Source organism: Crinia signifera, chromosome 9, assembly GCF_055691185.1.
Source record: "Crinia signifera chromosome 9, ASM5569118v1, whole genome shotgun sequence".
Classification (NCBI taxonomy): Eukaryota; Metazoa; Chordata; class Amphibia; order Anura; family Myobatrachidae; genus Crinia; species Crinia signifera.
In genome coordinates this window covers 142,009,249-142,070,196 of record NC_139225.1, presented here as the reverse complement: position 1 = coordinate 142,070,196, position 60,948 = coordinate 142,009,249, and the positions used below count along the sequence as shown (strand labels likewise).

The 60,948-nt window shown below is 44.9% G+C and overlaps 3 protein-coding genes across 3 annotated transcripts; 1 reads left to right on the top strand and 2 right to left on the bottom strand.

Annotated features, from left to right (window-relative positions):
- Positions 1-3,198: 3,198 nt before the first annotated feature.
- Positions 3,199-21,643, bottom strand: PPP1R10 (protein phosphatase 1 regulatory subunit 10). Its single transcript, XM_083160008.1, has 20 exons — positions 21,266-21,643; positions 20,502-21,090; positions 13,317-13,432; positions 13,115-13,201; positions 12,148-12,283; positions 11,574-11,625; positions 10,774-10,851; positions 10,475-10,645; positions 10,284-10,389; positions 9,810-9,919; positions 8,896-8,996; positions 8,620-8,770; positions 8,331-8,486; positions 7,999-8,245; positions 7,808-7,883; positions 6,769-6,957; positions 6,305-6,419; positions 5,842-5,967; positions 4,656-4,988; positions 3,199-4,554 (listed from the first exon to the last, which is right to left on the bottom strand). Exons 3-20 carry the CDS (start codon positions 13,421-13,423, stop codon positions 4,445-4,447), a joined length of 2,451 nt encoding a protein of 816 aa, XP_083016134.1. The 5' UTR covers positions 13,424-13,432; positions 20,502-21,090; positions 21,266-21,643; the 3' UTR covers positions 3,199-4,444.
- Positions 21,644-22,329: 686 nt separating this feature from the next.
- MRPS18B (mitochondrial ribosomal protein S18B) lies at positions 22,330-28,667 on the top strand. The gene is made up of 7 exons (XM_083160007.1): positions 22,330-22,484; positions 22,593-22,695; positions 24,284-24,381; positions 25,963-26,031; positions 26,816-26,882; positions 26,970-27,029; positions 28,151-28,667. Exons 1-7 carry the CDS (start codon positions 22,425-22,427, stop codon positions 28,351-28,353), a joined length of 660 nt encoding a protein of 219 aa, XP_083016133.1. The 5' UTR covers positions 22,330-22,424; the 3' UTR covers positions 28,354-28,667.
- A 7,022-nt stretch (positions 28,668-35,689) lies between these two features.
- On the bottom strand, positions 35,690-52,287 carry DHX16 (DEAH-box helicase 16). The gene is made up of 22 exons (XM_083160006.1): positions 52,152-52,287; positions 50,059-50,311; positions 49,737-49,948; positions 47,591-47,762; positions 47,206-47,262; positions 46,635-46,889; positions 46,144-46,362; positions 45,664-45,858; positions 45,394-45,504; positions 44,651-44,766; positions 44,342-44,552; positions 44,119-44,217; positions 43,747-43,899; positions 42,804-42,944; positions 41,664-41,826; positions 41,350-41,468; positions 41,191-41,258; positions 40,394-40,556; positions 39,494-39,655; positions 38,627-38,800; positions 37,124-37,283; positions 35,690-35,795 (listed from the first exon to the last, which is right to left on the bottom strand). The coding sequence occupies exons 2-21, from the start codon at positions 50,254-50,256 to the stop codon at positions 37,155-37,157; spliced, it is 3,117 nt and encodes a 1,038-aa protein (XP_083016132.1). The 5' UTR covers positions 50,257-50,311; positions 52,152-52,287; the 3' UTR covers positions 35,690-35,795; positions 37,124-37,154.
- Positions 52,288-60,948: the final 8,661 nt, after the last annotated feature.

Sequence of the window (60,948 nt, the reverse complement as noted above, 5' to 3'; positions counted from 1 at the left end):
CGGGGATCGGGGATATTTAGCATGTTCAAAAGTCCTAATTCCTCAATTCCTACCATGTTTAATATCCCCAATTTCCAGATGCGGCGGTAAAGGGATTTAATCCAATACAACGGAGGTGAATGTGTCTCATTACTCAGATAACCAATGTCCAAGCAGATGACATAGTAAATTAGTAAGTAAGATTAAATAAAAGGCGTTCGTCCATCAAGCTCAACCTGTTATTTCATCATTTATTAGAGAGTTGGGTCTAGATGTAATGTTGGGTCTAGGGCAGTGATGGCTAACCTTGACACTCCAACTGTTGTTGAACTACACATCCCAGCATCAGTTTCAGCATGGTCAAATAGTAAAACTGTAGCAGGGCATGCTGGGTTGTGTAGTTCAACAACATCTGGAGTGTCAAGGTTAGCCATCACTGGTCTAGGGATTATTTACTAGGTATCTAATTTAGGCTATCTAGTGATTAAGTTGCCATTGTGTAGCCTACTGCTCCCCATACTAACCCTGTATGTTGTTGTCTATTAGATACTTGTCCAACACTTTTTTAAATGCATGAATTGTGTCTGCCAACACCACCACCTCTGGCAGAGTGTTACTTTACTGCCCTGAAACCGAGATCACGTCCACCGACCAAACGCGCTGCCTCGGTGTCATCATTGACTCCTCCCTCTCTTTCACCCCCCACATTCGTGCTCTCTCACAGTCTTGCCGCTTTCACCTACGCAACATCTCACGCATCAGACCATTCCTCTCCACTGACGCGACCAAAATTCTCATTCACTCTCTTGTCATCTCCCGCCTTGACTACTGCAACATCCTTCTCTCTGGGCTACCTCTCACCCGCCTCGCACCTCTCCAATCCATTCTTAACGCTGCTGCTAGGCTCATCTTCCTCTCCCGCCGCTCTACCTCCGCCTCCCCCCTCTGTTTATCTCTTCACTGGCTCCCCATTCCTTTCCGAGTCCTCTTTAAACTCCTCACCACCACCTACAAGGCTCTCTCCTCCTCCACAGCTCCCTACCTCTCTTCACTGATCTCTATCCACACTCCCTCCCGTCCTCTTCGCTCCATCGCTGACCGCCGACTGACCTCTCACCTAATCACCTCCTCCCACTCCCGTGTCCAAGATTTCTCTCGCGCTGCCCCCCTGCACTGGAACAACCTCCCGCCACCCATCAGGCTATCTGATTCCCTTACCTCCTTCAAGCGCTCCCTCAAAACCCACTTTTTTCGACTAGCCTATCCCTCCTCCTAACCTCTTTTGATCCTCCTATCCTGCCTCCGTTCCCCTCCGTTCCTACTTATCCTATTGTATTTCGTTCGTCCACCCACCTATTTTTAGTATGTTAACTCTTATGAGCAGGGCCCTCCTTCCTCACGTACTCACCCTACCTCATTACCTCACCTGTGCTCCTGTCCTGTTCTTCCCTTCCTCTACTTCATCTTCGGTCTCCTTGACTATTTTGACACCTACTTCTGAACTGATGCTGATTTTAGTTCTACCAGCTATACCCCTATTCATACTGTATTTTTCTACACACCCTGTACGTTACCTTGTAATTTTTTTTTTTTTTTTTTTTTTTTTTTGTTTGCTATGTACGGCGCTGCGGACACTTTGTGGCGCCTTATAAATAAACGTACTACTACTACTGTCCTTAAATAACAGCTTCCGTTGGAGGGTACCAGACCTCCTGTCTTGGTCACCAACCTCAAGGTAGAAAGGGTGCCTGAAAGTTGATTATATTGCCCACTGATATATTTGTACATGTTAAGCATGCCCCCCCTCTTTTACGTCTTTTTCAAGCATGAACATTCCTAGTTTTGCTAACCTGTCTTCATAGCTCAAGGACTCCATCCTTTTGCTTAGCTTGGTTTCCCTTCGCTGAAACTTTTCCAGCTCTACAATGTCCTTTTAGTGGGTGTGGTACAGGGGTCCAACAGTCGGGATCCCGACTGGCCGGACCCAGACAGCATGGTGAGTGCAACTAAGCCCCTTGCAGGTTCGCTGCGGGCACGGTGGCTCACTAAGCTAAGCGAGCCACCTATTCTCCCTCTATGGTGGCCATGGACCCCCACGAGGGAAAATAGCCGGTGGCCATCTGGAACCGGCTGTCTGTGTTTTGACAGTCAGAATCCCGACGTCGGGTAAATGCCTGTCGGGACCCCATCCGGCACCCCTTTTAGTAGTGTGGAGTCCAGAATCGCACTCAAATTTCTGGATGATGCCTAACGTGCCTTATAGAGTGGCATAAAGCTAGTATCCTATGGATCTTGGTTGCCGCTCCTTGGCAGTGAGCACTGCAACCAAATTTATTATCCATTTGTGGTTCTCCTAACTCTAAGGCTGGGGTAGCCAACCCTAGTCCTCGAGAGCTACCAACAGTGCATGTTTTGCAGGTCTCCTCACAGAATCACAAGTGAGCTAATTAGCTCCATCTGTGTATCTTTTAAAATGTGTTAGTGATTAATGAGTGCAGCAGCTAGGTTGTCTGGAAAATGTGAACTGTTGGTAGCTCTCGAGGGCTAGGGTTGGCTACCACTGCTCTAAGGTGTCCATACACTACTGCAATGCATCGCAGCAGTGTATGGGCATATTATTTCCTTTAGCCACCCAGGACCTTCCGGTTCCCACAGCTGGGAGGGGGGCAGAGTCAGAGATCAGACAAGCAGCAGATCCGACTTCCGGATCTTATCCGATGTACACGGGACAGCGCACTGGAAGTCATGCATGTGTGATTTGGGACGATTTCTTTGCCTGTCTAAATCGGGCCAAAATTGCATAGGGTATGGGGCCCTTAATCCATTTAGAGTGTAGGTAATGTGCTGGTTATTTCTCCCAAGATGAATGATCTTACATTTATCAACATTTTCCATTTATTTGCCCACTCCTCTAGTTTAAGTCCCTTGTAACAATGAGCAATCCTGATCCATTTTAATCACCCTGCACAATTTATCATCATCGGCGAAGGAGGACACTTTTCTTAATAGTCCATCCTCTATATCGGATTATATTGTGACCAGATCGGCAGCAGATTAGTGAAGCCATCAGGATGCACCTATTTACTCAAGACACAGCAGTTGTGCTATTGTGCCCATCACCGGCCTTCATGGGCTTAACTGGGATTTCAAGCAAATGCGATACTTGCACAATATAAATTTCAACCTGTAAGTGATCAAAAGAACAGAACACAAACCAAATCACCATCGCATTGGATTTATTTATCATTTACAAAGTGTACAAAAAAAAAAAATAAAGATTCTAGGAATCCCTCCGGGGACCCATAAAAAGCAACAATTAAAAGAAATTCAAAATTTTCTTGGACAGTTTTCACAGAAAACAAGATTACAGCTTAGGACTCGGAAGCCCTTTCCCCCCCCATCCTGTGGATGTCAATAGATATGAAGATCAGAATTCACCCTGGTAATACTGTATTTAAATATACTTTTGGGCGTAATAACAAAAATCTGTATTGAAGTGGTATTGGAACGGCAATTTATATACTGATTAACAGCAATAACTCCTTGCTTGTGGGCTGCAACAGTATAAATACTTAGCATTTTCATTATCTCTATATACCCTACGTCACTAATCAGAGCAGCATTTCCACTGTATAATACACTGTGTTGATGCTCAGCATCATTATAAAGTTATTATATATGAAAATAAAAAAAAAAAACCCAAAAACAATTTCAGTGGTTTCCAACACCAGTAGCCAGTTCACCACAATGCAAGCTTCGGGGGGAGTTCTCGTTAGTGTAGGGGTAAATCAGTGAGTTTCATAATGAATTTGCCGCACATTGTTCATGTTATGATGGAACCCAGCAAAATGAGATTAGTTGGCACAGCAGAAGACGACACGGAGCCACGTAGCACGGATTTAGTGTTTTCAGGAACTCAAGGTAGGAAAAGACGGTTTCGGCATAGGCCAAAATGACAAAATGTTGGAAGCACAGAAATGGGTTGGAGGGACAAAGTCACTGGGAAATCAAGCAAGAGATGAAGAGTAGCCTGGGGACACAGTGAGAAGATAAAAATCCCTCAAAAAACGAGGGATCTTATCTCATGACACCGTGCTTGTCTTCGGTCTTCGTGCAGTGGTATTTGTGGGTCACAATAAATCTTCCAAAGCCCTACTGGCTTCCACCTAAATGTTGATCCTTCGTCAGAGGGACTAAATGTACATTTCTCTCCCTCTTTATTAGAAACGGAATAAATAAGAATTCCAAGATCACCCTGCAATATCTATGTAGGGCTTGTTAATATTCAAGTAAGTCAAAAGTGAGGCAGATGGATTAATTTTCTCCTTCCTCGGAATTGTTCACACAGAGGGAGAGATTTAGGCCTCACAGAAGCCATATTTAAAAAAAAAAAAAAAATCCAACAAGAGTCCTCAAATTGTTTGTTCGCTTCCTGGTAAACACTGTTTAAAATGGCTATTGGTGATTAACGCAGGGGGGGGCCATTAATGCCCGGGTGGTAGAAGGCACAACCATCCTCATAGCGACAGTTTCCTTTCATCATAAAGTGGCGACACACAGGACGGCGAGACATATCTGAAACAGAGGAAAAAGTTAATACCTGCCAAAAACATTGTATATGCTATAAAGTGTGCCACACTTGAGAAAGATCTGACATCCAAACTTCCGGAACTTACCTCCATGTCCTCTATGCTCCACGCCGTGATTTCTATGTTCACCGTAACCCCTATGCTCCATGCCATGAGGAGGTCCATCTCGTCCTCTTCCAGGATGCCCACGGTCTCCTCCTCTTCCACCTCGTCCTCTGTATCCGGGGTCACCTCCTCGGCCACCTCTGTTCCTGTGGAACGGAGGTGGATATCCTCTGTCTCCTCTCATTCCACCACCTCTCCCTCTCATACTTTCATGGTGTTCACCTCCCATATCGTTGGGTGGGGGTTCCCAGTAACTATCACGTTGGGGAGGCGGTGGACCCATCATTCGTGGACCACCAGGAGGTCCATGTGGACCTGCAAAGTAAGATACATTTTTTAGATTTTGACCAGGTGGCTCCTTCCTAACCTCTGTACTCCAGAGGGATATACTAAATGAGATCTAATAGTTAGGAAGTTATGGTTACATTTTAAACACTGCCTTGTCCGCCCCACTCTAGCAATCTTAGTTAGCCAAGGTGGCTCTTCAATAATCTGCTCCCTACAAACTGTATCTGGTTTCTATTTCGCCCTATTGTGGGGCACAGGTGCTAAGATATAGAGGTCTCAGCTAGGAGTTTTGGCACTGTACAAAACATTACAAACTGAACTCTTCACCCCCTAAGCCATAATACAAGAGCTGAGTATTTTGTTTATCAATTGCTTTCACCCACAGTGTAATATACTCCTGTAGCCCTGTGTAGAATGGGAGACCACCAAGGCTTCTCCTGTCCTTCGTGTGGAGATGTGGGATGTATGTTCTGGCACTTCCTTAGGAAGTGTAAGCAGTGCACTCAAACAGTAGTGCCCCCATCGGAGATCAGTTGCATCTCCAGTCTAGGTTTCTCCAGGAGGGGAAAATACAAAATGTCAAGTATAATGTGTGCTAATCACATAGCTATGTGTCAGAACGCCACCCTCCCCAATGCACAGAAGCCTTAAGCATCAGCTACTATATCGAAGGTGACTATAGGTTTATCTTTCCAAGGGGGCAATTCAATTCTGCACATTGACTGTGATGTGCACCCTGGTAAAATCACAACATGCCCACCAACACCACAAATTTGGCTCACATCCCGCAGAGATGAGCTACCAGAACACACCGTGACCCAACATCTTGCAGAAATTACCCGCCACACCAAGAACGCAAACTGAGGAGGAAAATAATTACCTTGGTATGGTCCAGCGGGACCTGGTGGCGGGTAGTGTTGAGGTGGCGGCTGCTGAGGCAGGTTTTTAGGTGCTGGTGGCGGAAAACCATTGTTGGCAGGAACTGGTCCAGGCAATCCAGGTCCAACTGAGAGAAAGAGATAATGATTATAAACACGGCAAGTTTATATTGGTATAAACATTTCCCCTTAAGGCTTGTATATGCAAATACTCCTACTCGGTGCTACTCAGCCACAACTTCATGCCATTAGCCAGTTACTTAAGTGTGTTGGCCTGTGAAAGGCATTGCATAATTCTATCCATTCAGCAGGTTCGTGTATCCCAAGACAAGAAAAAAGTTTTTGCCCTGTGATATTCCTACCTGGCTGAAAAGCACATACAGGAACCAGAACAGCAGCATAAGGTTAAATTCAAATGCACAGGTAAAGATCAGCACCAAGCCGTTCTGACTAAAGGGCATTTACCTGGTCCTGGTGGTGGCTGGTTCTGACTCTGTAGTGTTCCAAGTAGTTGTTTCATCTTATCGGAAAAATCGGGTTGCTTCATCAGGTCCTCTGGGTTTGCATTACTTTGTGCACCCTGAAAGACGACAATATTATTACCCAAAACTGAAAGGGACAATAATCACACTCATTAAACTAGTGTGAGTAAGAGCTGGTGATATTAGTCATGGGGCCAAATGTATTCAGCCATAACAAACGATAAAGTACCAGCCAATCAGCTCATAACGGTCATTGGTCAAACACAGCCTGTAACATGTCAGTGAAGACAGGATTGGCTGGTACTTTTTCACTCTCCACTTTATGGCTTTATGGCATCATAATATATGCATACGCCCGGGGCAATCTAATAATACTAATTTAATATCAATCTGTATCAATATCTAAATCTATATACATATGTACCAAATATGAAACACGTTACTCACCATAATGGATGTCAGGATCTCTTGCATTGTGCCCGGCAACGGGTTAGCTTGTGCTTTTGGATTTCCCACGCTGCCCATTAAGTTTGCAAGCACGGGAGGCAATTTAGCACCGCCCGACAAGTCTGGGGACAGGGAAGCTCCACTCTGGTCCATGGGTTCCACATATGCACTATCATCCATGGAGCAATCCTAAGAATCAGGAGAGAAAAACAAAGTCTAGGATTTAGAAAACAAGCAACACAAAGAAAAAGTAAGCAACAGGGAGGAAGGGGAGTCCGTCGAAGCACTACTGTGGGCCGGATTCAGAGATGGACGCAAGTGATTAATGACAGACGGCGCATGTGCGGTGTTCGCAGTGCGCAAGCTTCAAGGTGCTGCTGCGAAACGCATGCAATGAGGCTTTCTTTGCAAAGAGATTTACAGAAAGTGACTGTTTGGGGGTATTAACCCTTTGCAGTCCAAACAGTCTGATTTAAAGGTTTAAATTAATTGTCATTTAAATTTTTTTTATTATTAAAAAAAAGGTCTACATTGAATGTTGAAGGATGTTCATGTTCTTATTCTAAAGTGGCTCACCGTTGGATCTGCTACTAGCGCTAGGGCTGCTGAGCCCGACTAGACGTTGGACATAAAAGGGTTAATGGGGTGTTTATGGGGAATGCTTGGAGAAACGGAGGCATTTAACATCCCTTTTCGGGGCATGTATCAGCTGCAAGCGCTAAGGGACAAAAACATGGAGCCTGCATGACTACAGCGGTTTCCAGTCTGCGTAGCCATAGGGCTAGAGACGCAAAAGCTCCTGTGGGTGGGGTATTTATTTGCTGATATCAGCCATTGAGAGGCCAAGAAAAATCACACTCGCAATTGCAGGCATCCCTGAATCAGGCCCTGTATTAACTAAGAACAGACGCGGGGTTGCCAGTGGTTTAAATGTCAGTCATCATCTGACAAACATCCGGATCAGTCAGTCAGTGAGAGGTGAATAGTACCAGTATGAGAGATCACTTCAGAAGAGTTCACGAAGCAGTGTCTAACTTACCTCGTCCAGTGGTATAAGTTTTGGGGGTGCAGGCTCATATGGCTCAGGGTCCGGTTCATGTGGGGAATCAGGAACACTGTAATGGGTAATAGAATGGTTTTATAGAATAAAATTGCAATTACTAGTCTTAATAATATCCACCCAGTATACGCAGTACGAAAGTCTCTAGTCTGCAATGTGCCCATTCTCACCTCTCTTTAGACAGAAAGATTTCCTGAAGAATACCCATCTCCCTCTCCGCTTGCGTTTGCCTTTCAGTGCTGTTGGTGCCGAACTGAACAAGGGCACCAGGGAGCAACAAGAGTCGTGGTGGTGCCCAGGGTATGACTTCCTCCATGTTGTCATGACTAAGTCGACGAGCATTTTCAAAAGCTTGGCGGTCCATTAGCATGTCTCGTTTGGCGGCTTCACCGAAGTCCTTGATCTTATTTACATTGACTACGGATGGATAGAGATAGGCCGGTTAGGTACATACATGTAGGCCAGTGTTGTAAGGACAGACATTTGCTGTAAGATCAATTACCTCTTTCAGTTTCGTCCAACTCAAAGTAGAAGTACTCCCGGAGGTGGCTCTCGTCCGGCCAGCTGACATTTTTTCTCTTCTTTCCCTTTTTGGTCAATTGCGGGGGTTCTGGTTCGCTGGGTTTGACTTCGGTTGGGGCAATAGTTGGAGCAGTTGCTACAGAACAAAAATAGAAACAATAAATAAATTACATAACTACAAAACAAGATAGAAAAAAAAATGTATAAAGGATATAAAGACATTTTCCAATCGACAAATAGTGTAAGGAATCAGAAGATAAAAGTCTTACTAGTTTCCATGGGTTCCGGAACTTCAACTGCAGGAACTGGAGTTCCTGGCCTCTCCACGTCCATTCCATCAACTGATGATTCAGGCTCCGGTGAAGACGGTTTAGTGATGCTGTTGGTCTCTCCTGGAGACTTGATGTCGAATGGACTAGACTGCAGGGAAAGGAATGACGGTGGAATTATGTGTAAGCAGCATACTGAATGATGTCCAATAATATGTGGAACGTAATACAATAAAAGTTACAAAAAAGTATGGCCTAGTGTCTGCATAGGCTTACCTTATTATTAGTTGGTGAAACTGCTTTCTTCTTCTTTTTAATTTTTATTCCAGGAATAGGAGCAGAATTCAGTGCATCGAGGAACCCTAAACTTTCCATGGCTGCACAGAGAAAATGCTATTGGTTATTGAGGGCAAGAATAAAAAAAAGAATGCGACGGCAGATGAGAACCAGTTTGCTCCTTAACCATATCGTTACCTCAAACCCTATTTGATCCTTATTTCTGTGTAATGTCTATCCCATGCATGTTTACATTTTTCTACTGTCTTATTCTTCTCTACCACCTCCGATGGGAGGCTATTCCACTTTTCCACTCCCCTTTCGGTGAAGTAATTTTTCCTCATATTTCCCCTGAACCTCCCCCAGTGTCAGTGCATGTTCTCGTGTTTTAATACGTCTCTTCATTTGAAGAATGTTTCCCTCCTGTACTTAGTTAAAATCCTTGATATATGTGAGTTTCTATAATGTCCACCTTTCCCTTCTGTGTCCCATACTATACATGTTAAGATCTTTCAGTCTTTCCGGGTAAGTTTTCTGATGTAAGCCATGCTACGGATGGCAAAAAAGAGCTAATGCTACAGAAGTAGAATATAAATGGACTTTATGAATAAAAGAAAGACACTGGTTATGACTAGTAGAGATGTACCAGTTTGGATCTCAAAAGCGTGATCTTATTCGTGTTTTGGCCAAATCCAAACTCGTGTATTAGTTTGTAGAAAAGAACAGTTAAACCGAACCCACACATCTCTAATGTGAGGTGATGTAGATCATATTTACCATCTCCTACAGTATTATATACAAAGTGGGATAACTCAGAAGAACACAATCATTGGATGGGCACGCATATGTACAACGTAGAATAACTTTGTTGTAGACACAAGCAGGAAGAACCATTGGATAATTGAGATACGTACGTTGTGGAGGAATGATCTTGACTTTGATCTCCTTGGCAGTATTTGGTGTAGTATTAAGAGGTTTGTATTTCTTTTCAGCAGGGGCAGCATCGCCGGGAGCTGGAACCGAACTGTTGGGATAAAGATTTACAGTGTGTGAGCTATAACCATCGTACAATGAATTATAAAAGATGAATATAGTAAACACAAATGATCTAAGCAAGCTCTAAGATCCATCTAAGCCTGAAATCATACAGTTGTTTCCAGACAAAACGTTCAAAAGTAGATTTACTATTTGCCATAGTCCGAAAACGCAGCCTCGGCAAAGTAATTCTGCCGCATGGACCACTATTCATAAAAAAAGCAGCCGATCAATTCCCCGAGACGGATACTGACCAGGCCCTAGCCACAATATAATCTAGTGCATTGCTGATGTGACCTCCATAATGTGTACGTCACAGATCCAAATAAAGACGAATCAAAGGCCTCCCCTACCTCTGCCTCTTTACAGGGACGGGTTTCAAGTATTTGTCAGATATAACTGGAACAGGTGCTGGTGGTTTCTTGATGGGGACAAGTGATGGTGCTTCAACTTCAAGACCTGTCAGAAGACCAAGTGTTAATAAGATTGAAGACGGACGCGGTTAAGAAAGCAGAAGGAAAGGTTTGTGGTGGTGCTCGCTCACCGGTAGACCTGAACTTTGCATGGCTTGGGGCTGTAGTGCGCTGAATCTTGGGCTTCTCCCGCTTCCTGTCACCTTGATCCTCAATGCGGGATTCAGCTTTAGCATCAGTGGTTTTATCATGAACCGGTGATCGCCCTTTGGGGTCCTCTTTCTTCTTCTTTTTTTCCTTTTCTATAATAAGAGCAGGATACAAGATGCTGGTAGATCAGACTGGACACATAAGAAATCTCAATAGAACCGATATATAATTTATTTCCGGCGAGTCGATTCCTTTGTGCATCACTATTGCATGTTCTTACCTGCAGGAATAAGGTTGCTCTGGGTTCGAATAACTGCCATCCAGTCACTGACCAAAATCCCTGCTAACTTCCGAAGCTCTGTAGGAAAAGTGTAACAAGACCCCATTAGCACATAAGTAGGCAGAACATTAAGCATGTCCCACACTTTAAGGACAGAGGACTACCAAAGGTACTAAACCAATCATTTTCATGTGCAGGGTCTTCTGGAGTGGTGTCTGACAAAGGGGTTGGCTGGCGGCACTGGATTGGAGCAGCAGCCACCGTCATTGCCTCGGTGTGATTTTTAGATAGTCAATAGGTCTACCCCAAAAGTTTGAAGTGCAAGAAGTCAACATGGTCAATAGGTCGACATAGGAAAGGTTGACATTGGAAAGGTCGACGTCAAAATGTTGACATGAAAAATGTAGACATGTTTTTTTTGGGGTGTAAATGTTATCAACTGCCGACATGAACCCCCAATTAGTGTAACGTGTACCCTCGCATGTCTCTGTGCTCGTCATGCTTCGGGTAAAGTAAAAAAAAATCACGAAAGACTCATGTCAATGTTGTCATGTCTTGTCCCTGTTTATTGCATAATGACCTTTCAACCCTGTCTACTGACTGCATAGAAATCTTTTGGGGTAGACCTATTGTCTATCTAGACACTGTAGATCTGTCAATGGAAACCACATTTCCTCCACAACCTCGAGGTACATGGACGGTATCGGAGCCTGTCAGTTGTGGTTCATTGAGAACAGATTTGGGTTAGGGCTACCATAGTACCCTAAACACCTATGAAAATACTATAGAGAACGTCTTACCTTCATCTTCACTGGTTTTGCTCAGTTGCTTGACTAGTTTAGCGGTGTTATTCTGTGAAGACAAAACCAGAAAGCGGGTTACAAAAACACTAGGAGCCCTTATGTGGGTGCTAAATTATCCTCGTATATATTTATAGCAGGAGGAAGACTTTTCAGGGACAGATTTCTATGACACCATTGTCTCAGCAGTGATGTGCCAAATTAAAGCTCCAGGCCAATAGATGTTCAGACTTATTTTGGAGTTATGTGGTCAAGTGATCGTCTGCCCTTTACAAAGGGTCACCATTTTGACAGTTTGTCAACGCTCCCTGTGCACCTATTGGCTGATCTGGAACATGTGTCCTGCTGGGTGGTCTGAAAACTGTGACAGTTATCTTTCAGCCACCCACTAGGAAGGTATTTTTTCAAAATTTGACTCCTAGAGAGGTGAAAAGGGGGGAAACATGTTCCACCCAGCAAACGTTTGCCTGGTTGAAAGTAGGCACATAAATATTATTTTACATTTTTTTCCACCACTCTTGCTGTAATAAACATACAAATTTTCCAGTTTGAGAGGTTTGTTTTATTATTTTACCTCCTTTAAGTGATCCACAGTTAGAGGTAAATGCTGAAGGGTTAGAAGAATCTGGTGGAGCAGTGGGCTGTTGTTACTGGTTCGGGCATATGTTAGCCAACTATTCAGCAGTTTGTACCCGCCAACCCGAATAAACCTGGAAAACATAGAAATGAGCATCAAACCTTAATCAAAAGCAACTATTATGCTCTGATAATCCTTAATCTGCATTAAAAAAAATCACAGCAGCCTTTCACGAAGACCTCCTTTACCATTTAAACCCATGCAACCACACACCAGGCTGGGCTCTCCCAGGCATGGTCGCATCTGATGAGACTAGTCAGAAATTCCCACTATGTGGCTGCTGGAAGGCAATATTTCAGCAGCTGCCAATCTCAGAGGGACCTCTGTTTCAAAATGTCCCGTAATGTACCCAGAAATTAAACATTAGTTATTTTGAGCCTACAGTTAATATTTAAATTTAGCTCAACCAAACATTTATATTATAAACCATAACTTATTTCTAGTTACTATATTCAAATAGGAGGTTGGACAATAATGCATAGCTTTGCTTTAAGCTGGGTACACATATGTTGGGAGTAACAGAACAATATATTCCCTGCATGTAAAGATGATGGAGGACATGGTTAACGACCTACAGGAGCACGCATCTTTAAGGATATAGTGCGTACACATTAGAAAATATGCACAAAAAATATAATTAACGATTGTTATGCATGTTGTTTATTTTATTGGCCAATACATATGCACCTTCGGTGCGAACAATACTACTTTTAATGCTTTTTTACTGCATTCATTTTTTTTGCAAAAACTCACAAAATAAACAAAACCTAAAAAGTACAAAATAATTTCATTAACAAATGATTTAAAAAAAAATAAAATCCAAGTAAACCAATCTAGGGACAGGATAACTGAAAAAGCTTTCATGGAGTTTAAACTCTGAATTCAAATTTCGTATGGCACTCACTTGGCGAGAACGTCGGGGGAGTTCGTTTGGAGGACGATATTTAAGTAGATACACCAGCTCACCATTTTTCTAGACTCTTTCATCAAGCTAAGGAAAGAATGTGAGAGGTTATATAATGAGAAACACAGTGGTGTGCGAAATATGGCTGAAAGGATAAACAACAAAAGAAAAAAAAACCTCACCGGAGGATAAATACACCTACCTGAAAATTTTTGTCATTCCATTAAGTGCTTTCACTTCTCCATCTTGCCCCAAGAAACATTCTAGCCCCTTCAGGAGCTCGTAGGGGTCTATAGGTCCTGACCCCATTTTAGTGAGCTGGGGGGAAAAAATAATAAAGGGCGTGAGAATTAATGGAGTGATTTACTTTGAACAGCTGGATACACAAGGACATGTTAGGGTAAGACATGTACCGAGCTTCATTCCTCTACACTGTAGGGGACTTAAACTCAGGTATCTTTATCTGTATATTTGTTTCCTTGTAATGTTAACATTCCATATTAGTGATAGCTATGTTTGGCCAATATTAACAACACGTGGTTTCTAATATCTGGGCCTCATGTACTACATTGTTTGGAGGGTAAAAATATGGCATAATCACGGCTACATTTGAACCTATTAATTTAAACATTAAAGGAATCCTTTGAACATGACCTTGGAATACTTGAGGGTCAAGTTGAGAAACCCTGATGAAAGCAATGGTGGCGACTTCACAATGGTGACATTGCCCCTAGTATTCACTTTAAGAAGGCTAGATTTATGTATATCTTGCCTTTGCAACAATCGTTTCATTTAAGCCAGTGGTTCTCAACCTTGGTCCTCAAGTACCCCCAACAGTGCACGTTTTCCAGGTCACCCCACAGGTGCACTCATTATTCACGGACACATTTTAAAAGATCACAGGTGGTGCTAATAATTTTACCTGTGATTTTGAGACCTGAAAAATGTGAACTGTTGGGTGTACTTGAGAACGGAGGTTGAGAGCCACGTATTTAAGCCAACGGTAATGGAAAATCAGTGCTCAAGCACAGTACTTGGATATTTTACTGATCTGCATGTTTGGGGCCACGAAGTGTTCAGTAATAGGTTTACACCCAGGTAAAAGGTGGAAAAGTGAGACGAATTTACGGCTTGTAACGAACAAGTGATATTCTGATCATTCTTTACGAATGTTAAATGGTTCTCCAGTCAATCACCACCTGTCCTGTGTTTGAAAAATGAAAGGATGCTGAAGCACCATTTATTGTTTGCAAGGAGTGATAAACAAGAATATCACTTATTGAGAAGTCAGCCCCTTTGTTACATATGGGGGACTAGCATCTACATGACTGTTCCAATTAGGAACACTAGGAAGCTAGCAGCAGGAACTTCGCACTATTTATTATGCGGAAATGCAACGTTTCCAGTTTTCTGTCTATAAATTTGACCAAAGCTTTCATCCCCCAATATGACAAAACCCACATTAAAGCTGGATACACACGTACAGATTTTTCTGTCCAATCTATCTGGTGGGAACCAAAACCAACTATATGGGAGCAAAGGACATTCAAAAATTTGCTCCCAAACGCTTGAAAATAGACAATGGTCATTCAGAAATTGTTTAAGTCAAAAATGTTCAAGCTATTGTTTGTCTTTTTTTCCAGCATTTGGGAGCAAAGGTTGATTCGCATTTGCTCCCATACATGTCAAGATTTTTCTTCCCACCAGACAGATAAATCTTTGTGTGTGTACCCAGCTTCATAAACGGTAAGATATATGCATCTTCACTGGTAGTAATTAGATTTTCCCTGAAATGTGACAAATTTTATAGAAGCTCATTAAGGCAGTTTACATTTGTTTTATTAGCCAATTTCCTACTAATGATCATGGCCCTATAAGAATAATTCTAGCCAAGTTAGGGAATAATTAACATGCAGTAACGTTCCTGCGGGGGGGGGGGCTAAGAAACATGCACTACCGCCCCAGTCAGGTGAGTAATGAACAAGGCACTACAGTGCACATTGATGACCCAGAAGCTGAGTGAAGCTATCATTTTCCACCGCATTCGGTTTGTGATTCAATGATTGTGGCAAGATACTAAAATATCCTGCAAATTTATAAACTTAAAAGTCTTTAAAAGGGATTCAGTATTGAATCCCGGCGGTCGGGATCCCGGCGTTCAGAATCCCGACAGCCGAAATGCCGACAAGGGGGGGACGTGGATCGCCCCCCTTGCGGGCTCACTGCGCTCGCCACGCAGCGGGCCCGGTGCCTCCCTACGCTCGGCACGCTATTTTATTCTCCCTCCAGGGGTGTCGTGGACACCCCAGGAGGGAGAAAGTGTCAGCATTTCGGCGGTCGGGATTCCGGCGTCGGGATTCAGAACACCGGGATCCCGACCGCCGGGATCTTAACTGCATCCCTTTAAAAGTAACGTTTAATGGAACTCCTCATTCCTTCCTCAGTCACATCTCTGTAAATAACGGTCTCGTCATAAAAAAAAAAAAAAAGTGGTTTTGAATGCAAGTTCAGTTAAAATACAGGTTGTATAGAGAAAGATCATGGTATGTTATTTTTTTTTTTGCATTTAAGATGGATGGTAAATAAATAATGTACTCTGAAAAACAAGTCACTGTTTGGTATGGCTGAAAAACAGGTCAGGGTCCGGCACGGCTGATAAACAAGTCCCTACTTGGTCAAGCTTATAAAGCTGCAGAGAATTCATTGATAGGGTTTTTTTTTTTTTTTGCTTCTCTCATTGGTGTAATGCTGTTTGAACATTGAAAACATAAAAATGATATAATTATTTTATAAAGAGCCTTTTATATATGCATGAGAAAATGTATGAGTGGGAGCAAGGACCCCATAATAAAAAATAAAAATACAAAAGCTGCGGCATATACTGTATAGACAGAACGTGAGATGTTTTTACGGTTGCAGCAGTCAGTCACACAATCCTGGTAGTGCCTGACCTCTGGCAGGACTGATGGCAAGGACTCTTCAGCTGCTCGCGCTGAGAAGTCCATTCTTTGCTTTACACGTTGACAGGCACAATGTAGGCTTTTTCTGTGTTCTGCTAGGTGGAGCCAGAGGGACTCCGAAATGAGTAAGTCTCCTCCCATCTCTTTACAATAGAAGGCAAAGTCTGTTTCCAGGATTGTTACTCGCAGAGACTGATGGATACTCGCACACATACAAACACACACATGACTTCTAAAAAAACAAAAGCCTATTGACTCAGCAGGCACACACACACACCCTCTCCCCCCCCCCCCCCCCCCGTTTCAATTCACAAGCCTGTAGAAAAACCATTTGCCTTGCAAAGCACATATTTTCTTTGTATCTAGATATATATTTGTACTGACATTTCTGTACATATCAGTTTCACTTGCCCTTAAATCTAGAGTAATGGGCCCCATACATCAGCAATCACAATTTATGGATTTCCAGATACAGGGATTTTTTGGCCAGATAAATGGATTTTACAATCTGACTTTGCCCACACATTACAGATTTATTTCAGTGATCGGCAGATTTTTCCATCTAAAGATTGCATCTTCATATCTGGAAATTGCCCCAATCGATTGTCATTTCAGCTATTCATAGTGTAAATAGATGAAGAAGACGAATTGGGAATGCCCACACATCTAAAAAAGATCTGCAAATAATACCAGATTATTAAGCATGTTTAAAAACCTGATTAAGCAATCGATTGGCGATTTTGATTGCCAAAAGGGGGAGCCCACACATCTAAAATTAATTGTGGCAATCATCTCCATATCTGAAAATTGTCACAATTAATTGCTGATGTATGGGGCCCTTAATAGGTGGAAATTTACTAAGATGGTAGTTCTGGTTAACATGGGATGTTGCTATGGGCAACCAACCAGATATTTATTTAGCACCTTCTAAAAGATAATAGCATCTGGTTGGTTGCCCATAGCAACATCCCATGTGACACAGAACTACCATTTTAGTTAGTTGCCCCCATAGTCTCCTATAACCTGCCTTTACAGCCCAAGTTTTAAGGATACCCAAGGTTGAATGACTTAATTAGCACCTGTCTATGTTTTTTTTTTAACCGTCTGTATATCATTAAAGCTTGGACTGTAATGGTAGTTTGAATATAGAGAATATAGAGTTCTATATAGAATATAGAGAACTTGAGAACGGAATGATGCCGTGTACTAGGCCTCTCGATACGACCAATTACACCCAATCACGCACACGACAGTCACACGAACACCCAGCACATGTTGAATTTGCGAAAGCAAACTGATGTCAGCATGCATATATGTATATACGTACTTATTTATGTGCCTGCGTTATAAGCATGCACCTATAAAGTTGTTCAACAAAATGTTGCACAAGTTTATGAGCAGTAGAAAGATGGCCGTGGTGTGTATATATATAAACACACACGCCAGTAGGGTTTGCTTACCAATCCTTGAGCAGGACTCATCTGTCTTGTCTGCATCATCCTCTATTCCCTTCATTACCCAACGATGGGATCTGTAACAGGGGGTACTGTGCTAAAAGCAATCATACTCACGCCAATAGCGAGCGAGCCATCAACACCAAGTGACTGGACACTGGCTCCAGGCTGCCTGCCAGTGTGTGTGGCAGAAAAATGCTAGTAGAAAAACCTACCCAATATGGTGGAAAAATGTGAGCTTCTCAGAATAAATATACGTTATTAATTTAAATAAATTCTTTGGCAAAATATTTAGCGTAGTGGCAAAAGCCTACCTAAAATAAAAGTAATAAATCGTCAAGAGGAGCTAACCTGTTAACATGCTAGAAAATGTTAAATGATAGTATATGTAAATTTGAGGCCCATGATTCAAGTGATCTAAATCCTCCAAGTAGCGTACGGATGTCAAAAAAAATAAAAAGGGTAAAAACAAGATATCAGCCATTTTAAAGCCTTTAAAATCAGCTTAGTTTTGGAAAAATGCCAAACGCCATGGATTGCTTGTATGACTTTTGGGGGGGTGGAATTGCTCTGTGCCCCATGCAGACTGTGTTGTAAGCATGCAAAACTGGGATTCCTCTTCATAAAAGCAGAACCCCCCTTTCTGCAAGACCTCTTACATTAGCCGCGCAAATACCTACAAGGCATATTAAAAAAATATATATTATATCGGTTTAAGATTTTGAGAGTCTACAGTGTGGCTACTTCGTATTGTATTTCATGTAAACTTAAAGATTTAAATGTATGAATTAAAAAAAAAAAAAAAACCTTTCTGCAAATACAAATGGTTGAATAAAAAAAAAAAAAATCTATACTCACTCAAGCTTTCACCATTTGTAAATCTAAATGTTATGTATGTAATCCTGGAGCCACACACACCTCAAGCATACAAACATCAAGTGCATGTCGGAACTACTTTTTGCCGATATTAAGATCCAGTAAGATCTAGGTTCATAAAACATACCTTCAACACAAAAGGTGGTGACGGATTTGGAAAAGAAGTTTACTTGTAAAATTCAAGTAACACAATCCAGGTGGTCAATAAAAAAACGCAAATAGGCTGCACAGTAGTGACCATAATAGACTAAATTGATTAGTGGGAATCAAAACTGAAAATAGCAGTTAAGTATGTTTATGGATTTGTGCCATTTAAAAAAAAAAAATTGTAATTGTATGTTTGACATTATACAATAATTAATACTGTTGCCACTTATGTGCATGGACTTTGTATAGCTAAAATAAATTTATACTGCAATATGAAGCTTTATATTACTGCAGAGATGACGAATGTATTGTTATGCAGCAGTACACGTTGGTTATAAACCAATGCATTCTCTGTCTAGCCTCTCTCTACTCCCCACCACTCCTCTGTTATTTTAAGCTGTCTGGCTGAGTGGAGGACATCTGTAGATGAAAGGAGGGCGGTCCCAGCAGCTGAGCGGAATAGCCAACCCTCTGCAGTACAACTTGCCTGCCTGGGGTGGAAACAGAGGGACAGAAGCCATTTTGATGTTGCAACATGCTGAAGATTAAAACAACAAGCAAGGCAGCCATTTTGGAGACCTAACTACAATAGATTTTTTTTTTTTAAGTAGAAAAAAAATATATAACTATAGGAAAAAAAGAGAAAAAGAATGCAGATCTAGAGGTTTAGCTAGTATAAAATGAGTGGTTCACAGCATTATATAGAACACATTTGCTACATACACTGAGCAAATTAAAATCTACGAATATCCCCAAATTTATGTATAAGATGGTGTTTGTGGCAATATTTGGTCAAAAATATGAATTCTAAAATGCCAAACACGATTTTCAAAAATAAAAGTGCTTTAGTTTTAAAAAAACATGAACATTAGACAAAGATATACAGAAAAAGATACAGAATTACACGTGATTAAATAACAATTACTACTCATAGCCTAAAAGTCATTAGTTGGTATCACTACACTAAAAGCGTGCCAGGATCAGTGGGCAGTAGGTTGGCAATCTTTATTGCTAGATTGCATGCAATTCTCTCGTCACTTAGCACAGCTGCCCCCAGTGTAAAATAATTGGAGCTCACTGCTGTGTAAACATGAACTCCTTGAGGACTGCGAAATAACAGTTACTGCAGTAATATGGATGTAGAGCCAAAACACGAGCAGGGAGGAATAAAGGAAAAATAAACTTCCAGAATTATATATAGCATGGCTTATTGTCCATTTATCAGCGCTAACTTGCCATCCATAGCATTGTCTATCTTCCTCCTGCCTGGAGCCTGCCATCCTTGCTTAGAAGATCACTCTGCAACTTCTCTCCCTGCAATCTTTATGTACAGATTGCTCATGGATCTGTAAGACTGCCTCCTCCAGAGAAGCTACATCGCACACTATCCTCCACCAGGATGCTGTCTCCCACACAGAGATGAAGCATTAGCTTTCAAGGCAAAGCTCCCAAACATCATCTCTAGTATGGGAGCTCATTTTTTTTTCCTATTATCTGTGGCTCATAAATGCCTACCGAAGCCATCCTATGAACCTAAGATATTGTGCTATATTGCATGGACGCCTCAACAACTCAGTCAGAAAAGACTGATGATCAGTCGATGTAGAAATGCATGCTGTATATTATAGATACATATGTGCCGGACCAAAAAAAAAGGGGGAATTATTTCTCTGCAGCTTTAGTCTTGCCTTGATTTGATTCAGACAGCCATGAAAAATCAGTGACACCATATTTCTAGAGTCCAATATTACTCGAATCTACTAAAAAAAAAAAAAATTACCAAAAAAAGTATATTTAAAAAATATATATATGAAGGAAATTCACAGCTATCTCAAATTAGCGCAACCCGTCATGATTTGTTTGTGTTTTAAAAAAGGGAATATTCGTCATGATGGGGAGAGGGGTAGAAAAAGCTTGTTTTTCCAAGGTCGTTTCAAAAGCAACACTTACTATCCAAAATTCTGCTCCTGTGCGTCGTACGTAGTATTGGGCTAAAAAGTGGAAGGAAAACAAGTAGGGGAGGTGGGCTAAGGGGGATGGGAGTCTTATATATCCTTTAAGCGGCCATTGTGCCTCTGCTTTACAGCCGCATGAAAAGAGCTGCGGCTGCCATCTTATAAAAGGGCGTGATCTCTATTCAGTGGTGAAAACCATCCGATATATCCTTGTGTTTAAAGGAACAATGGAAGAAAAACAAAAATCAGGATATTGGGATAAGAACGGTGATCTTTCACATAGAAAGATGTATTATTTGGCCATTATCACCGTTACAATTAGTTTAGATCCTAAACCAACCCTTATTGGCTTAGGGAAGGTGTTTTTTTTTTTTTTTATAAAAAAGCGGCACAAACTTGTATATAGATAGGGTAACTAGGGGCAAAATCAGTTGTATGAAGAAGCTTCCTGAGGCAAAGTGATCTTCAGTCTCATCCGGGGAGGGAACCTGCTGCTGTTTCCTGAGCTTATTAATCTCTGACTATTGTCCAAGTGATTGTTGAAACGTTGAAAGAACCCAGAATATTCATGAAGACAGGGGCACCTGTGAAGGAATAAGATAAGAACATTAAGTATAGGGTCAGAAAATCGAAGTTCAATCACAAAAGAGCATATAATGGCGGCTGAAAACAACAAGGGCACGAAATGGCGGCGAAGGACACGATGCTGGAGGGGGGAGGGGAAACCATTCTGTAATACACGCACTGAAGTGAACATACCTGTCGACGCAGCCTGGAATGGCGGACGGGCCGATGCGACGGAACTTATATAGACTCGTTGACGTCAGTCGATGGGCGGGAACCGCCAACGGCGAAAGGAAGGCACGTAATTGGCTGGAGCGCCCAGGCAGATCTCGAGGACCGGGTGGATACTGACGACATCACATTGCGAACCAATGAGAGGCCTGGGAGGGAACGAAGGCAGCGCGTAGCCGCGCCCACCGACCCCTGTAGAGACCCTGGGATTACCTCGTAAAAGCTTCAAGATGGCGGCGAACGAACGATTAAACGGCTCGTTTTCGGCTACACCGTCAAAACCGTCGACGGAGTGGCCGCGCTCGCAAAAAATGAACCCCGCTGACTACCGATAAAGTTAGGCAGCACGCCTCGCCGTTACGTAACTGCGTCAACGCCCTTTCTGTCTGCCCTGCCCTGACCGGCTTGCCTAGAGCCCCAACTGACAAATTTAACCGTCTGATTCTTGAGCGGCCATTTTTGTTGAGACCATTGTACTGGTTCAGTTATGTTTTGGTCTTAAAGAAAGTGACGGATTGGAACTCTTTTCGGAGACACTCCATGTTAACTAATGTCAGATGCCTTGATAAATAAAAAAAATTAAATAAATAAATAAATATATATATATATATATATATATATATATATATATATATATATATATATATATATATATATATATATATATATATACATACCTCCCAACATCACCCTCTCCAGGAGGGACACATTGCTCTGTCCCTGGACTTCCCTCTTAATTTATAATTGCCATCACCTGTTTTAAACAGGTTAATTGATAAGAAAGGCATTTCATCACAGGTGATGGTGATACTAAATGAAGAGTTAAGTCCAGATATAGAGAATTGTGTCCCTCCTGGAGAGGGTCATGTTGGGAGGTATGTATATATATATATATATATATATATATATATATATATATGATTTGACGTATCATTTTAGTTCGTTCCACAATCACAATGACGACGGTCTGACCTCAAAGATAGCGAGGACGAGGGCAAACGAGAAAGTACACAGGGCGGTTGTCATAATCTGTGTCAATAAAGTTGATTTGAAGTGAGAGGAAGCTGCGCGTGCCGCTGGTTGGCAGGCGGACAGTTTGACGCTGATTGCTTCCCTACACAATATGGCGGCCTCCTTGGGAAGACTGTGTGTGACCGGCGTGAGAGCGGCTCTCTGGAGCAGGGTAACGAGATGGAGATGGTTGAATAGTGATGAGACTGTGGCGTGTAGTTGTGTGCAGAATTATTATTTGTTGTGTACCCGCAGTGACCAGTGTATGCCTTTTCCCTAGACACCCTTTCCCTCGCTGGCTACCGAGGTCCGCTGGCTGACGATTCCCCCGGACCAGGGACCTCAGTATGCAGAGAAGCCATGGGAGTACTTGCAGAGTGAAGGTAAAGGTTACCTGCCCTTCACTGTATACTGATCTACCATCAATAATAAAAAAAGCTTTTTTGCTTAATTAACAGGAATCTATTAAAAAGGAATGCAAATAGAGTTGTACAACTTATGTGCATTATTATTGGGGTGAAATGGCCTAAGGAAATCAATTGTATAACCGAACATAAGTAAACTTTTAATCTACCGGTGTATTTAATATAGATTCTATCTATCTAACCCCCTACATAACACTACAATATGTCTGACCCTGAAGTCAGATGTAATTACCCTTGAACTCTCCCCTGGACCTTCTGCTGCCCATACATATGTGTGATCAGATGCGATCGCAATGTGATGTCCCATCGCATCAAGTGGTGCCCAGTGCAGCACCCAATGTCGCATGCCATCCTGCGGTGGACATCGGGTGCTGGAGGGGTGGTGTGTCGGCGGCATTCAGGCGGCCGCTGATTGGCTGAGTGAACTCTCTCTCTCATATGCTGCCGCGTCCCGCCGCCTGAAAGCTCCATGCTACACAACTGCTATGCCTCCCCTGCTGCTGCTGAGTCCCTCCGCTCACCACCAGCACTCCGGTACCCATCCCGGCCCCTCTCCCCGAACCCGCCGCTGATTGCATTCGAGCAATCGCATGTGGTTAAAAACCACATGCGATTGCTCATAAAAAACACAGAGGGTAGTTGCACTAAACTTATACTCAGGTGTGCAGTTGAATTAAGAATAACATTTAATATAGATATTAAAATGAACAAATCATGGCTTAAAAAACATATATAATATGTATTTTATGTAAAATAATAAACATAAAAAATTGGTTACTGCAATAATTTGTGCACGTATTAATGAATTTTGTAGTCACCTTTTGTAGTCACCTTACATTTGAGTGTTCCCAAAAAGATGTTGGGAGTATATTTGTAGCCCTCCAATGTACTTTTCTCCAAACTGTGTGGTAAAGATGGCGTTTCCTCAACAGAAGTTGGTACGATTTTGCACTTTGGTGTCATTTTTGCATAAGAGATCATGTAATTGATCAAGCCAAGGTAAATCGCATGAGTTATAACTTCTGGTATAGAACTGTACCATAAGATATATCTGATGGGCTGGATTAGGGGACTGTAGGGACTAAAAACATCGCTCAAACTTCCTGCGATATATCGCATGCACAAAAAACACTCCATTTTCCATGCGATTCTGATAAATTAATGGTGCAGTATGAGCAATCTAAGGGCTCCTATCTGACACCGATAGGACCGCACATCGGTTCGAATGGAAAACGCATCCGATTTGACACTTTACAAAGGATATATCGGCACAAAAGGTCTTCTAAATGAAATCATGCAAAATTGTTGCATGAATTGGGGCTTTTACTCTCAGTTGATGTCTGTATTTCAGCAGACATCAGAGAAGCTTCTGTATCAGAGACCAGTCTCCGGGGGAGAGACAGCTTTTCCACAATTACTTGTTAATGTTTGTAAAACCGTTTTCTGAAAATCGCTGTGTGATACTCATGCCTTTATATTTGCAGGTATGTCTATTTCTGTGCACTTTTACTTCACCCATCTACTTGCTGTTTTCCCTCTATCTTAGAGTACTTGGAACGTTACGGAAAAAGAAATGTTTGGGCTGATTACAGGCGAAACCACAAAGGCGCAATTCCGCCACAGAAAACCCGGAAAACCTGCATTGTAAGTCTGCGCTTGGTGGAGACACATTTTTTACTTTTTTTTTTATTACGATGCATTTAGTTTTGTTTGTCTGCTACATAATGGGCCTTATTCTAGTTCACTCTGACGAAATCCTTCTTAGATGGACAAAACCATGTGCACTGCAGGTGGGGCAGATGTAGCTTGTGCAGAGAGAGTTAGATTTGGGTGGGGTTTAACTTCGAAGTGAGATCTATATTGCAGTGTAAAAATAAAGCAGTCAGTATTTACCCTGCACAGAAACAAAATAACTCACCCAAATCTAATTCTCTCTGCACATGTTACATCTGCCCCCCTGCAGTGCACATGGTTTTGTCCATCTAAGAAGGATTTTGTCAGAAAGAGTGAGCTAGAATAAGGCCCACAGTGTGTGGCTTCCTAGTCAAATACACAGAATGGGTAGGATAATGACGTCCTTGGAGAGGGGCAGAGCTGATATCTATATATTAATATCAATTAAGATGTTTTAGCCGGGGACTAAAGCCGGGCACTAAAGCCAGCCATACATCTACAGATCGAAAGTCAGATTGGGCTGGTTGGAACAAAAACCTGGTAATGGATGAGAGCAAATGACAGTTGACCATTTGCTTTGAAATGCTGGAAAACTGCCAAACTGTCATTCAGATACTACCAGGTTTTTTTTTCCAACCAGCCCAATCTGGCAATCGATGTGTAGATGAATTGCCACCTTAAAATCTCAGAAGAAAGCATTTTCTGTTCACTCTGAGATATTGTCGTGTTCACTCTAAAGTTTTCCATACATTGCGTTAACCGTGTATCGGGATCCTTTCCCTTATAGTTCTAGTTTCTGGCCTTCTCTAACAGTGGGCACGCATATAGAGTGATTCGGTTAGGGCAGGCATTCCCAACCACGGTCCTTAAGGCGCACCAACAGTGCAGGTTTTGTAGATATCCAGGCTTGAGCACAGGTGACTTAATTAGTACCTGAGTGATTCTGATTAAACCATCTGTGCTGAAGCCTGGATATCACTAACACCTGCACTGTTGGTGTGCCTTGAGGGCCTGGGTTAGGGGATGTGGCCATTTGCGACTGCATGCCACTGACTCGTGGCTCAAGCAAGGTAGATAATAATCCTATTAACCCCAAAGGGTGCGGGATGCTGTTTTAACTCTAAAACGACACCCAAATTAACCTTAACTCCCACCCTTCACAGGGACGAATTCACTGAAAATTCACCAGATTCTGCCCGCCGTAAAGTGCGCCTGGTGTCGTGATGATTCGCAACTCTCGAATCATCCGCACCGTTCGAGGTTAATAGGATCGACCCCAATGACTTTCTTTAAATCCAATCAATATGGAGCCGGACCCCTGCTGACTGCCACAAATCATAAGCTGTCTGTTTGACCCCTGTGTATCTTCAATGGCCTCTATAGATCAGAGTAGCAGTTGGATTGTTAGGGTCATTTTTTTACTTTTATTGTTGAATGACCAAGGTGAGTTCAGTCTGATTCTCTCCGCAAGGGATCATGCGTGGCAGTGGAGTTGTACTGGTGTGGAAGGGGAGATTTATGTGTAATTGCTCTCTCTTTGTCTCCTGACAGAGGGGTGGTAAGGTCTGTGGGAACCCATGTCCTATTTGCAGGGACCAGAATCTTGGTGTGGATCACAGGGTGAGTGTGCTCTTAGAAATATAAAGTCGCCATTCACTAAGTGCAGCGCCTGCCTCCTATACTTATGTCTATTGATAGATCCTCCTCCACCGCTCCTTGCCTCTCTTCACTGATCTCTATCCACACTCCCTCCCGTCCTCTTGACTCAACTGCCGCCTGACCTCACCTAATCACCTCCTCCCACTCCCGTGTCCAAGACTTCTCTCGTGCTGCCCCCTGCACTGGAACAACCTCCCGCCACCCATCAGGCTTTCTGATTCCCTTACCTCCTTCAAGCGCTCCCTCAAAACCCATTTCTTCCGACTAGCCTATCCCTCCTCCTCCTAACCTCTTTCGCTCCTCCTATCCTGCCTACCCTACCCCTCCATCTGTTCCTACTTATCCTATTGTTTTTCGTTCATCCACCCACCTCCTTTTAGTATGTTATCTCTTATGAGTAGGGCCCTCCTTCCTCACGTACTCAACCTACCTCTTTACCTCACCAGTGCTCCTGCCCTGTTCTCCCTTCCTCTACTTCATCTTCAGTCTCCTCGACAATTTTGACACCTACTTCTGAACTGATGCTGATTTTGGTTCTACCAGCTATACCCCTATTTATGCTGTGTTTTATCAACACACCCTGTACGTTGCCTTGTAATTTGTTTTTTGTTTGCTATGTACGGCGCTGCGGACACTTTGTGGTGCCTTATAAATAAACAAACTACTAATACTACCCTTATTTAGAATATGAATGTATCCCCTGGAGAGTCTGCTTTTAATGAGCGATTTTTACCTCTTTTCACAGAACGCAAAGTTACTCCAGCAGTTTATTTGCCCCTACACAGGAATAGTATTTGAACCCACGAGAACAGGTTTGTGTCACTGTAGATCATGACCAGTTGCTGCCACTTCCTGGCACAGGCAGACCCTGACTGCTCTCTTGTGTCTGCGTTCTCCAGGTGTGTGTATGAAGCAGCAGAAGCGGCTTGTGAATGCCATAACAGAAGCCCAGGACCATGGTGAGTTGTCTGTGGCATTCCCGCGCTCAGGCTGGTGGGGTTCGTAGCTTTCCTCAAAGGTAGTTTAAACCTGACGGGGAATAAAGGATTCATCTCTTGTTTTGCGATTACATTGTGCAAGGGTGTTTTCTGAATTTGGTGGAATAACAATGCGTCAGGTGTTGATTTGGCAGAACCCCTCAGCTAGCGTTACATTAGGGCCACGGCTAATGGATCTCCTGGCGGCTGTTCAGTTAGCCCCGATAGCTGGCACTTATTGGGAATTATGCTTTGCATGCCTTCGGCACACGTAACAAAATCACCGATAATCAGCCCTTAGAGACCAGTTTTTTGGGATGCGGTCAAAATCACGACGCCAGAATCCCGGCGGTCAAAATCTTGACGCCGGAATCTTGAAACTTTCTCCCTCTGTGGGTGTCCACGACACCCATAGAGGGAGAATAAATGAACGTGCCGAGCTTAGCGAGCCCGCAAAGGGGAGTGATCTATGCCCCCCTCCCTTGGCGGGATTTCAGCGGTCGAGATTTTGACCACCGGGATTCCATACCGAATCCATTTTTTCCACATGAGTCTAGATCCTGGTCCCAAGGGTTGTTGCCAGAATATGGGTCCTTTTTCGTCCAACAAATAGGCTATAAATAGACCTTCAACAAGAACTGTCTGTCTACCCCTCCCCTTTTTATAATGGAAGATCTCATAAGCAGGGCCATCTTCCCTCGTGTGCCCTTCCTTAAAACTAAAACCATTCCAAACCTCCTTTGACATTTAATGCCACCCTAATATTCCTTATCTTAGTATGGTAACGCAGAAATGTTCATATACACTGTGCTTGTCCTACGGCCATTTTCTTTATGAACTCTGGAACTGCAGCTTCCTTGTGGCGCTATAGAAATAAATGAAAATAATATATTTTCTTATAGGGTGATCTTGGGATGGAGAAGTCTGTCATTCACTGTAGAGATCGAAGCACTCTACTGCACACCTCCCCCAATTGTTAAGGCAGCTGTTTTGTGCCTGAGTGATTCCGTTAGTTCTTAACAGGATTGCTGTTGGGTGATTGGACGTGGGTGATGGCTGCGCTTTAATAGAATAACCATTCCGTATATATTTTGCCTATCCAGGTTACCTCCCTGTAATGGTTCCTCACACGGATGTGAAATTTGGAGAGTATTCCTACACTCACGGAGCAGTGGCACAAACACTTCCTGCCCCAGCCGGTCCCTGGTACTCCTGGTATGAGTGGCAGGAGCCATCCCCGAAGGAAGTGGAAAAACTAAAGAGGCTGTACAAGCCCTATTTAAAGGAGATGATCGGAGAGAAATAAAGATGGCGGATATGTTGTGAGTTTATGCAGCAGAGACCTCGCGCATAGAACATTTACACCTTTGTGAGCACATGGCAGCTTTGTATCCCCCTAATCAGGCAATATTGTGTCACATTGCACCGTTTTTATTGGAAATAGCTGCTACGACATCACAACTGTGTCATTTCTTCATTGGAAATCCGGTGGGTTGTGGTTTTAGAACTATCTGTTCTGTTTGTGGATAATTTACTCAGGGCTTCGTTGGAGCACAAATTGCATCGCTGTGTGCAATTGCTTGAAGCCAAATCCTACATAAATAAATAATAAAAAATGAACACCTTGGGTCTGTCATTTCCTGAAAAAGGTGAGGGGGAGGGAGAAGGAGGAGACTAATACTACTAATACACAAGCTGGCCCCTTCCTGTCAGTTCATTACTTTGTGTTCTGAAGTGATTAATTACCGCCTTGCACAGCACCATTGGAAATGTATATTAAATATAAGTATAGCTTTGTGAGTTACTGGAAGGCGAGGAATGAGCTGGTAGTGCTGTTAAAGTAATCTGCCACCCTGTGTGTCACTCCATAATGTAGGGAAGTCATAGAGTATTCTTAAATGTTAATTAGTGCTTTATTTAAATAGTAGGTATAAAGTATTCCCTAGCAAAACCTCTCATAGTAACCGTCTTATGTAATTATTAGGCTGAACTCTGTTAACAAGCATACTGCATTTCCTATGTAAACTATGAGTATAAAGGCCCAGACACACTAGATCACTTAGAAAGAGTCGAATTATACTCACCGATAATTCCTTTTTCTTCCTAGAGATCCCATGGCAGCCATAACACTGGGATGTTCCCTTCCCCCATAGAATTAGACAGGATAATTTTTCTCTAGGACCGCCCACCTTGGGGTATAATAGCCTCCTCTTCCCCCTCCTCCATGTCTTTTCTTGTCTCCGAATATGTCCTGGAGAAAAATACATAACACAGGGAGGGCAAACCAGTGGCTGCCATGGGATCTCTAGGAAGAAAAAGGAATTATCGGTGAGTATAATTCGACTCTTTCTTCTACGATCCCCATGGCAGCCATAACACTGGGACATACCCAAGTAAACACACGGGAGGGCTAGATACTGCATGAAATATTTTATATATATATATATATATAGTCATTCACCCGTAAGGGCTTCTTGTAACACATGCGTCCCAAAGTGGGCAGTAGAAACGTTGAGTGAATAATGGTTTGAGAACATATGGATGGACGACCATGTTGCTGCCTTACAGATCTCAGCTGTTGACGCCTTCGCCTTATTCGCCCATGAGGTAGACACTGCCCGGGTAGAGTGTGCCTGTACTATGGAAGGTGGTGCTTTGCCTTCCTTCTTATAAGCGAATAAGATGGTCTCTCTAATCCACCGAGATATGGTCTGCTTCACCGGTGCTTTACCCTTTTTTATTCCTTCCGGAATCACAAACAGGTGTTTAGTTAACCTGAAAGGCTTCGTTCTCTCCAGATACAACGTTATCCCTCTCACCAGGTCTAACGTGTGCCACGCCTCTTCTTCTCTACCTTTAGGCTGAGGATAGAAATCAGGTAAGGTTATCTCCTGGTTCAGATGAAACGCTGACACTACTTTGGGGACGAAGTCTGGATGTGTCCGTAATACTACCCTATTAGGGAAGATTATCAAGTATGGTTCCTCCATCCACAGTGCCTGAAGCTCACTAACCCGTCGTGCTGAAGTCACAGCTACTAGGAACACCACTTTCCAAGTTAGATATTTTAGCGGGCAGTCTTCAAGTGGTTCAAAGGGATCCTTTGTTAACACCGTCAGAAGCAGGTTTAGATCCCAGGGGGCGACAATTGATTTTATCGGTGGCCTGATCCTTTTCATCGCCCTACCAAACCTTTTAACAATTCTTTCTTCTGCTAGAGGTCTGTCCAGTAACACACTTAATGCAGATATCTGTGCCTTAATCGTCGCTGTGGCCAAACCCATCTGGAAACCTTCAAACAAGAACTGTAATACTTGGTCAGTAGGAATGTCCAAACAGTTATCTTTGAACTGTCCCCAACTAATAAACCTATACCAGGTTTTATAGTAGGCCTCCGATGAAACCTTCTTTCTGGCCCTCAGCATCATTTCAATCACTTGGGGTGACAAATTGTGTCTCTTTAGAATCTGCCGCTCAATTTCCACGCCTCTAGTTGTAAACTCGCCGGCTCTGGGTGCAGCATAGGCCCCTGATGAAGAAGGTCCCGCCTGTTGGGCAGCTGCCATGGTCCCTGTATCGCCATCCTTAAGACATTGGAAAACCAGGCTCTTCTTGGCCAATGTGGAAGAATTATCAGCACTATTACTTGGTCTTCTCTGATCTTTTTCAATACTTTGGATATCATTGGGAATGGCGGGAACAGGTATCCCAGTTTGAATGTCCACTTGATTGAGAAAGTGTCTAACGTCTTCGCCTGTGGATGATAATACTTTGCGTAGAATTCGCTCACCTTTCTGTTCAAATAGGTGGCCATCAGGTCCACTTCCGGTGTTCCAAAGATTCTTGTTGTCTGCAGAAAAACCTCGCTGTTCAACTCCCATTCTCCCGGCAATATAGTCTTGCGACTCAGGTAGTCTGCTATGACATTTTTCTTGCCTGGAATATAGGTTGCCGAGATTGACCTTAGGTTGTTCTCCGACCACTTCATAATTTCTTCCGACATCCTCATCAGTTTCAGGCTTCTGGTCCCGCCTTGATGGTTTATGTGAGCGACTACAGTCACGTTGTCGGACATAATCTTCAGATGGGTGCCCCGAATCTTGGGTCTTAGTTGACACATAGCCTCCCAGACTGCCTGCAGTTCTCTGAGATTGGAAGAGTTCCTTGCTTCTTCCTTGGACCAAGTTCCCTGGACCGACATCTTTTCGAGGTGACCTCCCCACCCCACTAAGCTGGCGTCCGTGGTCAGGACCAAGAACTGTGGGTTCTCCAAACTTGATGTCTTGTTTTCCAAGTCTTGGAGCCACCAACCAAGAGATTGCTTCACCTGGCTTGATAACTTTATCATATGTTGATCCCTTAGTCCTCTTTTTAGTAAGGGCAGAAGAAACCACTGAAGCTGTCTCGAGTTCCACTGTGCCCACGGAATGACTTTTATACAGGAGACCATCATTCCTAGTAACTGTACTGCTTTTATTAGGGGAATTTTCCTTCCTTGCAGGACTTCCAGAATTAGCTCCCTTATTTTCATGCACCTCTCGAGAGATAGGGCTACAGAATAGTTTCTGGTATCTATCCTTACCCCCAAAAAAAGAATATTTCTGGTCGGTATCAACTGACTTTTGTCTCTGTTTATGACCCATCCGTGGCTCTGCAGTGTCTCTGTGACCAGGTTCAAGCTTTGCTTCAGCTCGTCCACTGAGCTCCCAGCTATCAATAAGTCGTCCAAGTATGGCCAGATCTGGACCTTCTGTTTTCTCATCTCCGCTACCAGCGTAATCAAGACTTTGGTGAAGACTCTTGGGGATGTCCTCAACCCAAACGGGAGGCACGTGAATTGGAGATGCTGGCCGGCCACATGAAATCTTAGGAACCTTCTGTGTTCCATACAAATCGGGATATGGTAATAAGCGTCCTTGAGGTCGATTGACACTAAGTACTCGCCCTGTCTTATGCCTGTCACTATGGATGACAGACACTCCATGCGAAACTTCATTTTCTTGATAAAACAGTTCAGGTCCCTGAGATCCAGGATTGTCCTGAAACCTCCACTGCTTTTTTCTACTAAGAATAGGTTGGAGTAGAATCCCTTCTTGTGGTAAATCTCGGGTACAAACTCGATCGCTCCTTGCTTCAGTAGTTGGCTTATCTTGGAGCATAAAGCTGACCTTTTTTCTTTTTCTATAGGTACTCTGGACGTCAGGAATCTGTTCTGTAGTGGGATTTCCATAAACTCGATATGATAACCCTGTTGGATTATCTTCAGTACCCATCTGTCGGATATGGTACTCTCCCATTGGCTCCTGAATTGGAGGAGTCTGGCTCCTATCACTGCCTCCTGGGCATAGTCATGATTTTCCTCTGTCAGGTTGGAAGCGTCCTCGAAAGGGCTGGCGGAAGGCTTGCCTTGAAGTGCTTGCTCCACCTCTCCTATAGTAAGGCCTACCAGGCCTATAACTCCTAGAGTCCCTATAGGATTGCTTGGTCGTGCTGGGGTACGGGAAGCGACTCTTCCTGTCCTGCGGGAGACGTACAGATTTCCCTCCTGACAATCTCTGTATCATAGCGTCCAGGTTTGAGCCGAAAAGAAATTTCCCTTCAAACTGCAGAGTAGTCAGCTTGTTCTTGGAATTCGCGTCAGCGCTCCAGGGTTTTAGCCACAGGGCCCTCCTTGCGGTTACCCCTGCTGCCATAGTCTTCGCTGCAAAGGCCACTGAATCTAGGGAGGCCTCGCACAGGTAATCTATGGATTTCTGCATCACCTCCAAACTCTTCAATACATAATGTTTAGATATTCTTTCCTCCACGTCCGTCTGTAGGTTAGTCGCCCACAGTCTCAGGGCCCTGGACACCGATGCGACTGCTACCGTAGCCTTAAGAGACCCAGCTGAGGCCGTATGAACCTTCCTAAGTCCGTTCTCAATTTTTCTATCCATTGAGTCTTTGAATGCTGCTGCGTCCTCCACCGGAATAGTAGACTTGGAGGTCAGCTCTGCTACAGCAGCGTCCACCTTAGGGATAGAGCACCATCCCAGAAACTCATCATCCTTATACGGATACATCTTCTCAATACGATTTCCCAGAGTCAGCTTTTTATCCATATTCGTCCATTCTTTGGAAATGGTATCTCTTACCATTTTGTGAACCGGGAACGTTCTTCCCTTCTTCTCCCTATCTTCAAATAGGGGGTTCTTCTCCGACGTACCTGGTTCTTCTTTATAATTCATAGCTTTATAGATGTTTTTTAATACATTTTCCACCAGCTCCAAATTAAAAGATCTTACATCTTCAACTTCACCTTCATCTGTAGAATCCCTTCTATCACCTTCTATCTCTTCAATTGTATCCTCCTCCTGGCTAAACTCCGCCTGGGTTCTGGATCTTTTCTGGGTCTGTGACTGAGCAAACTCCTGCTTTGACACAAAGGACTCTTTCATCCAGTCCATGAGTTCTCTAAGAACATCTGACTTCTTTTCTTTCTTTTCTAATCTGTCCTGCCTGGACTCACATTCTCCACATAGAGATTTCTTCTGGGCAGATGCAAATGATTTGTCACATGACATGCAATTAGTCTGTATAAATTTCTTTTTGGCTGTTCTCTTCTTAGGAATAGCAGGTACATCCTCATCCTGTTCTATAGGCACACTACAAAAGAGAATTTACTAAGTACTATTCTGTAATAAAATGCTACAAATAAACAGCTAATGCCCACAAAAACCAAGGGCTTACCTCTGAGGGGCATTATCCGGCTTATGGGGAGAAGGCTCATCCATGATGCACACAGCAGTCAAAAACAGCCAGGCACTGAGATCAGTGTAAGGCACGCTGTCCATTTGCACCTTTAAATATGGCGCCTTAACCCTCAGTTCCCCGGATCACCTTCATTCAGGATGGCCGAGCGGAACCAATATGCTTCCCCTTGTTTCCGCGGGGAAGCATTTACCGCCCGTCCCCCGGCGTTTGCAGGCGGAAGTGACGCGCGCGCACACTTCCGCCCCTTCTGCCTGATGTATCCGGAGCGTGCAGACGCGGCTTCCAGCCGGTCTGCATCCACTCCACGTGGAGCGCGCACACAGCTTCACCCTGCCACAAGGATCCCGCTGGCGCCCTGTGTCCATCTACTACAGGTACCTCCGCTCCACGTGGGACTGTCACCATTATTCACATCGCGTATACAGGCAGGAACCATTGCACTAACATAGCTAAAGCTAGTTAGACACTTCTTCTCCCCGGGGAGCCACCCCTTCAGCTCCATGCTGCGTGAGGTAACCCTGCTTAAAACAAACATAACAGCCTACTCTGTCCTAACTCTAACGGAGACAGGAAAAAAGACATGGAGGAGGGGGAAGAGGAGGCTATTATACCCCAAGGTGGGCGGTCCTAGAGAAAAATTATCCTGTCTAATTCTATGGGGGAAGGGAACATCCCAGTGTTATGGCTGCCATGGGGATCGTAGAAGAAATTAAAATACATTGCCCTGCCGTCCTTTTAAGATACATCTTTAAGGCCTACACGACAACCAAAGACTTTGGAATGTCAGAGGAACCAGACTGCGCCAGAACTACAGTTGGTTGGTTCAGCTGACATCCCGAAACCACCTTAGGCAGAAACGGGATACATTCGGCCCAAGAAAGGTAGACACTGGCAAGTTCAGGAGTAGATGGGAGGCCTGAAGAAGAGCCTTGTGTATGGCTCTTGAGTTTCAATATATTTATCGGAAGAACGGACTTGTGGCTTGACCACTTGCCCTGGAGCCTCTCCCCTTGGGTAACACCACCCCAACCTCTGACTTGCTGGTAGCAGGGCCGCCCGATGCGCATCGGATCCCTGCCATTTTTGCGGGTGCTGCATGTGGTCACTGCCCTGGGGGCCAATTGCTAGAAGGGGGAATGTGCCCTGATCCCCACAGGCATACTTGGGCATCCGTCTCCTGGTTCCTGTTTCATGACAGAGCAAATCCAGCGGGCAATTGTCTGCTTAGTACAGTGGTCAGGGAACTCTGTCCTCATTACCCCACACAGTGCATGCTTTGCAGGTCTCCTCACAGAATCACAAGTGAAATAATTAACTCCACCTGCGGACCTTATTAAATGTGACTGAGTAATTAGTACACCTGTGCACCTGCTGGGTTACCAGCAAAACATGCACAGAGTTCCCTGACCACTGGCTTAGTAGCAGGCCAACCTCTTTTGAAACCCAAAGAGTCTGATTTCCGAAAAGGCTTAGTGCGTCATACATAGATGCCCAGTGCACGGACCACATCCAAGGAAGACTGTTCAGGAGAAGCATCCTGTCCCCCAACAGCAGGGACCACAGTCTCCTGGGGCTACTGGGGGAACAAAGGGAGGTTGGATATGTAGAACACCATGCAAGCACTTGGGTCATGAGACCTGGTCCAGTATAGGGTGACCTTGTGGAGCGATGCCATCAAGTCCACCTCGGGTCTGCCTTAACTTCTTACTAGCATCTGGATGGAGGGTCCATTCGCCGATGTCCACAGTCTGATGGCTGAGGAAGTCCACTTCCCAGTTGAGGACTCCTATAGTACAGCGCTACGGAATATGTGTGCGCTACATAAGAAACTGGTAGTAAATAATGAGTATTGCTGCAGTACGAAATAAATATTCAACAAACCAGCTTAATAGGTTTCTGGTAATTTTATATACAAAACTGTACAGATGTGTTATATAATACAGAGACAGGCTGCAGCATGATGCGGTTCCTCCCTGTGTTCTCCAGCCCTTCTTCCTGGAACATAGAGACAACAATATTACCAGACATGACCACATAATGGCTCCTAGAAATGGGAGGAATTATTTAATTAAGCGTATCTCGCCATGGACACGGATAGAAAGTCTGGTTCTAGAGACATTTTCTGCTAGATGTGCGAGTTACATAGATTAGGCTAAGCAGCCATTGATTATTGTCCTCAAGCATCACTAATATAGTCCATTACAATACACTTCAGCAAGATTCAATTAGACAGGAGAATTCAGTACTTATGTATTATCTGGGCTCCCATGTTAAATGCGCCCCATTTTTTCATACCCCTACTATCCAACTACGCATGGAGTTGATTTTATATAGTGTGGCGAGCGCAGCGTGCCACCATGCCCGAAGCGTGGCGAGCACAGCGAGGGGACGCGGTCTCATAAGAAAAACGGAAGCCCAGATATTACATAAGTACTGAGAATTCAACTGTGGGAGAAAAGTGCGAATTGTCGTTGTGTTTAACATCAACCCAACTTACTCCGCTATCCCCTGGGGGTGTGAGCACCTCTGAGTGAGGTGCTGTTGTAAAGTGCGCCAGGTGTTGTGCATATTGGTCTGGGCAAAACAGTTCGACATCACTTCAATTCCCCCATAGTCAGAGTTCATTGACGCTCCTATAAAAGTATTCTATTCAAAAATACTTCAATTTTTATTAAAAGATGCACCCAGTGAGCATTCCTTGTGATGTCCTCCACGATTTTAGCAAAAAGAACAAGTTGGGACAGTAAGAGACCTGAATGTGTGATTTCCGCTGCAGTGTACCACATACTACGCCGTGCGAGCTGCGCAGTGGAAGGATCAGTCATCCTGTCTGTTCTGCCACATACATGGATACCTCAGCCTGTACACAACGAGTGACCCACCTGTGTTAGCCATTAGAATACAGAGGGAATATTTCCCTAGCTTCTAGGATGTTCATGGGAAATGTTGGGCGTCCTTGATGTGAATAAAAGAGAGGAAGTGTTCTGACTTTGAAAGGCTTGGGGTCATGGCTAAATGCCCATTAGGTAGAAATGTATCTGCATTTTAACCTTGGACCTCGCGGTATAAAGTATGGGACCTCGGGACACACTAGCTGGAAGCAGTGACAAGTCTGGTTGCCCATAGCAACATCCCATGTTAAATAAAACTACCATCTTAGTAATGATTTCCCCCAATGAGCTTGCGCAAAGCATAATCACGCCTGTTGCGCGGAACAATGGTGGTAACATTTAGCAGACAGCCTTGATTAAATCGTGTTTTTTTCTTTTATTGGTTTTGAGGATTGGATTTGAGGATATAATAACAATTATTTTCGTACATACCTGAGTCTAGTGGTTGAAGCGTAGATCGTGTTTAGCCCAGCTCATCTTTACTCTTTCCTGCCACTTTGGGCATCTTTCTACTGTTCGGGTCCTCTAGCTCTCGTGACTTGTAGTAATGTGGAGCCACCTCTAGGAGCCAGGAGCTGTCAATCTCTATGATCTGTGGGTATGAGCACAGATCTAATGCTGTTACAGGAGTCCCAGATACCAACAACGTGGGTAGCAGGCATTGGGTAAAAACATTAGGTGGGGGATAGAAAGTGGGAAAGTCAAGGGAGGAAACTGGTTGAGAAGTTTGAAGTCTGTAAGCCAAGGGTGCGAAAGAGGACAGTAATGGGGAGGTGGAGTGGAGAGAGGAGCTGCATAGGGAGGTGGAGTGAAGAGAGGAGCTGCATGGGGAGGTGGAGTGGAGAGAGGAGCTGCATGGGGAGGTGGAGTGGAGAGAGGTGCTGCATGGGGAGGTGGAGTGGAGAGAGGAGCTGCATGGGGAGAATTGTGAAGGAGCAGAGGGTGGTTATAATGAGACCATAGGCTTAGAGCAGGGGTGGCCAAACTTGTCCTCCAAAACTACCAACAGCTGATGTATCTCAGGCCACCTGTGGATATATAGTAGGAATTAATGCAGCAGGTTATTCTGACGTTGGAGTCAGCCAGCAGGGGGGGCGGATGCGAGAATGCGGGAGAGCATACACCAGCTAGGTGATCTGGAAAATGTGGACTTCGAGAACCGGTTTGGCCACCCATGTCTTAACGAGTATGCATGAGTGATGTGGGTGAATTGAGAAAAAAAAAAAACCATAGTAGAGGGCAGAAGAGGAAGCTGGGATCATAGAGAAAGATCAAGGTTTTCCTGTGGGCTAGGAGAATGGAGGAGTCACTATGGAAGAGGGAGCTAGCTGGAGCCAGATAGGACATTGAAGATTGGGAAGGGGATGGAAGTGTTATGAGGGAGACATTGCAGACAATGGAACAGAAAAGTGGGCAATGGGTACCAGGGGGAGGAAAGAGGGCGACAGCATGGAAGGGATGGAAAGATTATAAATGGTAGCAGGGAAAGTCAGAGAGATGGAATGAGTTGAGTGGAAAGTGCCGTATGACTCTATCCAACATGAGAGGAGACTGACGTCTACTTCCAAGAGCCTGATCCCTCCCAGGAATGGACCTCCAACATGTCGTGCCAAGCTGAAGAGGAAACCCTCACCCCTAGTATTCACCCCTTTGGGACAGGCAGCAATAGTCCTCTATGCAGTTTTGCCCGACATCTTGTCCTAGCAATGCCTCCAGATTTAGCCCCTTCGACTTATTTTCACCTTCCAATGCTAAAGCCTGGTCACAAACACAGAGGCAAAGAAAGGTCTGCCTCTACTGCAACATACTAGGGGACCGATGACCTACGGCAATCCTGATCAGGAGGTCACGAGAAGGTTAGGCAAGCCGTATTAATCAGGGCAGGGTGAGACACAGTCACCTCATACATAAGTGCAGACACTTTTGGGATATTACCTGTCTCATATACTCCTTGGTTGTGAAGACCAGCTCATGGTATATAACCCAGCGGGGCTGCTCTTCGTGCAGACTGCTGTTTGGGTGGATGTAAACCAGTTGCTGTTGCTTCACGGTCTTGTACCCGCTGCGGCTGAGCTTGGCTGTGTGGTAGAAATACCCGGCTGTGATCGCCTGGCACAACGGAGGACGATAAAAAGGTAGAATGAGAACAGGGCGAGGCTAAAGTCACAAAATGACCATTCTTTTTTTTTTTTACTGGATACGAAACTAGTTTATGGCAGTAATTAAATGGTCAGTAAGTGTCGGCCAATGCTATGATGATATGGGTCATTATATGAAAATGGCCTTTTCTTGTAATGTTTGTTACTTCGCAAAAAATATTCAAAACATGCTCAAAATATATATTTCACATGATATTATTGGTCAAAATGTAACGTTTGTTATCAAGGAATGACCCTATAGCATTGCAGACTAATCTATAGCTGGGAATTAGTGGTGGCTCCAGACGTGGGGCTGCAGTGCAGTTCAAATAGGGAAGCCACACCCACTGCCAGTGAGTCAGATTGGAATGGCAGTTGGCATGTTTCCCCTACCTGAATTTTGAACTGCGCTGCAGCCACTCCTCTGGAACCACCCCTTCTGGTAACTATTTCAATTGGATGCCCATCCTGGTGGTGCTTAGCGGTGTTTACCTATAGACCAATGACACGAAGAGCTTTTACTGTGAAAAATAACAGCCGTATTTTTACACTGTTTAAGTTGGACCTTGCTTATAAATAGAGAAAGCACGCGTCCACTTGCCCCCCAATGCAGGAGACTACCTTCCCTGTAAACGGATGATAGACTGAGAAGAGTCGTCCGTACCTTGCGCAGTGGCATGCTGTCCCCTTCACATGAGGTCAACTCAATTTCTATCCTTTCCATGAGACCTTCCAGCTGCTCGCGGACATCCCGGGCGCGGCGAAGCGAGCGATTCTGAATGTAGTTCTCATAGCACCACTGGAGAGAGTGACCCGTTTCCACCCACTGGAGATAGGAACATGGTCATGGGAGAGAGTTAGGTGTGAACAACACAGAGAAATAAAATGACAGGGCGGTTCTCTAGTCTGATCATCATCACTTGCCCAAACTACGTACCCCCTTACACAAACTTATAGGACACAAACGCTATTCCTGCAGGAAATCCATTCTAGCATGTTCCTTCTAACTGGGTCCAGGCAGAAATGGCAGATGCCACTGCATCTAAAGACTGCAGCCAGGGAGGGCTTCCAGCGTAGGGTATAAAATACAAGGTAACCTTCGGCGCTGACGATAATGTATATAATGCATACACACCTTCATTGTATATAAACAGTGCTCTTGCCTAATAGACAACCTCCTCTACCTGTACTGTACAGGCCGTCTACGTAAGTCGCTGAGAGTGGTTTCAGGCAGGAAGAAGAGTCAAGAATACTCTTTATATCGCACAAATCGGGTGGTGCTCAATAAGAAACAATTCACAGAGTTTATTGTACACCATAAATCATATGCACAAAATACTAATTTATACAAACACCTCCCAGGCGGTATCCCATTAGGGGTTACAAAACAAAATCTATTAATCGCTCATGTACCGGAGGTTATGATGTATTGTATGTTCTTAGTACCGTTCAGAATTGGCCACAGGGTAGCCCAGACCACACGCCGTTTCATACGAACACTTTCATCCGGATTACCAGATCCAGCACAATACCGCTATATACATATCCACCCTATCGTACGTACTTGTGTATATACATTGAGAAGCACCATGTGGTCACCCCCGGGCACGGTGAAGTTGGCACGAGCTGTATCTGCATGAACTAACTTGTCTTTTGGTCGATAGAAAATTGCATTATTTACAGACAACATGGCGGCGATGGTGACAATCTGCTCCGAGCAGCCGTACCTGTGAAGGAAGAGAAGAAATAAGTACCACATAGAGAAGACAGAGGTCCACATAGTGATAGGTGAATAATTAGATCTAGAAGCCAACCGGAAGGCAGCAGATGCCAGGGAGGTCAGTCAGAAAAGGCCAGAAGGGCTGATCAAGAAGAGCCAGTAGCTGAGGGTAGGGCAGCAGCGCAAGGGCAGCGCCAACAGCTGGGTGCGTCCGTGCAAGGGCAGCGCCAACAGCCGGGTGCGGCCAGGCAAGGGCAGCGCCAGGCAAGGGCAGCGCCAACAGCCGGGTGCGGCCAGGCAAGGGCAGCGCCAACAGCCCGGTGCGGCCAGGCAAGAGCAGCGCCCACAGCCGGGTGCGGCCAGGCAAGAGCAGCGCCAACAGCCCGGTGCGGTCAGGCAAGGGCAGCGCCAATAGCCGGGTGCGGCCTTGCAAGGGCAGCGCCCACAACCGAGCGTGGCCTTGCAAGGGCAGCGCCCACAGCCGAGTGTGGCCTGGCAAGGGGAGCATCAACCGTTGGGGAGTACTGTCCCTTTACAATGTCTTCAACGGAGAGGAAACACATATGAACATGTGAAAAACATACAAAATCCATGCAAATGAGACAACGTGAAGCAAAGAAGCAGCAATGCAGAGATCTTACTTCTCAGATGCCAGGATCATCTTGGATAACATAGGGTCCACCGGGAGCTCAGCCATTCTTCTTCCCAGCTGTTGAGCATAGAATGAGCAGAATGTGAGAATGAGAAGAGGAGGAGACATTACTATTACCACCACCGATACCGTTCCCCACCACTCTAACCTTGGTAAGTTCTCCAAGATGGTTGAGTGCCCCCAGAGCGTATAGCTGCTCCAGAGCCAAAACTAGAGTCTCATGTGGTGGAGGGTCCATAAAGTCAAAGTGGATGAGATCATTAATACCTGGCGAAGGTATAAGACACAAGTGAGAAGTCGGGGGAGACCCGAAGATAGAGTGCAAATTATTTCTTGGTTTACCTTTTTCTGTTCTCCTGTATTGTTATCACAGGTTCCCCGATATCTCCTTATTCCCACCTACTTGTCCTCCTCTCTTCCATACATCTTTAACTATGCCCCTACCCCTGTAACCCAACTCACCCAAGCTCTTCAGGAGCAGCACTACGTTCCCAAGGTTGGTCCGCTGGATTTCTGGCACAGTGGTATCTTCCATCTCATTCTTATAAGCCCAGGCGGTGTATAGCCTGAAACATTTCCCAGCAGCCACCCGGCCAGCTCTGCCTGCTCTCTGATTGGCCGATGCCTGGAAAGTAAAACACAGTGGTTACAGGATTATTTCTCAGTCTGCATCGGCCAAAGCACTCTGAATAATATGTTTTGCTCTTAAAACACTCACTCCTTTAGCAGAGCCATTTATACCCCATACTTACTATTCCCCATCTTGTCACCATCTTTGCATGCAATACTCTGTGGTTAAACCTACGTATAACTCTGTGGTTAAACCTACGTATAATTCAAATAAAACTAAGAAATAATCACTCCAAGCAAATCCCCACAGTGGCGCCTTCTCCTCTTACCTTCCCCCCACTGTGGTTCATCTCCCCCTACCTTACCCCACTGTGAATCCATCTCTCCCTACTCCCCACACTGTGACTTCAACTTGGTTATCTTTTACACTGTGACTCCCTCTCCCCTACAACCCCCCTCCCTGTGACTCCATCCCCCCCCCCCCCCCCCCCCGACCCCTCAAAACTGTGGTCCATCTCCCCCTACCTGTCCACACTGTGAATTCATCTCTCCATACTCCCCACACTGTGACTTTATCTCACTTACCCCCCACTGTGATCCATCTCCCCCTACCTGCCCCCATTTTGAAATCATCTATACCTACTCCCCCACCCTGGCACCATTTCTCCTAACCATGCCTCTGCCCATCGCTCCTCCTCAAACAACCCACCCCTCGCGTCTCATGCCCCAAATCTACTGTCCACCACGGTGGCTGCATTTCCCAGCAAACTGCTTATTGCTTGTATGTGTTGTGTCCCGGTCTACCTATTGCCCTCTCTGCCTAGTTTTAGACATCATTTGCATTGTTACATTGCATCTTTAAATAATATTCATTCTTGTCTTGACATGAAATCCCCTTGTAGAGATAATAGACACATAATGCATAAAGTAAAAAATAAAAATGAAACTATTTAGCAGCCGACAATAAATATGTCAGCGAAAGGAACCTTGTGTGAGGAGCACAGAAGGCAGGACAGCACTGAGAGCAGTCACCTTTGAGCACGGAGTGACAATAAGGGACTCCATCCCGGTACGAGCATTGTAACTCTTCTGTTTGCAGAAGCCAGGGTCAATCACGTAAATGATCCCATCTATGGTCAGTGATGTCTCTGCGATGTTGGTGGCTACAACAACCTGGACAAGACAAAAAAAATAAATAAAAAATGAATCCTCCTGTCTGTCACCCAGCAAGAGCACAGACAGACTCACGGCTGCGTCCTGTCTGTGTCATCCGGTAGTAGGAGGAGGAACAGACTCACGGCTGCGTCCTGTCTGTGTCATCCGGTAGTAGGAGGAGCAGACTCACAACTCCCTCCTGTCTGTGTCACCCGGTAGTAGGAGGAGGAACAGACTCACAGCTCCCCCCTGTCTGTGTCACCCTACAGGAGCAGGAACAGACTCACGGCTCCCTCCTGTCTGTGTCACCCGGTAGTAGGAGCAGGAACAGACTCATGGCTCCCTCCTGTCTGTGTCACCCTGCAGGAGGAGGAACAGACTCACAGCTCCCTCCTGTCTGTGTCACTCGGTAGTAGGAGGGGGAGGAACAGACTCATGGCTCCCTCCTGTCTGTGTCACCCGGCAGGAGGAAGAACAGACTCGCATCTCCCTCCTGTCTGTGTCACCCTACAGGAGCAGGAACAGGCTCTCAGCTCCCTCCGGTCTGTGTCACCCGGTAGTAGGAGGAGGAACAAATTCACAGCTCCCTCCTATCTGTGTCACCCGGTAGAAGGAAGAACAGACTCACAGCTCCCTCCTGTCTGTGTCACCCTGCAGGAGCAGGAACAGACTCACGGCTCCCCCCCTGTCTGTGTCACTCGGCAGGAGGAAGAACAGACTCACGGCTCCCTGCTGTCTGTGTCACCTGGTAGTAGGAGGGGTACATGAATACCTGCCTACTGTTACTTTGACTTTGTTTCCTAATATTCCACCCCCTCACCTTTCTCGCACCCGGAGGAGTGGGTTCAAATATCTTGGCCTGCATGTCAGACGGCAAGTTGGCGTAGATCGGTAAAACCAGCATCTCTGCGATCTTGGAGCCCAGCCGGCGGCAGCGTTCCTGTAACATCTCACTGCACGCCTCTATCTCCTCCTGCAGCAACATAGAGTGGTAGCAAGCATTACTTACATTTATTATAACCCAGTCGGAGCTCCTAGGAGGTGTCACCTAGTTATGGTACAGTCAGCTTGGTAGGAGGTCTTCCCTAGGGGTCGGTCTATCAGTTGTGCTCAATGATGTAACTTAGGTGACACTGGAGACCAAACCCAGCAACATATAACAAACCGCCCAACATACATATTCCGCACATACCTGTCCAGTCAAAAAGACTAAGATATCCCCGGTGGGCTGCGTGACGTGGATCTGCAGCACGGACACCACACAGGCCTCCAGGTAATCAGCCTCTGGCGCCTGCAGAAGACAGAACATGAGGTCTGTTCAATGCTCATTGTAAGCCCTAATCACATGCACTTTAGTTCCGTTAGACACAATGATTAGGTTATTGTGACTATTTCCTGCTCCGATCACGGCCTACCTTGGTGTAGTAGATGTCCACGGGATACCGGCGCCCAGGGATTCGGAAAATAGGGGCATCGTCAAAGAAAGCGGAAAACCTTTCTGTGTTGAGGGTGGCGCTGGAGACAAGGACTTTGAGGTCCGGCCGGAAACGAGCGATGTCCTTAATAAGGCCAAACAACACGTCCGTATGTAGAGTCCTCTCGTGAGCCTCATCTATAATGACGACTCTGAAGAGAGAAGCAAAGAATGAAGGAGGAGAGCAATATGGCTGAAGGCTGAGGTGTGCAACAAAAGCTGGAGGGAACAATAGTTTTGTACACAATACCTGTATCCGGCCAAGTCTGGCTCAGTGAGGAACTCACGCAGCAACATCCCATCTGTCATGTACTTCAGTACGGTGCGCTCAGACGTGCAGTCCTCAAACCTAATGCTGTACCCCACCTGGGAGAGGAAAGAGAGAGATAACGGTGGTTAAATGTTGGTGGTGAAAGAATGTTTGGGGCAGGAATGCAAAATCAATCTGGTCAAAGACGAGGATGAGCGAGGGGTGGTAAAGGGGGGTATTAAATCCAGGATTCCGATTGTCAGAACGTCCTGACAGCCGGAATCCCACGTTGTTTTCTTTCCATTCGACTGTAGCTTGACAGCTGGAATTCAATGTTCCAGCTGTCGAGTGTCGAAATGCCCTCGGATCAGACAAAACAGATCCGACTTTAAAATAAGTTGTATCTGTTTTGTCGGAAACAGACGCGGATTGTCAAATTCACGGCCATTTTCCGACAATCCGCGGCCGTTTCTGACCAAACAAATCAGACTAGTTTTAAAGTCGGATCTGTTTTGTCAGAAACTGCCTTTAATGCTGCCAGTAACGGCAGCATTGAATATGCATGGGCTGTTATTTCCATCGGCGAAAATAGCGGCTGCGATTGAATAACCCCCGAAGAGGACAGAACATGAGGTAAGAAATAAAATGGAAAACAACACTGGATAAATAGTGGGTAGCAGTGGTTAATATAAAAATAAAAGCAACAATATGAAATACAATGCTCATGGCGGGTAAGCAGTCACCTCATTGCCCAGTTTAACGGACATCTCCTGGGAGACTCGAGCTGCTACACTCATTGCAGCCACTCTGCGAGGCTGAGTACATCCGATCTTCATCCCATTTTTGGTGTAACCCTACGTCGGCCAGAAAGAGAGATGCAAGGAGGCCAAATATTAGACCGTGAACATTTCTTTTGTAGATTATAGGAGGTTCTACAACTTTCATTGTGATTAACTTTAATCAGGATATAAGCGAAGGGTGGGAGTTCCCATCAGAACGCACGACCAACTCACATCCTCATGCAGGTACTGCGGGATTTGGGTGGTCTTGCCAGATCCAGTCTCCCCTTCGATGATGAGAATTTGGTGCTCGGCGATGGCTTTGAGAAGATCAGTGCGATATGGGAAGACAGGGAGACTGCGCCGCACCTCCTGCATGGACAGTTTCTTGCTTTCTAGCTCAGACAAAGCCGCTACGGTCTCATCTTCCTGAAAGGGAAGAAGAAATGGTTCAGTGGGAGAGTGTTCCATTGTAGCCAATCAGCCCCCTGACCAGCAAAGAACTGCCAAAGTAGAACAGATGAATTATCTTTAGGACAGTTATACAAGCTTCAAAGGAAATGTTTTCATCATGTCTACACTTCAACACCCTGACGTCTGGCCGGCGCCTGGGTACAAGTCCAAAGTCCAACCTCAAAACTCGATAAAACCCAACAAAATGCAGCTGTACGATATTTACTGGTGAGCTCAGGAACAGGCGCTGAACCTGCTCACCTTCTCTATGGTCCCCTTCATTTGCGTTGAGCTGACAAACTGTATAACTTCGTCTTCTTCCATCACATACTCGTATTCTTTCTGTCCACGAGCCCGGGCATCTTTGGCTCCGAATTTGAGAGCCGCAGCGCCAATGTGATCCTCTTCCCAGCGCCTCTGGTCCTCGCGGGGAGCAAAACGCTCTTCAGTCACCGGCTCCTGATACCGGTCTGGGATTTCCTGTGTGTAAAGGAAACAAATGTATACTGAATGCATTTTATTTATATACCTGTGTATCTAAGTTTGCAAATTTACCCCTTACATCATCCTCAGAGGAGTCCCCGCCATGTTAGCCAAAACCAGCAACTACAGATTTTTAACTGCAACCACTCTTGCTAAACCCAAACAAACTACCATAGAGAGCTAGTGGCAGATTTCAGTTTACCAGCGAGAGCCAGGGCTCCATGTCAGGTGACGGTTAAAGCGTCGATCCCTGATATCACATGACTCACCTTACTCCTTATCTCCTCAGGCATAAAGTATCGGTCGTGCTTCTCCATCCGCTCCTTCTCTCCCGCTTTCTTGTACTCCTTTGCCAGATCCCTGACTTTGCGCTTGTATTCTAAGTCCTTCTTCTCTGCTGCAGTCAGCTTGGTCTCGGCGAAAAAATACTCTTCCTCCGCGATCTCTGCCTCCAGGTCTTCCAGCTTCTCCTTTTCCCTCTTCCCCAGGTAGTCTCTGCGTGACTTCTTCCTCAACTCTGGTACCTGCATAGAACATAAGGCCCAGAGACCGTATTATACTGCGGTAATAAGTGGTGTCCATATAGAAAGCTTTCTTACAAATACATACTGATGGAAATAACAACACCGTAAGCTACACACAGTTTAGGAGGCCTTTTTTTTTTAGGTTTCATGAGAACGCAGCCTATATATTCACTGCGAATTATTAACATTACTGAGGTACAGAAAACGGACAGCCAATCAGGCAATCTTACGGAAACTACAACAAAATGGCTTCCTCCACTTTGTACAAACTTTATTTAAAAACATATACATTAGAGCAGTGAAGAATAAAGATTACCATTTTTTTACGATCCTCTTCGGCCAATTTCAGTCTCTTCTGCGCCTCTTCATATGCCTAAGAATAAAATGATGCAGTGTGTGAATAAAAGAACAAGTTCTAGACTCAGATGTTGTAGTGATAAGACTTATCTTTGCTACACAACCCATCATTCCAGGTGCCAAACTTTGTGTTACACTTTGTAATTCTTCTAAATTATAATGTGGCATAAGAACGTTGAATATATTTACGTTATGATGCTACACTTTATTTTTGTCCCCCGATTTGCAGAATTTCGGGTTACAAAGAAAGAAGTAACATTTATGGAGTAATGTTCTAAAGGATGTCCCCATCAAACGCTTCCACTAATGACACAACCTCAATCCAAGGGCCCGCTGCTCCTCACCTTCTTATCTGACCTTTCCACTATGTTTCTAGTTTTCTCCTTATCTCTTTTCTTCACTCTTTCCGCAAATGCGTCTCTTTCCTCAAGATCCTTCAGCCGTTCCATCTCCTCTCGCTCTTCTTCATCATCGTCATCATCGGAGATCACCTGCGGCGATGGTACCTTCTCTTTCCTAGTCAGATCAAGGGACATAAAAATAATCACTACCCCATCTGTGACCACCCTGCTTGCCCTACCAACCCAAGCAGATTGCCACGCCCCTTTAGAACGTAAGCTTTTACGAGCAGGGTCCTCTCCTCTAGTGTGCTTTTACTTCACCTTCTCCTTACAACAGTACATAACCATCAGTTTCTGCCTCCCTGATGCTAATGTCAGTGCAATGTCCCATGATGCAGCTAAAACGGAGAGTGAAAGCATTTTTTGCAGGGACACTGATCTGTTTTAAACTTGCTGGATATGGAAAGAGGGAGCTGTGGAGAGATTGGAGGTAGGAGCAGATAGGGACTGGGGGTGTGGTGGAGACTTTGTGGGCTAAAAACTGTCACAGCTCAAAGTGAACGTAAATTCGGTCACAGCTCAAAGTGAGATGACATTGCAGAAGCCGGCATTTTACGGGCTTTTAACTAGTAATAATCACTATGAATCTGTCACATTGCGTTCCTTGGGTGTGGTATAGAAGATCTGCAATGATAGGTAGAGTCAATCTATCTAGACATTGCAGGGTAAAAAGTTTGGCACATCAATGGTCAACGTGTTTTTTGGCCACATCTTGCATATTTAATTTTCAATACAAATGTAGACCATGGCCGGCTTCCTTGGTACAACATGTGCAAACAAGGTTTAAGCAGACAAATGCTTTGCGCATCCAGCAGCCCGACACTTAAGTATTCTTATAGGTTTCTTCAAAGTAACCTTCACCATACACCATAAAACAAAAATCAGTATACAACTTATCATACGCTTGGGATCTTAAAAGATATTGGGATTCCTCCCATATAGCCGGTCATGTGAATGAAGAGTAAATAACATATAATGGTATAATGGGTTTTAAAACACCACTCAATTGAATGACATCATAACAAATGTTTAAAAAGTTCTAAAAATATGAACAATTGAAAAAAAATAGCAAGCTATGAGATTCCAGTGCACGAATCCTTTAGGAAACAGAGACTGTCAATTACCGGATAGTAAGGAACTGTCAACCAAGCAGTTCCCAATGAGCATGAATGATCCCCCATGGTTAGACTCTACCAGACTCCGTTTTTGGGTCCTCCGGTTTTGCTGTCTCCTTTCCAAGTCCAGGTGGACTGCATTGGACTTGGAAAGGAGACAGGAAAACCGGAGGACCCAAACACGGAGTCTGGTAGAGTCTAACCATGGGGGATCATTCATGCTCATTGGGAACTGCTTGGTTGACAGTTCCTTACTATCCGGTAATTGACAGTCTCTGTTTCCTAAAGGATTCATGCACTGGAATCTCAGTGCTTGCTATTTTTTCAATTGCTCATATTTTTAGAACTTTTTAAATATTTGTTATGATGTCATTCAATTGAGTGGTGTTTTAAAACGTACTTCACCATTATATGTTATTTACTCTTCATTCTCATGACCTGCTATATGGGAGTAATCCTGATTCCTTTGTACAACAATTTGACAAGATGGCTCATCTCCACTACCGCTAACCTTACCGCAGGTTACTATACACAGTCGTAATCCTCATGGCTAGCAAATCAAGCAGATGTTGGAAAAAACATGTTGATTTTTTTAACCTATTGACTGTCTAACTAGACAGTGATCTAACATCCCGATACCACTTTGGGGGACACTGGGGTAGTAGGTACAGAGGATGCTTTAGGACTTTACCACTTTAAATGTACTTTATGTCCTGAATACTTCCCTATGGCAGGGAACGCAGTTATTTATCAAACCAAGCCACATGTGATGGAAAGAAACAACCAGATGGAGAGTTAAATAAACACTATAATCTGGGTAACCGGGAGCAAAATCAGGTGGGTGATTCACGTTTGATCGGACAGGACCGAATTGGGGGGTCTGCACATGTGCATTCGGCGTGCAGGGGGGGGGGGGGGGGGGGTGTCGCAGTTGGTACCCAGCATTACACATGTATCATAAATGACACACTTACTGCGCTCGGTCACTCTCGCTGTCCGACGACTCCTCTTTTTTCCTCTTCCTTAGATGTTTCTTCTTCCTCTTCTTCTCATCTTTGCTCTTTTCCATTTCCTCCTCTTCATCGCTGTCTTCCAGCAGAGCATAGGACTTGTTCTTCTGCTGTATCGCTAGGGCCTCGCGCTCCACGGCCCGGGCTGGGCGTTCAACCGGGGTTTTTCTGGGGAGCTACGAATGCAAAATAAAAGAATTATTAGCGAAAAAAAGGTATGACATAAAAATGGCATAAATGCCTTCCTAGCCGTGCATCGCAGATCATCCTGTCGGACCGCTCTCACCTTTAGCCAGAGCTCATCTGCAAAGCTGCGGACTTTATCAGTCACATCGATGGCTCCAGCCTCGCTTAGACGGTTGATGAGGTCGGCGGCGCTTGAACTTCGTCGGGCGGTGCCAACCAGGAACTGAGCCACGTGTCGATCGCTCATTCCCAGGACGTCATGCAGGCGATCTTTAACCCAGGCCTCCACCCCGTCCATTTCCAGGCTCTTCCTTGGCTCAGTTTATGGATAGGGGAAACGTGAGCGGCGGGGGCTGCAGAGGAGATGGGAAGATGAAGGATACTGATTAATGAAACGCACTAATTAGATAAGTGACCTTAATTACAATGGCTAATAGTTTAGTAATTGCCGGGAAGCCTGTTACGGACAACTAGATAATAAATACAGTGCTTACAGAACTCTGGTGGTTGACTAAGGGCCTGATTCAGCCCTGCTCGCTAGGCTGCGTGTACTCACTGCCTAGCGAGTAGGTAAACTCCAGGCCACCAACCGTCAGCCGACGAAATCCAGTCACTAGCATGTGGGCGGATGCATGGCGGACAAATCATTCGATGGTCACTCACCATCGAATGATTTATCCGGCCTTCGCTCTGGAAAGTACGTCTATACTTACTTTTCAGATGCCCACTATCCACCGAATTGGGGACGGGCGCTGACGTCATGTGGCGTCAGCCACCCGCCCCAAGCAGGCATTGACACGCCTGCATTTGCAGGGGTACACCCGGTCCCCTGCGCCATCCCCCTGCAAGCCCCCCTGTGATACTAGCCGATGGCGTTCGTTTCGAGGGTTTGCAGATGCGCATACCCCAACAATTGGCTGGGGTAGCGAAGTCGGCCCGCACTGAGCAGGTCTGAATCACCCTCTATGTCACAAGGACCAGAAAGGGGCACATTCTGTGGATTACCACGCCAGCCGCGTAAATCCAAACACATGAATTACCCCCTGCTATTAGTGCTCAGCGTAGTAGGACGGCCTGAAACAGGCCCAGAATAGACAGACAGGCATCCCATACATCAGCGACATATTGCCATCGTCCAGGTCGGGGTATCAGCAATATATAACATTTTTGAAAAGCCTGATTCCCTGTTCCTGAGCAAAAATTATCGGGACTGGCAAATCAGGCATTGACCTGTTAAATGTCCCCCATGATCACTGGCTGACAATCGATGGATCCGGGCATGTAGTGAACTCAGGACTTGTCCCCCATACATCTGTGATTTATTGGGGCAATGCCCCGATCCATGTCTGATCATTTTCAGTCAGGAATAGGGAATCAGGCATTTTTAACATGAGTTTAATTTAGATGGTAGTTCTGTTGAAGATAAGATGTTGCTATGGGCAACCAATCAGATTCTATCTATTATCTTCTAGAAGGTGTTAAATAAGTAGATTTTGATTGGTTGCTATGGGCAACATCCCATCTTCAATATAACACCCATCTTAGTAGATAAACTCCTTAGTTTCTACTAAATGGCATATCGGGGCATTGCGGCCAGTGATGTAGGGGATTCCCCTCATACATCTAAGCAGCGATTCCCTGATCAGATCAGAATTACCAATCCACCACCAGCAATGACCGGCAATCTGTCAGGGGAATTCGGGGGAAATAAAACACGTTAAAAATGCCGGATTTGCCAACAGGGTAAACTCATTTTTAGTGTTCCTGATTCACCAACCCTACTGGGGAGTGGGATTGCGGTGGGGGAAGAGCCGTTGGTGGGGCACTCTCTTGCGTTGCCAGCCCCTGGCATGTGATGCCCACGCTTCTGCTAGATGGAAGGTGGAGTGGTGTCTCACTATTAGGTTCAAGTACAGAGCATGGTGGCCACTGGCCTCACTTGCCACAGATATAGTAAATGTCTACATGGATAATATTAGTAGTCTTATTGCTAAGTGTTGAACTTCCACAGCTTTCCTTTTTCTATGTCAGATATTTGAGATGTATAATAAAGGTGTACACCACACCAGGCCTCAGCACTTTATGGCTCACCAGTGGGAACTACAAGTCCCAGCATACCCTGCCCGCCCATGCTTTCTCGGCCCCAGACCCATGGTATGATAAAGGACAGGTTGTAGCACACACGGTACTCACATTCAGTAAATAATGACTCCTGCTGCTCCCCCTACTCCAAGCCAAGCAAGGTGGTATACTATACGCAGCAGATACTGGCGATGAGTAATGACATCACCGGTGTTCGGTTTTGTTGCTTCGCTCCAACACGATACTTCCGCACTGTGGAACACATTGTGCGTTTCAATGACGACACTAACGGCGACAGAGAATGTGTGCCGTTGCAATTACTAGAGTCCCGAACTGTTTAACACCATTTTGTCTCCATAAGCAATCCCCTACCGTGGTGCCAGATGCATTTTTTGGCCTTCGGGCAAATGACGGCACTATACAGTTAGAATCTAATGGTACATGTTGCTGCACAATTGTAATTTTTAAGTCTATGTTACTCAGAATGTAACTCTTTGTGCTTTCCTTGTGGAAGGAAAGTGTTACTGTGCCTATGTTCTATGTAGAGATAGATAGCTATAGATAAAGCACACAGCAAAAAGGCAAGAGGTCAGAAGTGGCTTGATTAATAATTTGAGCACCTCCATAACTTAGGAGGGGGATGTTGGGACATCATGGGCACAAAAAACACCCTTTTTTTGTGCCACCGCACGAGGACACTCATCATTCTTGGCATATGGGTCTCGCACCCGGAAAGCTGGGCAAGTCTCCCCAAGACCCCCTCCATCTCCCCATCATGGAAAAAGGAAGAATGCAAAGCATTGTTTTTTGCTGAATTTCAATATAATAAATAACTGTATAATATCACGGTTAGGCATTTATTGTAAACATTTAAAATACAGGATAAATAATCCACATTATTAAAAGCATAAACTATGTACATATAGCTTTCTTAACTAAAAAGACAAGGTATATTGCTGCTTGAAATTGGATATGGGAGATTCCCCACTGAATTGTGTTTAAATGGCAAATGGCTTAAAAGTCAGTCCCACCTCCACATGTGGGTATTAGTGAGATGGTGCTATAATCTTCCAAATAGATGTATCAATAAGTTCCGGACTAATTCCTAGCGGGAGGATGTTATTTACACAATAGGTTGATTCCACCTGTAGGTATCTTTTAGCAAGATGTCTTCGCAATTGGCAACCAGATGGCAAACAGAGACGGTGGTGTTGGAGGGTGTGCCACTGGCGTTTGCTAGGAGTGCCCCAAAAAAATCAGGAGTTCCCCCGACCGTTGGGAGGGCCGCATACACCAGCTGCCCCCTTTCCCCCACGGCCTTCACAGCGCAGAGTGAGTCTAGACCAGGAATGGGGAACCTTCGGACCTCCAGCTGTTGTTGAACTACATATCCCATAATGCCCTACTACAGTTTTGCTATTTGGCCATGTTAAATCTGTTGCAGTGCATGCTGGGATGTGTAGTTCAACAACAGCTGGAGGTCCGAAGGTTCCCCATTCCTGGTCTAGACTTACTCAGCGCTGCGAGCAGGGGGAAATCATTTCATGGTGAATGATTTTTTTTCCCCCCTGTTTGCGCAGCTGCGTACACGTTTGTAGCAGTGCACAGTGGCGGGGGGCATGCATTCGGCTGGGTGGCGTTTACCTGCTCGCTGGGCTACAAACGCTCTGAATCGGGCCCAGTGCCTGGATCACAGGACAGTTGGGAGGTGTGTGATATACATTGTGCTAGTTTTCCCAAAATTGTATTTTCTAATGTTGATACCGACTTTATTTTTAGTAAATCCATTGTATAGACTGTTCTGCAGCTTTACATTTCTGGGCTCAAAGTGACCCCATGCATGGTGCTCTCCATAGGAATCACAGGGAACTAGTATGACCATACTATACTTATCTCCCTCTGTGAATTCCAGAAGGAGATGCAGGTGGTGAACTCCGGGCGCTAGCTCAATGAGGGGGGCGGATGCAGGTGGCCGCCCACCATTTTATGGGCGTGCCCACAAAAAACGGTCCATGGAAATGCTGGGCGTACCCTTACAAATGCATGCTATGCATTCTCTGGACGGGCGGCTGACGTCACATGACATCAGCCCAAGCCCCCGATTCAGCGGATAGCGGGCAAGCATAAACTTACTTTTCTAAACGAAGTCTGCAGAAATAATTCGACGGTGAGCGACCTCCGATCTTTTCATACCCCCATTATCCACGTCGACATGTATTCCGCATCCCCTCGCGGGGCTCGCCACACTATATAAAATCAACTCCGCGCCGATGTGGATAGTGGGGGTATGAAAAGGTCGGAGGACGCGTTGGCGTTGATAGTGAGGGTGCCGTTGGGGGTGCTTTTAACATACTAAGCACCCATCACGGTTAATTATCTTATAGGGGCCACTTTTAACATTGAAAAACCCATTAGGGTGCTTATACAATTTTAAATCGCATATAAATTTATATGCGATACAATGGCATACAATGCGATGGTATACAATTTAAAATTGTATAACATCGTCTGCCATCAGGTAACATTGCATCGCATCGCATACCATCGTATGCCTTATGGTCTGCGATAGGCACTATGCTAGTACACAAGTACCTAATTTTGTATCACTAAACAGGGATTACATCCTTTTTTTCTGAAGATATGGATAATTCTGGTTCACTCGCAAAGGCAAATTCCTTCTCAAATGGACAAAACCATGTACACTGCAGGGGGGCAGATGTACTTTGTGCAGAGAGAATTACATTTGGGTGGGGATTTACTTCAAAGTGAGATCTATATTGCAGTGAAAAAATAAAGCAGTCAGTATTTTCCCTGCACAGAAACAAAATAACTCACCAAAATCTCTCTGCAAGTGTTACATCAGCCCCACCTGCAGTGCACATGTTTTTGTCCATTAGAGAGTGATTGTGCCTTTCCGAGTGAACCAAAATAACCCCCATGGTTTTGTCCATTTGAGAAGGAATTTGTCTTTACGAGTGAACCAGAATAAGGGCCAATACATATCAATCTCTAGAACAGGCATTCCCAACCACGGTCCTCAAGGCACACCAGCAGTGCAGGTTTTGTAGATATCCAGGCTTGAGCACAGGTGACTTAATTAGTATCTGAGGGATACTGATTAAACGTCTGTGCTGAAGCCTGGATATCACTAAAACCTGCACTGTTGGTGTGCCTTGAGGACCGTGGTTGGGAAAGCCTGTTCTACAAGCTATGAAATAAAGTCCATCAATGTGGTATATACAGTATCTAATGGTTAAGGTAGCGAAAGCAAAAGAAATTGTTCCAATAGCGGTTTCTTTTTTGACTCGCTTTACTAAAATCATCACTGCTCGTATCCCTTTTGACATAGATTATTGTTCCATCTCCCTCAACCTTCCTCTACAAACGTTCTATAGAATTCTGCAAAATGCATCAACATCCGTCCATAGGTTCTGGAGAATCACCCGAACAGACAGGCAGCCGCCTAACAGGGACTTTATATTATACTGTGTAGAGATTTTATGAGCGACTAGCATCTGCTTATATATCAACTAGTGTGCCTGCTCGAAGCTAATGCTTCGAAAGCTAATATATGTCGTTTCACTTGCTGCCAACAGATGGCAGTGTTTCAGAGCCACATGGAATCTCAACATCTATATATAGAGGATAATATTTAAGTTGAATGGAGCCTTTGAATGCTTTGGGTGTGCCGCTGTATATTAGTACATGGTTAGCTGGTGGTGGAGAAAGCTCGGTGCAGTGACGGGGAGCCCACCCCTGGCATATTTGTCACACACCCTCCCAGAAAGAAATCTAATTATGCAGCCGTTAAGATTAAGATCAAGTTGCAGAATTAAAGTCCTTGTGTAAGTTGTAGATCATGTCTGGGGCCAGCCAAAACAGGTTTGGTTAGTCTGCTCTAGAATCAAATTGTTTAACCCTAAGTGGAACGTAAACCCACCAAGGACAGAACGCCATTCATCTATTCTCATGTAAGTCTGTTTTTTAAGTATATGTAAATATTAGTTTGATGTGCAATACAAACTGATTGGACACATAACAATGGTTGGGATGCATTGAAAAGACCTGAAGAGGACTATGAAAGACAAAGGGCCATATTCAATTAGGCACAAGGCTATTTGGGGTATTTGTCTATGCTCAGAAAGAGATAAAGTACCAATCATTTTTTGTGTGAGCTGATTGGTTGATACTTTATCTCTCTTCAAATCTCCCCTATGAAACAACAGGTGGCTCCATTCACTTTAAGGTTTTACTGTAATATCCCTTAAACACCAGAAAAAAATCCCGGGTTGGCCCCGGGAACAACCCGCAACTAGCGCTGGTGTGCAAGGTTCCCGGCCCTAATTCCTGGGAAAATTTGCCGGGATTTCAACCCTGTTAGCTAGCAGGGTTGCTCCCGCGACCAGCCCGGGTTACTGGCTGGTGTGAAAGGTACTTACCCGTGTGTCCTGGCAGCAGGTGGCGGGGTTCCAGACTGTGGGGATCCGGGCAGCGGCGGCTGGGCGCTTGTAGCGCTATTTGCCAGGCAGTGGGGCGGGAAGCACTGGATTTGAAAACATATTGAAAAGCCTGGCCGGACGTTCTCAGCCAATCAGCGTCCGGCTAGTCCTTTCGATATACTTTCAAATTCAGCCTTTCCCGCACGTTGCCCGACAGTCTGGACGCCGCTGCCCCCCTCACACCAGAAAATGCAGGGACAAGGGTGGTGTGAAAGGGGTCAATCTGGGAACGTTCCTGCTTGATCCAGGGACCATTTTCCTGGTTAAGTCCCTGCATTTAAATCGGTACCTATTTAGCAAAAAGCTTCATGGCTGACTGCATTATAGAAAGTCATGGGTTCGAATTCTGGATATAATAGTAGTACTTATTTATGCAGGCACCTCTATTGGATGTAGTAAGTGTAACATTGCCCATATATTTATCCTGGTCTGACCCCCTGTCTGTGTGGCATAATGAGAACTGGAATAATGGGGGTTATTGAGCTGCGCCCTGATGAAAGTAACGATTATTGGTACTTTGCACCTGTGCAAACGAGTCCTGCGACGCAGGATGGCAGCAGACGGAATCGAGCCTGGGGCAAAAGCACCATAAAACACAGAGATCATCCCAACATTCTGTGTCTGGTTGGGGATACAAGACACCTGACACTCACCCAAAGTTTACACATATACCACTTTTACATCAAAACTGCCGGGTCGCACCCGGGTTTTTGGACCCGGCAGTTGTTCCCTTTTACACCGGTGAATTCGGGCCCTGAGCCGGCGCTCGGAGATTACATCATCTCCAAGCGCCGGGAAACCCGCCAACCGTCACCCCCACAACGACAACTAACACGCTGGGGACAAGCCCAGCACCCTGGTAAGCTGCTGGGCTGCCCCCAGCCTCCGTCCATGAGGTGAATGGATGCCGCACACACCTCTGCCCAGCCTTCGCTGCTGTCTGCATAGTACCGCAGACAGCAGCGGAGGCTGTACGCAGCCCCTGCCCAACCTCGGGACTGATCTCAGGGCGATGCGGTCCGGAAGTTGGGGCTCTCTGATTGGTGGAAATTGGTTGCAGATGACCCGGGTTACCCATTTAGACGGCCCCTGACTCTGGGGAAGCCCTGTTTCCGATCCTGAACATTTGCCGGGTCGGACACCGGGTAACAGGGCCCGGGTTATTTTTTTTGCCCTTTTACACCAAGCCCCGGACTAGAGCGGCAATCACCTAGGTCGCAGCTCTGGTGTAAAAGGGGTAATATTGGGCCAAAAGCAAACTCCTTCTTTAATGGACTAAACCATGCTGCACTGCAGGTGGGGCAGATGCAAGTTGTGCAGAGAGAGTTAGATTTGGGTGGAGTTTGTACTTCAAACTGATATCTATATTGCAGTGTAAGAATAAAGCAGTCAGTATTTACCCTGCACAGAAACGAAAAAAGTCACCCAAATGTAACTCTCTCTGCACTTGTTACATCTGCCCCAGCTGCAGTGCAGCAGGGTTTTGCCCATTAAAGAAGGAGTTTGCTTTTGCGAGTGAACCAGAATCATGCCCATTGTCCAAATGAGTCTAGTAAGCATAAAAAAATAAAAATAATTTCAGAATATAAATTACAGTACCAGTTATGACCAGCAGAGGGTCATAACACAGATTTTATTTATAAAGTATTAAAAAAAAAAAAGGAGACGCTCAGCAATAGGGAAGTATTCAATGAGAATTTTGACGATGTGCAGCGAATCCTGTTTAGGATTCGCTGCACATTCGCCACTGCCCGCCGCGTTCCGGAGCCTCGCCGGCTCACTGCCCCTGACCGGCGAATTTGAACTCCTGCGGCGATGCCGCAGGGAGCCTGAGGACGGCGGCAGGCAGGAAGATGGAAGTCTCCCTGCCTGCCCCAGAACGTTTGTGGGGGGGGGGGGGGGGGGGGGGCTCCCCGGGAGCCAGGCAGCACAGGCTGCCCCCCGGGATAGCCAACAGGGGACCGGGCATTCACTACACCCGATCGTGCATATGTAATGATCGGGTGCCGTGAATATATGAATATCTAATTAGCGGCTCGGCTCCAGCCCCCTGCTGGCTTCTCTGTGTAAAAAAAAATAAATATATATATATATATTGCCCCTCCTCAGAATAAAATTCCTGATTTTTTGACACCAAATGTAAAAAATAAAACACTTTATTTTAAAAGTTCACCTTCCACTTCACCATAAAAAGATAGCGATTGCTACTCGGTGAATCATGGCGAAAAAAACCTTGAAATGTATTCGCCATCTGGTCATTGAATAGGGTGATTCACCGTTTTAGTAAAAAAAAGCACGAAAATAGCACAAAATCGCCATAAAACATGGCGAATCAGCCTCATTGAATACTGCCCAGTGAGTCACATACCGGGAATTCTAGTTTGTAGGATTCATATATAACTGCACAGTATTCATACTTCTATGCCTTATGGGCCAGCATTGTAATATCGGGTTCGGTATGAAATCCCGACGTCAAAATACCGACAGCTATTGACAGACGGTCAAAATCCCGACATGGTCAAAATACCGACATTTAAAATCCTGACAAGGTCAAAATACCGACAGCTATTGACAGACATTTAAAATCCTGACAAGGTCAAAATACCGACAAGGTCAAAATACCGACATATAGAATGTAGACAGGTTAAAAAGTCAACATGACTTTCGGTCGACAGGGGTTTGCACGGTTTTTCGACCCGAATGTCAACACAGTCGACATGGACACAGTTGGAAGTCAACCGCAGCCCCTCGCGATGCTTCGGGCACGGTGCCTTGCTGCGCTCGGCACACTATTTTATTCTTCCACCACGCCCTAGTGGATCGTAGGGCATGAAAAACCCCATGTCGACCTCGCGACCTGTCGATCAAAAGTCATGTTGACTTTTTCACCTGTCTAATTTGTATATGTCGGTATTTTGACCTTGTCGGGATTTTAAATGTTGGTATTTTCACCGTCGGTCAATGGTTGTCGGTTTTTTGACCGTCGGGATTTTGACCATCAGGATTTTGACTGCATCCCGTAATATCATCCCAGTCCAGGGATGACTGCTAGAAGGAAAGACAACAGACTACTCTCTGGCTGGACTATGGGTGTAATTCAACATGGATCACTTATGTGAGAAGTCACAGTGGACTACGAGGAGAAAGCCACCGCTCAGACAGAAAAAGAAAACGCTGTTGCTTAAGGCGTCTAATGCATTATTGAGATGAACCTTTTCTTTCAACTTAAACCTTGATTACCCCTATAAGTAAATCACACGGACACATGACCTGAAATAACTCACACGGACACGTGACCTGAAATAACGACACGGACAACCACTGCATAAGTTTAAAAAGGTAAAGGGTATTTATTGTGGTATGACCCTATTGAAAAGGGATGGCCTAGAGAGCGCTTGGAGACCAGCCAGTCATAAAACTTTAGCAATGGCGGCGACTACAACACCCCAACTTGTAACCAGGGCGAGGAACCGCCCCCATTGAATTCAAAGCCAGCCTGCGCTGTGACTGTCTTGCCGCCCCTCCTAGGGCATGATGAGGACAGTTCTAAAAGTGTCCTGCGTCCCCCCTCGGGGGCAGAACTCACCAGCCTTCCTGGCAGAGGGTGGCAATACCTCACAGTGACCACCTGTACTTCAAACTGGACTGCTGATCGAGAGCGCCCTCCCGCCAATTAATATTTAAATTGATGAGAGCCAAATTTGGGTGACGGACGAAAGGCCATGTGGTAGATTAGCACAAGGGAGGGAGGGTGGGAATCCAGACTCAAGAGGAAGATGGATCACCTGACTACCTCTTATATACCTCCACCTAAGCTACCACCCCTTCTACACCTGATTGGCTACCCCATCTACACTGCACCTCTATGGGTAAGTGACACTCTGATTTCTATCTTTGTCATACCATCCCAAACTGCACAGACTCTTATATTCCCTCATGCCTAGGCAGCCCTCGCTCACTCAAATTGCAAGAGAATTGCGTATGGAATGCTAATCACTACCCACTCCCCTCGCGCATGTGTTATGTGTACAGTCCACATGCGCAGTCCTTTAATAATTGCTCTCTTTGCAAATTCTCTAATCAGTGGTCAAGTCTGAATTAGAATCTTTGACAATAAAATAACCAGTGTGTCACATTTGTTAAAATCGTTGTATTTAGTCTTTTTTGTTTGCTTTTTCTTTAATACTTGCCAGTCAGAGGCATTCGTTTTCGCTCAGAGAACACTTGTAAAAATGCACAAAAAAGGAATTATATAGGGGGTTATTCTAGTTCATTCTTTCTGACAAAATCCTTCTTAGATGGACAAAACCATGTGCACTGCGGGTGGGGCAGATGTAACATGTGCAGAGAGAATTAGATTTGGGTGGGGTTTTACTTCAAAGTGAGATCTATATTGCAGTGTAAAATCA

Excerpts from the sequence above, each read along its gene's own strand:
- PPP1R10 (XM_083160008.1), bottom strand. The coding sequence starts at position 13,423 with ATGGGGTCAGGACCTATAGACCCCTACGAGCTCCTGAAGGGGCTAGAA. Across the intron at positions 10,646-10,773 it reads GAGCAACCTTATTCCTGCAG|AAAAGGAAAAAAAGAAGAAG; the intron begins GTAAGAACATGC and ends CTCTTATTATAG. Across the intron at positions 8,487-8,619 it reads TCCGGAACCCATGGAAACTA|CAACTGCTCCAACTATTGCC; the intron begins GTAAGACTTTTA and ends TTTGTTCTGTAG.
- DHX16 (XM_083160006.1), bottom strand. The coding sequence starts at position 50,256 with ATGGACGGGGTGGAGGCCTGGGTTAAAGATCGCCTGCATGACGTCCTG. Across the intron at positions 38,801-39,493 it reads ACAGCATGCCACTGCGCAAG|GCGATCACAGCCGGGTATTT; the intron begins GTACGGACGACT and ends CCGTTGTGCCAG. Across the intron at positions 37,284-38,626 it reads CCAAGGAGTATATGAGACAG|ATCATAGAGATTGACAGCTC; the intron begins GTAATATCCCAA and ends TCATACCCACAG.
- MRPS18B (XM_083160007.1), top strand. The coding sequence starts at position 22,425 with ATGGCGGCCTCCTTGGGAAGACTGTGTGTGACCGGCGTGAGAGCGGCT. Across the intron at positions 22,485-22,592 it reads GAGCGGCTCTCTGGAGCAGG|ACACCCTTTCCCTCGCTGGC; the intron begins GTAACGAGATGG and ends CCTTTTCCCTAG. Across the intron at positions 26,032-26,815 it reads ATCTTGGTGTGGATCACAGG|AACGCAAAGTTACTCCAGCA; the intron begins GTGAGTGTGCTC and ends CTCTTTTCACAG.